The following is a 72,089-nucleotide window of genomic DNA, read 5'->3' on the forward strand; positions in this document are numbered from 1 at the left end:
TGTGAAAAAAAAGTACTTTTTCATTTTTACGGATCAATTTGTGAAGCACCTGGGGGTTCAAAGTGCTCACTATGCATGTAGATAAGTTCCTTGGGGCGTCTAGTTTCCAAAATGGGGTCACTTATGGGGGAGCTCCAATTTTTAGGCACACGGGGGCTCTCCAAACGTGACATGGTGTCCGCTAAAGAGTGGAGCCAATTTTTGATTCAAAAAGTCAAATGGCGCTGCTTCCCTTCCAAGCCCTGCCGTGCGCCCAAACAGTGGTTTACCCCCACATATGAGGTATCAGCGTACTCAGGACAAATTGGACAACAACTTTCGTGGTTCAGTTTCTCCTTTTACCATTGGGAAAATAAAAAAATTGTTGCTAAAAATAATTTTTGTGACTAAAAAGTTAAATGTTCATTTTTTCCTTCCATGTTGCTTCTGCTGCTGTGAAGCACCTGAAGGGTTAATAAACTTCTTGAATGTGGTTTTGAGTACCTTGAGGGGTGCAGTTTTTAGAATGGTGTCACTTTTGGGTATTTTCAGCCATATAGACCCCTCAAACTGACTTCAAATGTGAGGTGGTCCCTAAAAAAAATGGTTTTGTAAATTTCGTTGTAAAAATGACAAATCGCTGGTCAAATTTTAACCCTTATAACTTCCTAACAAAAAAAAATTTTGTTTCCAAAATTGTGCTGATGTAAAGTAAACATGTGGGAAATGTTATTTATTAACTATTTTGTGTCACATAACTCTCTGGTTTAACAGAATAAAATTCAAAATGTGAAAATTGCGAAATTTTCAAAATTTTCGCCAAATTTCCGTTTTTATCACAAATAAATGCAGAATTTATTGACCTAAATTTACCACTAACATGAAGCCCAATATGTCACGAAAAAACAATCTCAGAACCGCTAGGATCCGTTGAAGCGTTCCTGAGTTATTACCTCATAAAGGGACACTGGTCAGAATTGCAAAAAACGGCAAGGTCTTTAAGGTCAAAATAGGCTGGGTCATGAAGGGGTTAATTGGCCTCCCCGTTACTCGAATTTCCCCTCTTCAGTCAATCCTTAATGCAGCAGGTATTCAGATGCAGCTGCTCTTCACCAGTCGTTACACTGGCTGCCCATTCACTACAGGATCCAATTCAAAGTAGTTGTTCTCACCCACAAAGCTCTTCACAGTGCAACACCCCCTTTCATCTCCTCCCTTATTTCTGTCTATCGGCCTAGCTGACCGCAGCGCTCTGCAAATGACTTCTGACTAACTTCACTAATCCGTACCTCCCACTCCCATCTCCAAGACTTCTCCTGCACTGCAGCAATCCGCTGGAATGCTCTACCCTTAGAAATTAGGACCATTCACAATTTGCATAGTTTTAGGCGCTCCCTCAAAACATGTTTCTTCAGAGTGGCCTATGACATTCCCTAATAAAAGTGGTTTTATGTGTAAAGGCACATGTGTAGCCCAATTCACTATCTCCATTTATCCTCCACCCCCTGAAGATGGCTGGACCATCATTTTACAATCATTGTAAAATGATTGTATCATGGATACATTTTTGTAAATAAGCTCCTGTACTTTTTATCTCTCCCCTCATTGTAGATTGTAAACTCTCACAAGTAGAGTCATCTTATTGTGCTTTAATTATTGTATTGTTAACTTTGCTACTTATGACTTGCATTTGAAATTATTAAACTGTAAAGCGCTGTGGAATATGTTGGCACTGTATAAATAAAGATTATTATTATATTATAAATGTCTGTAAACTCTGTTGGTGTGAGAAGCCAGCTCTTAAGCTGTTTTTACACACATATGTAATTAGTGTAAGGGCTACTATGAAGTCTGATGGGTAGTAGTCCCTGCAGTAAATCTACCGAGCCTAGAAGAAGCAACCCTGCACTCCTGGGATTGATTGAGTGGTGCTGGAGATCAAGAAGGCCAGCCAGAGTCTTTTCTCTGGTCATTGTCAGGTCTCCAGCTAAATCTGTGCAGCCTCATGAGACATAGTGTCCTGTTCTGTACAAGAAGTGCCCAACTGCCAGACAACTGGCAGACAAGGCTGAGGGGAGGTATGTGGAGCTGAGGGCTTCTGGTTTTAGACTGGAGGGGCAATATTAATGGCCCCTTACCAGCCTGAGAATACCAGCCCCCAGATGTCCGGTTTAGCAAGGCTTGTTGTCAAAAATGGGGGGTCCCCACATGTGTTTTTAATTATCTTCTTAAATAATTTTAAAAAAACATCATGAGGACCCCTCTATTCTTAATAGCCAACCTTTCTAATGCTGACAGCTGAGGGTTGCAAGCCCTCAGTTGTCCGTTTTGCCTGGCTGGTTGCCAAAAATATAGGAGAACCCACGCCATTTTAAAAAAAAATTATTTATTTTGACCATCAGCCGCTCTTACTCTCACTGTTAGTAGCAGCAGCAGGTGTAGGCTGATGGGAGCAGTAGTACCATCAGCCCATGCCATTGACCGGAGGTAAACTTTATACTTCCAAGTACAGCTGCGGGCTCACGTTATCATTTGACAGTGTGGTAGTAGTGATTTTACCAATCATGCACATGACAGTGTGGAAAACACTGGATTTTCGGGCCCCCCTTTCAAGTGAATGGGGTCCGGGTTCAGGTACCGTATATTGTTCTGGTGCCTGAATCCAAACTTTTTTTTTAACTGCTTGGCTGAACCCTCTGGACTCCGACATCCAGGGGTCCGCCCATCTTTACTGATAAACATAAAGTGGTACACTATGCGCCTACACATGTGTAATTCACAGCTGCATGGATTTTGTGCATGGATATGGATCTTTTCTACAGTATACTTGTATGATGCTTAAAAGAAAGAAATGGCATTACCCTGCAAAAGATAAAAGTGTTGTCCACTACTTATATTTGCTGTTTCATGCTTAAGAATAGGTCATCAATATTAAATTGTGGACATCTGATACATGGGCCCTCATATTCTGCTGTTTTCAACTCCAGATAGAAGTACAGTACAGGAACCGACTAGCTTCATGCACTGTGTAGTTGCCAATTTTGGTTATTGAAGCACAACTCTTACTCACTCTGCTAGGAGCTGAGCTACAAAGAAAAGTCAAATGCTATAGTTCATATAGAAAGGACATATACAAAAAGGTAATTAAAAATAACATAATCTCCTCAAGATGCACTAAGGATTTGGCTGTACCATCTTTCAGGTGAACAGCTGTCTTTCTGCAAGATTAATTAATTGTGTAAGGAAACTGATAGAAGCAGCACAAAGCTGCTGCAGTTAAAAACCGCAGCATAACAGCTGAATGTGAACACAGCCTAAAGGATAGCAAAATTACTCATTTCAAACACATTAAGAAAATAATTGAGATGTATTTAATCATGACTAGTGATGAGCAAATAAATTTGGCACTATTCATTACTCAGCAAGTAATTAGCTATTCGCCTCAGTATATTCGGGTGACCAGTCCAGCATGTTTGGCAAGTGCAATGCAAGTGTCAAGTGTTTTTCAGGTGAGTACAATCCAATTTTTTTACACCTAGCATCCAATTTACATCCGATCACAATGCGATTTTAACATGAGCTTTTACATTGAGAAATTCTCTGTCATTTACACATCATTTTCAAAGGAATTATTCTTCAATACACACATTTAGATAGATAGATAGATATAGATGAAAAGCCGGCAATTCGTCTGCTGTGTACAGTAAAATCACAGCAGGTTACAGGTTAGAATAGATAGAATAGATATATTTCCCATTGCACTCACGCGGACGTGAGAAATTTGAAGTGAGTTCATTGGCTGTGAACTCCCAGGACCTGTCTGATGGCACCGCGAGCAGGAGAACTTTCTCAAGCTTGGGGTGCCATCAGACAGGTAATAGGAGTTCACAGGGAAACACTGAGCACACGCTGCTCAGTGTCTCTGCTGGATGACTAGCTGTATGGTCACATCATGCAACCATGCGGCCTGCCATCTAGATGTACCAGAGCTAGACCTGTTGTGGGACAAATGGATTATTATCTTCTCTGCGGAAAGGTGAGGTATATTGTTGCTTTTTATTTTAACTGTTTTGCAGAAGACAATGGCATGGGCAAGGTCGTAAAGTATGGTTTAATTAAGATTTATCAAAGGAGTCTGTGTCATTCTTTCAATTAAAGGACTTTTTTTCTGGGTGTCTGTGTTTTTATACAATATGACTATATGGTTAGTAATGGGGATGACTTGCCTCTCCATTACTAATCTCAGGGCTTGAGGTCACCTGACAATACAAAGGTGACATCAACCCCCCAACTATCATCCCACTTGCCACCTTTACAGGGCAACTGGGAAGAGAGAGGCTAAGTGCCAGAATTGGCACATCTTATAGATGTGCCTTTTCTTGGGCAGCTGAGAGCTGATGTTTTTAGCCTGGGGTGGCCAGTATCCATGGCCCATTCCTAGGCTATTAATATCAACTCACGGCTGTCTTCATAGCCTTTGCTGGTTAATAAATATAGGGGAACCCTACATCATTTTTTGGGAGGGTCCCCATTTCATTTTAATAGCCAGTAAATGCTAGTTATGCAACTGTGAGCTGATATTAATAGCCTGGGAAGATTTATGGGTTTTACACCCTTCCCAGGCTATAAACATATGCCCCCAGTCGTCGATTTTCCCTCTGCTGGTTAAGAATATTAGATGGGAGTCCACACCACTTTTTTCTGAAAATAATCTTTTAATAATTAAATACATGTGCAGTAAACTGCACACACACTGTACTAACTGTATTTTTCACTGAGATCTGCATATCTATCTATTCTATGTGTATATATTGTATGTAATCCATGCATTCTATCCTGTTGGCTCCTGCTGTGATTTTACAGTACATGGCTGCAGAATTGCTGGCTTTACTTCTACGCATCTATGTAATATGTATACATATACTGTATATACAGTGGGTACGGAAAGTATTCAGACCCCTTTACATTTTTCACAATTTGTTTCATTGCAGCCATTTGGTAAATTCAAAAAAGTTATTTTTTTCTCATTAATGTACACTCTGCACCCCATCTTGACTGAAAAAGGCAAAAATGTAGAATTTCTTGCAAATTTATTAAAAAAGAAAAAACGAAATATCACATAGTCATAAGTATTCAGACCCTTTGCTCAGAATTCTTCAGTGCTCAAGGTTCTTAAGAGCACAGTGTCCTCCATAATCCTTAAAAGGAAGAAGTTTGGGAACACCAGAAGTCTTCCTAGACCTGGCTGTCCAGCCAAACCGAGCAATTGTGGGAGAAGAGCCTTGGTGAGAGAGGTAAAGAAGAACCCCAAGATCACTGTGGCTGAGCTCCAGAGATGCAGTAGGGAGATGGGAGAAAGTTCCACAAAGTCAACTATCGCTGCAGCCTTCCACCAGTCAGGCCTTTAAGGCAAGTGGCCCAAAGGAAGCCTCTCCTTAGTGCAAAACATATGAAAGTCCACATAGAGTTTGCTAAAAAAACACATGAAGGATTCCCAGACTATGAGAAATAAGACTCTCTAGTCTGATGAGACAAAGATAGACCTTTTTGGTGATAATTCTAAGCGGTATGTGTGGAGAAAACCAGGCACTGCTCATCACCTGCCCAAAACAATCCAAACAGTAAAACATGGTGGTGGCAGCATCATGCTGTGGGGGTGTTTTTCAGCTGCAGGGACAGGATGACTGGTTGTTATTGAAGGAAACATGAATGCAGCCAAGTACAGAGATATCCTGGATGAAAACCTCTGCCAGAGTGCTCTGGACGTCAGACTTGGCCGAAGGTTCATCTTCCAACAAGGCACTGACCCTAAGCACACAGCTAAAATAACAAAGGAGTGGCTTCAAAGCAATGCTGTGACCATTCTTGACTGGCCCAGCGAGCCGTGACCTAAACCCAATTAAGCATCTCTGGAGAGACCTGAAAATGGTTGTCCACCAATGTTCAGTACTGAGCATAGGGTCTGAATATTTATGAGAATATTTATGAGAATGTGATATTTCAGTTTTTCTATTTTAATAAAGTTACAAAAATTTCTACATTTCTGTTTTCTTCAGTCAACATGAGGTGCAAAGTGTACATTAACCCCTTCATGACCCAGCCTATTTTGACCTTAAAGACCTTGCCGTTTCAACGGATCCTAGCGGTTCTGAGATTGTTTTTTCGTGACATATTGAGCTTCATGTTAGTGGTAAATTTAGGTCAATAAATTCTGCGTTTATTTGTGATAAAAACGGAAATTTGGCGAAAATTTTGAAAATTTCGCAATTTTCACATTTTGAATTTTTATTCTGTTAAACCAGAGAGTTATGTGACACAAAATAGTTAATAAATAACATTTCCCACATGTATACTTTACATCAGCACAGTTTTGGAAACAAATTTTTTTTTTGCTAGGAAGTTATAAGGGTTAAAATTTGACCAGCGATTTCTCATTTTTACAACGAAATTTACAAAACCATTTTTTTTAGGGACCACTTCACATTTGAAGTCAGTTTGAGGGGTCTATATGGCTGAAAATACCCAAAAGTGACACCATTCTAAAAACTGCACGCCTCAAGGTACTCAAAACCACATTCAAGAAGTTTATTAACCCTTCAGGTGCTTCACAGCAGCAGAAGCAACATGGAAGGAAAAAATGAACATTTAACTTTTTAGTCACAAAAATTATTTTTAGCAACAATTTTTTTATTTTCCCAATGGTAAAAGGAGAAACTGAACCACGAAAGTTGTTGTCCAATTTGCCCTGAGTACGCTGATACCTTATATGTGGGGGTAAACCACTGTTTGGGTGCACGGCAGGGCTTGGAAGGGAAGGAGCGCCATTTGACTTTTTGAATGAAAAATTGGCTCCACTCTTTAGCGGACACCATGTCACGTTTGGAGAGCCCCCGTGTGCCTAAAAATTGGAGCTCCCCCACAAGTGACCCCATTTTGGAAACTAGACGCCCCAAGGAACTTATCTAGATGCATAGTGAGCACTTTGAACCCCCAGGTGCTTTACAAATTGATCCGTAAAAATGAAAAAGTACTTTTTTTCACAAAAAAATTCTTTTAGCCTCAATTTTTTCATTTTCACATGGGCAACAGGATAAAATGGATCCTAAAATTTGTTGGGCAATTTCTCCTGAGTACACCAATACCTCACATGTGGGGGTAAACCACTGTTTGGGCACATGGTAAGGCTCGGAAGGGAAGGAGCGCCATTTGACTTTTTGAATGAAAAATTATCTCCATGGCTAGCGGACACCATGTCGCGTTTGGAGAGACCCTGTGTGCCTAAACATTGGCGCTCCCCCACAAGTGACCCCATTTTGGAAACTAGACCCCCCCAAGGATCTTATCTAGATGCCTAGTGAGCACTTTAAACACTCAGGTGCTTCACAAATTGATCTGTAAAAATGAAAAAGTACTTTTTTTTCACAAAAAAATTTTTTCGCCTCAATTTTTTCATTTTCACATGGGCAATAGGATAAAATGGATCATAAAATTTGTTGGGCAATTTCTCCCGAGTACGACGATACCTCATATGTGGGGATAAACCACTGTTTGGGCACTCGGCAGGGCTCGGAAGGGAAGGCGCGCCATTTGACTTTTTGAATGGAAAATTAGCTCCAATTGTTAGCGGACACCATGTCGCGTTTGGAGAGCCCCTGTGTGCCTAAACATTGGAGCTTCCCCACAAGTGACCCCATTTTGGAAACTAGACCCCCCAAGGAACTTATCTAGATGCATATTGAGCACTTTAAACCCCCAGGTGCTTCACAGAAGTTTATAACGCAGAGCCATGAAAATAAAAAATAATGTTTCTTTCCTCAAAAATGATTTTTTAGCCTGGAATTTCCTATTTTGCCAAGTGTAATAGGAGAAATTGGACCACAAATGTTGTTGTCCAGTTTGTCCTGAGTACGCTGATACCCCATATGTGGGGGTAAACCACTGTTTGGGCGCACGGCAGGGCTCGGAAGGGAAGGCACGCCATTTGGCTTTTTAAATGGAAAATTAGCTCCAATCATTAGCAGACACCATGTCACGTTTGGAGAGCCCCTGTGTGCCTAAACATTAGAGATCCCCAGAAATGACCCCATTTTGGAAACTAGACCCCCAAAGGAACTAATCTAGATGTGTGGTGAGGACTTTGAACCCCCAAGTGCTTCACAGAAGTTTATAATGCAGAGCCATGAAAAAAAAAAATATTTTCTCAAAAATGATCTTTTAGCCTGCAATTTTTTATTTTCCCAAGGGTAACAGGAGAAGTTTAACCCCAAAAGTTGTTGTCCAATTTCTCCTGAGTACGCTGATACCCCATATGTGGGGGTAAACTACTGTTTGGGCACATGCCGGGGCTCGGAATTGAAGTAGTGACGTTTTGAACTGCAGACTTTGATGGAATGCTCTGCGGGCGTCACGTTGCGTTTACAGAGCCGCTGATGTGGCTAAACAGTAGAAACCCCCCACAAGTGACCCCATTTTGGAAACTAGACCCCGAAAGGAACTTATCTACATGTGTGGTGAGTAGTGTTGAGCATTCCAATACCGCAAGTATCGGGTATCGGCCGATATTTGCGGTATCGGAATTCCGATACCGAGATCCGATATTTTTGTGATATCGGGTATCGGTATCGAATCAATAGGGATGTGGAAAATAAAGAATTAAAATAAAAAATATTGATATGCTCACCTCTCCGGCGGCCCCTGGACTTCACGCTGCTATCCGGGAGGCTTCTTTGTTTAAAAAGCGCGCCTTTCGGACCGGTGAATGACGTCCCGGCTTCTGATTGGTCGCGTGCCGCCCATGTGACCGGCACGCGACCAATCAGAGGCCGCGACGTCATTCGCAGGTCCTCAATTCCTAGAATTAGCAGTTTTGTGAATGAGAATGACGTCGCGGCTTCTGATTGGCCGCGTGCCGCCCATGTGACCGGCACGCGACCAATCAGAAGCCGAGACGTCATTCACAGGTCCGAAAGGCGCGCTTTTTAAACAAAGAAGCCTCCCGGTTAGCAGTGTGAAGTCCAGGGGCCGCCGGAGAGGTGAGCATATCAATATTTTTTATTTTAATTCTTTATTTTACACATCCCTATGGATCCCAGGGCCTGAAGGAGAGTTTCCTCTCCTTCAGACCCTGGGAACCATGAGAATACCTTCCGATACTTGATGTCCCATTGACTTGTATTGGTATCGGATATCGGTATCGGCGATATCCGATATTTTTTGGGTATCAGCCGATACTATCCGATACCGATACTTTCAAGTATCGGACGGTATCGCTCAACACTAGTGGTGAGCACTTTGAACCTCCAAGTGCTTCATAGAAGTTTATAATGCAGAACCGTGAAAATAATAAATACGTTTTCTTTCCTCAAAAATAATTATTTAGCACAGAATTTTTTATTTTCCCAAGGGTTACAGGAGAAATTGGACCCTAAAAGTTGTTGTCCAGTTTCTCCTGAGTACGCTGATACCCCATGTGTGGAGGTAAACCACTGTTTGGGCACAAGTCGGGGCTCAGAAGGGAAGTAGTGACTTTTGAAATGCAGACTTTGATGAAATGGTCTGCGGGCGTCACGTTGCGTTTGTAGAGCTCCTGGTGTGCCTAAACAGTAGAAACCCCCCACAAGTGACCCCATTTTAGAAACTAGACCCCCCACTGAACTTATCTAGATATGTGGTGAGCACTTTGAACCCCCAAGTGCTTCACAGACGTTTACAACGCAGAGCCGTGAAAATAAAAAATCATTTTTCTTTCATCAAAAATGATGTTTTAGCAAGCATTTTTTATTTTCACAAGGGTAACAGGAGAAATTGGACCGCAGTAATTGTTGCACAATTTATCCTGAGTATGCTGGTACCCCATATGTGGGGGTAAACCACTGTTTGGGCACACGTCGGGGCTCGGAATTGAGGGAGCACCATTTGACTTTTTGAATACGAGATTGGCTGGAATCAATGGTGGCGCCATGTTGCGTTTGGAGACCCCTGATGTGCCTAAACAGTGGTAACCCCTCAATTCTACCTCCAACACTAACCCCCCCACACCCCTAATCCTAATCCCAACTGTAGCCATATCCCTAATCACACCCCTAACCACAACCCTAATTCCAACCCTAACCCTAAGGCTATGTGCCCACGTTGCGGATTCGTGTGAGATTTTTCAGCATCATTTTTGAAAAATCCACGGGTAAAAGGCACTGCGTTTTACCTGCGGATTTTCCGCGGATTTCCAGTGTTTTTTGTGCGGATTTCACCTGCGGATTCCTATTGAGGAACAGGTGTAAAACGCTGCGGAATCCGCACAAAGAATTGACATGCTGCGGAAAATACAACGCAGCGTTTCTGCAGGGTATTTTCTGCACCATGGGCACAGCGGATTTGGTTTTCCATGGTACTGTAAACCTGATGGAACACTGCTGCGAATCCGCAGTGGCCAATCCGCTGCGGATCCGCAGCCAAATCCGCACCGTGTGCACATAGCCTAATTCTAAAGGTATGTGCACACGCTGCGGAAAACGGGGAGGATTCTCAGCAGTTTCCCATGAGTTTACAGTTCAATGTAAACCTATGGGAAACAAAAATCGCTGTACACATGCTGCTGAAAAACTGCACGGAAACGCAGCGGTTTACATTCTGCAGCATGTCACTTCTTTGTGCGGATTCCACAGCGGTTTTACAACTGCTCAAATAGAAAATCGCAGTTGTAATCCGCAGTGAAATGCGCAGAAAAAATGCGGTAAATCCGCCATAAATCCGCAGCGGTTTAGCACTGCGGATTTATCAAATCTGCAGCGGAAAAATCCGCAGAGGACCAGAATACGTGTGCACATCCCGAACCCTAACCCTATCCCTAACCCTATCCCTACCCCTAACCCTACCCCTAACCCTAACCCTATTCTAACATTAGTGGGGAAAAAAAAATTCTTTATTTTTTTATTGTCCCTACCTATGGGGGTGACAAAGGGGGGGGGTCATTTATTATTTTTTTTATTTTGATCACTGAGATATAATCTATCTCAGTGATCAAAATGCACTTTGGAACAAATCTGCCGGCCGGCAGATTCGGCGGGCGCACTGCGCATGCGCCCGCCATTTTGGAAGATGGCGGCGCCCAGGGAGAAGACGGACGGACCCCGGCAGGATCGGTAAGTATGATGGGGTGGGGGGAAGCACGGGGAGGGGGGGATCGGAGCACGGGGGGGTGGATCGGAGCGCGGGAGGGGTGGAACGGAGCACGGGGGGTGCATTGGAGCATCGGGGGGTGGATCGGACTGCAGGGGGGTGGATCGGACTGCAGGGGGGGTGGATCGGAGTGCAGGGGGGTGGTTGGAGCACGGGGGGGTGATTGGAGCACGGGGGGAGCGGACAAAAGCACGGGGGGGAGCGGAGCACAGGACGGAGGGGAGCCGGAGCAGTGTACCGGACAGATCGGAGGGCTGGGGGGGCGATCGGTGGGGTGGGGTGGGGGCACATTAGTGTTTCCAGCCATGGCCGATGATATTGCAGCATCGGCCATGGCTGGATTGTAATATTTCACCAGTTATAATAGGTGAAATATTACAAATCGCTCTGATTGGCTGTTGAAAGTGAAACTGCCAATCAGAGCGATCGTAGCCATGAGGGTGTGAAGCCACCCCCCCTGGTCTAAACTACCACTCCCCCTGTCCCTGCAGATCGGGTGAAATGGGAGTTAACCCTTTCACCCGATCTGCACGGACGCGATCTTTCCATGACGCCACATAGGCGTCATGGGTCGGATTGGCACCGACTTTCATGACGCCTACGTGGCGTCATGGGTCGGGAAGGGGTTAATGAGAAAAAAAATAACGTTTTTAAATTTACCAAATGGCTGCAATGAAATAAAGAGTGAAAAATTTAAAGGGGTCTGAATACTTTCCATACCCACTGTACATGTGGGTGTCACTGACATATGTATATCTATCTATTTCTTGTTTATGTCTATTCTATCTATTCTAAACTAACCTGTCATGCTGTGATTTTACAGTACACAACAGATGAATTGCCAGCTTTTCTACAATCTATCTATCTATCTATCTATCTACAACTCTGGCAAAAATTAAGAGCCAAAAAAGAAAAGAATGTCCAGCTTCACCGAGTCCGTAAAAAGAGTTTTCTTTATTCACAAACTTTAAACATGGAGGATACAAATTTCAGCACAAACCATATGGGTAAGAATCTCTTTGAAGTTTGTATCCTCCATGTTTAAAGTTTGTGAATAAAGAAAACTCATTTTTACGGACTCGGTGAAGCTGGACATTCTTTTCTTTTTTGGACTTTATACACCTGGACACAGCGGGTCCGTGCTCCCGAGGTTTGGTTTATGCATCACGGGTGAGCTGGTTTATATTCCTTCTTTCAAAAATTAAGAGACCACCACATCAAAGCCCTGTCATGGGCAGCCCAATCTCCAGACCTGAACCCCATTGAAAACCTCTGGAATGTAATCAAGATGATTGTGGTCACAAGCCATCAAACAACGAAGAATTGCTTATATTTTTGCGCCAGTGTGAAACACTGGTGGAAAGCATTGCAAGACGTATAAAAGCTGTTATTAAAATCATGGTTATTCCACAAAATATTGATGTCTGAACTCTTCCCGAGTTAAAACATTAGTATTGTTGTTTATAAATGATTATAAACTTGTTTTCTTTGCATTATTTGAGGTCTGAAAGCACTGTTTTTTAATTTTGACCATTTCTCCTTTTCAGAAAAAAACAAAAAGCAAAATGTATTGCTTGGAAGTTCGGGGACATATTGTCAGAAGTTTATAGAATAAAAGAACAGTTTACATTTTACTGAAAAATATACCTATAAAGAGAAAAATCAAACAAAATAAACATTTGGCATAGGTCTCTCAAATTTTGCCAGAATTCTATCTAAAGGGGAGGTACATTTTTTTATTATTATTATTTTTATTTTGCATTATATAGATGTAATTGTGAAGAAAATAATCTGACAACATTATTCCCAGATACCATATGTGAGTCAGAAAGGCATGCAGGCATCTTCTCTATGCTGTTCCCGTTTAGTTTTTTCTCTTTCCCATCCATTTCAGCCTTTTTCTCATGCCCCCAGACATGTTTGTTGGGTTCAGCAGAAAAATATTCGACTTTCCCATTGATTTTAATGATTACAACATAAGTATAACAAAAGCTTAAATAACGCTTCTTTTAGAGGAGATCCTGGATGGCAAACTAGAAAACACCGGGCAGTACAAACTAAAACACTCCCCAGTCACACTGCTCCAACTTGGGGTTGATAAACTGTCATGGTACTGCCCACATAACCTTTGCTCTGTGCCCCAGAAGCTGTTCTTGTAGGATCTAACCACCCTGAATGATTAAGGGTCACTATCAATCTGATGTGCCAAAACCCCAATTAACCAAGGCGATCCCTTACCTTTTCACCTCCAGCTGCCATGACAAGACAAACATAACATATAGAATCCCACACCAACCACCAAATTTGGTCACACCACTAAATAAAAGGGTGGGTGGGAGAGATGTTCACTGGTTTTGAATCCTTGGAAGAAGCAGTTGGACCGGGGTCAAAGGTACCCTACACTATTCCTACCCCTCTAACTTTTGCCCATTGAAAACCTAATGCCCATTGTGTGACCTATCCTTTAACCCAGGATCCCATTTACCCCCTTCTTTCCTGCCTACGTGCAATAACTGACATTAACCCTTTTCCTACCTTCTAATTTCAAACTCCTGTCATGTCCGGACTTCCACTATCTATGACCTTTCCAGCCCTATCTTTACATACAGTATCTAATTACTAAATGAATATGGAAGCAAATAGTGTTTAATCTATTTTGCCTCACAGAGACCAGAAACATAAGGACAGCTGTGGCATGCATACCCGCACAAACTGTAGACAAAAGGAAACAAGTTTAGAAGTCATTCAAAATGAAAAAGTAGGAAACTGACACTGTGGCCCACATAGTGTCCATTATTGTATTTGGTCCCTTTGAGGCATTTTTGAGGCAATAGTGTCTGATGTGCTGCAGGACACTTTTATTAGCCATTTGTGTCACAAGTTAAAGATATTTGTGCTATTCGTCAGTTTGGAATGAAAAGTGGAAATGGTTTGATGTTTGGATAATAATTTAAAGGAACCTATCAGAAAAATTAAAAAAAAATTGTAATTAGCCACAGTCATAGTGGTAATCTGCAGGTAAAAAGGGTTTTTCTCTGACGCAAAGCAAAAAAAAAAAGGGAAGAAGCCAGCACTGCTTATGGTCAGAACGCAATAACTGAAGTGCAATTGCACATAAATTCTAACTGTATTTCAAATATGAGACATTTAGCAAACAATTGATCAATTCTTTGAGCTACCCCGCCACTTCACGGCAATCTCATAATGGGGCAGTCCTAATCTTCGTATTTTATTTACGTTGTGCCATTATGGCTTCCTGAATGTATAAAAAAAAAAAAAAGGACCACATTAAATGCGAACTGTACCTGGAGCATTTTCAGAATCACTCCCTTGGTGCCAGGAAAGGCAAGCGCAGGTAAAGGCCGATCAGGTCCAGTGCGGACATTTCAGATCTGGCTTCCACACTGCCAAACCCGCACCAAAGATGAAGGGTGAGACAGGCTGAGACACAGGTGCACAATTAACTTGAGCCTGAGGCGGGGCAGGGCAGCTGTGTGTGTGCACAGCAGCCTATCAATCACAGTGAACACAGAAAGAATGGCGCACATAACCCAGCGTGCGCGGCAACAGTGGTGGTCAGCCACATACCAATGCAAAGCAAAAAAAAAAAGGGAAGAAGCCAGCACTGCTTATGGTCAGAACGCAATAACTGAAGTGCATCTTTGGTGCGGGTTTGGCAGTGTGGAAGCCAGATCTGAAATGTCCGCACTGGACCTGATCGGCCTTTACCTGCGCTTGCCTTTCCTGGCACCAAGGGAGTGATTCTGAAAATGCTCCAGGTACAGTTCGCATTTAATGTGGTCCTTTTTTTTTTTTTATACATTCAGGAAGCCATAATGGCACAACGTAAATAAAATACGAAGATTAGGACTGCCCCATTATGAGATTGCCGTGAAGTGGCGGTGTAGCTCAAAGAATTGATCAATTGTTTGCTAAATGTCTCATATTTGAAATACAGTTAGAATTTATGTGCAATTGCACTTCAGTTATTGCGTTCTGACCATAAGCAGTGCTGGCTTCTTCCCTTTTTTTTGTTTTTCTCTGACACATTTTCTCAACCACTTCTACGCATTCTCAAGAGTAGTCTAAAAGAGGGCATCATTGAGAAAAAAACACACTAAAAACACTCTTCTATACCCAACACAGACCCTGGAATAGGGAAAGTATGGCAATTTTAGCCAGCACAATATTGTATGACTGTTATATACTGTATGTTGTGCCAGATTTATCAAAAGAGCAAATTTAGTCATGTCATCAGTCATCAATTTCAACACATCTTGATAAATTAGTTGAGATTTAATTTACAAATCAGCTATAAAGAAGTCAGTTTAAAGAAAATCTTTCACCAGGTTATTGCTATGTAACATAGTAGTACCATGATGTAGTGGAAGAGAGCCTGATTACAACGATGTATCACTTACTGGACTGTATTTTGCTGTTTCAATACAAATATGGAGATTATCACTATAGGACAACTAGGCTGGTGCCTGCTAGTCCAACCACACCCACCAAAACACTGATTAGCAACATTCTGTCACTACAGAGTTTACACAGAAAAATAAGTGATGTGGTTGGGGTTACACACAGCTCAACATCTATGCTCTGGTAAATCTGCAACAGAGAAATCTGTGATTCTATCCCAACTGCTTCACTAAGTAAACTAAGTAATATATGGTTGGAATAAGGGTCTCTGTCCCTACCTCATGCTGCTGTCAGATTACAAAGCAAAAACCTGTTGACAGATTTCCTTTAATTAAAATTGATCTGTGTATTGAAACCTATAATGTGTACTTAATACCCTCAGAAACCCTTATCAAGCTGAATTTTTAGTTAGCTTTGATCTAGACGTCTAATTACCACAGGAACCCAAAGTGCATAAAGGGAGAATTCTTGCTAGTGGATTACTATCGAGTATTTTGATCCAAATTTGGGTTCAATGACCTTAACTAACAACATCAGAGGGATCTATATTCTGCAATTGTCCTATTCATGACCATAGAATTTCCATAAAACCCCACAGTCAGTTCCCTCTCAGCTATCAGCAAATTATATTCTATATTCAAGGATGAGGATACTTTTTGTTTTATTTTGGGGAGGCAAACTTTTATCTTTAATTTAGTGGAATGAAGATGTAAATAGGCATTGTTACAGGTGGTAAGAGTTATTTATCAAGTGCAAGATGGATGGAAAGTCTAAAATATAAGCAACGGAGAAAGTCTGGATTCTGCTGATGGACCATTTACAGGACAAGATGGCGTACCATGTATATTGAGCAAGATGAATATGAGCTATATGGAGGATATTTTTTTCCATATCAAGCTAATATTTTTATTGGTACCATGTTGATGTACATATGATTTTTAATCCCTTTTTTGGGGGTGGGAAACACAACAATTCCAGCATTTTGAGTTTATTTTGCTTGTTATTACTTTCTGTACTGCTTGTGCACATAGCAGAAATCATGGTCTCCTTTGAAATCTGCCACAGGAAGGGTTTCAAAGGAGTTCCATAATAACAAGCCCAGGGGTCATCAACTGACCCCCGGCTGTCATGACAACCCATTAGCGACCCGTATTCATGTCATGAGCCCTCCAATGGGCGGAAGTAAGGACATGAGAGCTTGTCAGTGTGAGTTAAATGCTACTTTCAGAATCAGAAAGTGAAAGCGGCATTTAACAGGTTAACAATTTGGGGCAGACCTCAACTCCACCTGCGATTGTTAGAGGCAGGTCCTGGCTGTAATATTCATAGTTCTCATGGTTACTTTGTTACATAAAAAGACACCTGCCCATAAACTTCAATCACAGAATGATAAAAAATGAAGGGGATTGGGTTACATCCTTAATGCTTGATTCATTCTGTTCTAAACAGCAAATGTTTGACTTCTGTTTCTGAGTGTTGATTGACTGGATCAACATTCTAAACAAGAATTTGAAATGTATAACTATTTAAGTTATTTTGCTTGTCTTGTTTTTTTTTCCACAGCATGGCAGAGACATGAGCGTTTGAAGTTCATATACAAATTTGTTCTTTAGCTATGGGGGTGTTAATAGAGATTCTATGCTCGGAGTGTTTTCTTTTTCTCCTTTGTGATATTGTCCAATCATAAAAAGGCAATGTCATACAGGGAAAGGAAATGAAAAAAACACCCACAGTGAAGGTCACAATAAGTTTTTTCCCCAAGCAGGCCAGTCCCCTGATGATACGGCCTGCGAAGAAACGCGTCGGGACACCAATAGGGAGAGTGCAGGGCATGATGTGGTTCAGGGGTAGTTGTGGACTGCCCTTGTAAGGGCGGGAGCTTGGGGTCATAGGTTTTTGGATAGCCTTTCAGGGTGTTGACAGGGTATTGTCACCTGACGTTGCTGATTCTTGGATCCCTCCACTTCAGCGCGCTAAGGGCTCCACCTATCCGGGTTTCGGCAGTTGGTGAGATTGTTCTTATTTTATTATTGTTGATTATTCACACGTCTCACTTGCCCTACCTCCTCCCGCCTCTTGTTGTATTGGATACCTGCCAATATTTATATATACAGGGTTACGTGTATTAGCAATTGTTTTGTATTCTCATATCATTGCTATTAGGTGGTACCTTGTTGTCATGGGACATTAGACGCCGTACGGCTACGGCCATTCCCACTGATTTTCTATTGTGGTATCGCCCATAAGTGATGTGTTTCTTTCTTACAGGTTACATCATTCAGTACCACTATAGGCACTAGTTTTGGGTGACATTTTCGTTTTTGTCTTCGTCTTTTTTACCTTGTAGATAATAAAGGTTACGTTTTATATTCCTACCCTAGCTATGTTCTTCTAAATTTGGTGGGATTTTGTTATAATTACTATTAGATCTATTTTTTTTTTATCGGCTTTTTTCACGTCTTCTAGTTTAAGGATATGGCAGGTTTTTTATCTGTTGGGCTTAATACTGATACTTGGCTATCAAAGGTAAAGGAAGTCTTCTCAGAACAGACTTTTACTCAAAAGAAATATCTCCCCTCTTTTAATACAGCCTTCAAAGAACTCCAACAAGTGTATAGGGATCAAATCACCTCCTGGTGGGAGGTACAAAGCCTAGAGAGTTACCTGAAGGCCAAAATCGTTCCACGGGGCCTTAGGATAAATCTGTCAGCTGGCAGTAGACACAAAAATCCTGCATTTGTTCATAAGTGGGAAAGAGAGGCTACTGAGAGCTCCCTACGGTTCATGCAGTTACTATTAGAGGAGGAGAAGGTCACATTAGCTACCCTTAACGAGAGGCTTAGGGAACATATAGAGGTTACTAAAAAATTCTCTACGGAAACGGACTTCACCGTAAAAGAAACTAAACTTCAGACACACATTGAGCGGTTCCAATATCATTTAAAGGAGAGGAAACATCGCCAATACCTGAGAGACATTCAGGATTTTAAGGATAACAAGGCATACTTGGTCTTAGCCCCGAGAGTTACCCCACCCGACAGGGAGACAGAACTATCATCCACTGACACCGATTTCTCTGAAGCTGAAAACAGATCGAGACCCTATAAAGGGAAAGGTCGGGGGAAGGGTAGAGGCCGTGGTGCTCGAGGTACCCCGGACAGAGTGGATAACATACAAAGTGGGGTTTTTTTAGATCAGGCCTACCCCCTACGAAATCCACAAACGCAGGGGAGGAAACAATGAATATGTCTCCATCGGTTTTTTCTTTGACCAGTGATTCCCTTTCCATCCGGTCTGATGCTAGTATACAGGTCATCAACTTATCTGACCATCATATTGATGACTGGGAAATGGTAGTCCTGCGCAAAGGGCTCTCTTTTGTCCCCAGTACTGATTTTGACCTTTTCAGGACAGTAAAAGATCTTATTCTTTTCCTACTTAAACTTAGATGGAAAATTTTTTTTCATAAACAGGATAGTCGCCTATGTCTTGATCTTGGCATTCCGGTGGATATGCTATCTGATGTCAGATTGTTGAATAGTATTGGTGAGACTGAACCCAATTCTCAGGGTCTAGGACCCTTTACGCAACTAAAAGGAAAAAGTACTAAGATGCCACCTAACACGGGTGACCTTTCAGCAATTGACATCTTCTCGAACCTTGTGACTGCAGAACTGAGGGAGCTCTCCATGAGCCATATATCAAGTAACTTTAATTGTTCAAAGCGAGAAATGGAGGCTATTAAACGATTGGAACAAAATACCAATATAGTCATTAAGCCCTCCGATAAGGGGGGCAATGTTGTTGTACTTGGGGTAACAGAGTATCAGGATTTGTGCCATTCTATCCTGGCGGATCAAACAACATATGAAATCCTCCCACATAATCCCACAAATGAATACAGTGTGGAGTTACGACATATTTTACAGGAGGGTTTAGATGACGGGATTATCAACAAAACCGAGTATGACTACATCTTTCCTAAATGTCCAGTGACTGCCACTTTTCATAGCTTACCAAAGATACATAAGGGCCTGCACCCTCTTAAGGGGAGGCCCATTGTATCGGGGGTGGGCAGTCTCTGCCAGAATGCAGGTATTTACTTGGATCGCATCTTATCACCTTTTGTCTCAGCACTGCAGTCATTTGTCAAGGACACTCCGGACCTTCTACGTCGTTTGGAGGGCCTCACCATTGGACTGGATTCTTCTCTTGCCAGTATTGATGTAGAAGCTCTTTATTCTTCTATCCCTCACGATAGAGGTCTGGAAGCAGTGCAGTACTTCCTCAACACCAGGGGTCAACAATATCACCAACACAACGGGTTTGTGTTAAAGCTCCTCCGATTCTGTCTCACACACAATTATTTCATTTTTGATGGCAGGACCTACCACCAGCTGAGGGGGACGGCAATGGGCAGTCCTTGTGCCCCTGCTTATGCCAATCTCTTCCTCGGCTGGTGGGAGGAGACCCTGGTCCTGGATGATTCTGAGGAAAGTGACTCGTCTCTATATCGTGTGTCCGAATTATGGACCAGATATATTGACGATATTCTGATTGTCTGGCGGGGTACGGAGGAGGAGTTCACTGCATTTGTATATGCCTTGAACCATAATGAGATTGGTCTCTCCTTTACATCGGCCTTTGACACTCGGTCTTTACCATTTCTGGACATCCTTATTACAAAAGGGGGAGGTGGCGAAGTGCTTACTTCTACATTACGTAAACCGACAGCCACGAATGCCCTCTTGCATTGGGAGAGCCATCATCCTGTCCATTTGAAAAGAGGCATCCCAAAAGGACAATATCTCCGGGTTCGGAGAAATTGTTCCGATAATCATGTCTTTGAGACACAGTCTCAGGAACTAAGAGAGCGGTTCCTGGCAAGAGGCTATCCCCAGCATGTCCTGAGTAAGGCATATCATGAGGCAAAGAGCAAGAATCGCGGTGAACTATTAAATCCTGTCCCTAAAAAACAGGACGATAACTCCGTTCGTTTTATTACCACCTATGACAATGGGGCCAACAAAGTTAGGGACATCCTTAAAAGGCACTGGTCTATCCTCCAGATGGATCCAGATATTTCTAATCATCTGGGGGATGTCCCTACTATCACCTACAAGAAATCTAGATCGCTGCAAGACAGGATTGTTCATAGCCATTTTTCCAATCCCTCTAGGGACACATGGCTTAAGAGTAGCGTCACGGGGTGCTATAAGTGTGGACACTGTACGGTATGTCAATACGTTGACAATAGTAAATCATTTGTCAGTAATGTCACCGGCAGGGAGTACCCCATTAAGCAGTTTATTAACTGTAGCACAAAAGGTGTCATTTATAGGGCCTCTTGTTCTTGTGGTATGGAGTATATAGGTAAGACGATCAGGGAGTTTAAGAAAAGGATTGGTGAACATGTGGGTGATGTTCTACACAACAGGGACACCCCTGTGTCCCGCCATATTAATCAGATGCATAATGGCCAAGTAAAGAACCTGCGATTTATAGCCATTGAGAAAATTACCAGGCCAGTTCGAGGCGGCAACTGGGATCAGTTGCTGCTGCAAAAGGAGGCGAGATGGATCTTCTATCTAGATACCGTCTCACCTCATGGGCTTAACGATCAGATTAATTATGGATGTTTCTTGTAAAAATCTGTTAGAATTTTCTTTTGTCCCTCTTTTTATTTAGCCAAATTGTCAGTTCAGTCATTCGATATGCCCCCCTAAAATCCTTCCTTCGTCGCCCTTTGTTTAATTGTATATATATTGGTTGTTACCATTACTACTCCCCTGTCTTAGAGGGGTTATCTATGCGATTTAGTTTGTTACCAACGGTGCGCTTTTTTTCATTTGTAACAAGGCATTTGTAATTTGTGCTTCAATATTTACCGGTGTATCCATTTTTACATTAGGTCTTTTTGTGTTTTGAGTCACCTCTTGACAGTGGTCGTTTACCATATGTTAGCATGCACTAGTGTTCCGACCTCCTTACAAATAATCACGCTAATTTATGGGACTAGTGTATCCCATGTGATTTATGTGTTTCTTTTTTTCTGATAGGACACTAGTGCAACGGTGACTTTATAATGTTTGAGTAACCACCACACATCTAGCGTATCCGGGAGATTTTAGTCCCGGTGCGTTCTCGTCAGAGTGACTTGGTATTTTGATAAACACTATTTTCTGTTTAATAGCCGCTGTATTTTGGCGGCGCGCTGCGGCGTCATAGGTTTCTTAGTAACCACATCATGGTAGGGGTACGCTACAGTGTAGTGTTTGCCTCGATACTTCCGGTATCTAGGAACCTTTGTACTTTGCGTATGTTGTGACCGAATGTCTGGGGAGCTCATGCTTCCGGTTCCCTGACACTTAGTGGCGCACAGCGGCGTTAACAGTCTCTTAGCAACCTGTACATCCGCGGATTCCGGAAGTGTATCTCTCGTGTTTCTTCACTGAGATTATGGCACCATCATTCCGGATCATTATCTCCAGGTAACTCTGGATATGGTACGCTGGAGTATTTATATTGATCATGTCGTTCTTGCGCTTTAGCTTGGTCAAGTATCGCATCATATTATTTTCATTTGCCGATCACATGACTGAGTATCTAGCATGTGATTGGCTAATTATGCCCGCTAGCACACTATTTAATTGGACTCAGCGATCCTGTCCACTCTACTTAATGCTATTGTGAGGGTGGCAGGTCTTTTTGTTTCCAGCATCCATGCACTTTAACTCCCCAAGCAGGCCAGTCCCCTGATGATACGGCCTGCGAAGAAACGCGTCGGGACACCAATAGGGAGAGTGCAGGGCATGATGTGGTTCAGGGGTAGTTGTGGACTGCCCTTGTAAGGGCGGGAGCTTGGGGTCATAGGTTTTTGGATAGCCTTTCAGGGTGTTGACAGGGTATTGTCACCTGACGTTGCTGATTCTTGGATCCCTCCACTTCAGCGCGCTAAGGGCTCCACCTATCCGGGTTTCGGCAGTTGGTGAGATTGTTCTTATTTTATTATTGTTGATTATTCACACGTCTCACTTGCCCTACCTCCTCCCGCCTCTTGTTGTATTGGATACCTGCCAATATTTATATATACAGGGTTACGTGTATTAGCAATTGTTTTGTATTCTCATATCATTGCTATAAGGTGGTACCTTGTTGTCGTGGGACATTAGACGCCGTACGGCTACGGCCATTACCACTGATTTTCTATTGTGGTATCGCCCATAAGTAGTGTTGAGCGATACCGTCCGATACTTGAAAGTATCGGTATCGGATAGTATCGGCCGATACCCGAAAAATATCGGATATCACCGATACCGATATCCGATACCAATACAAGTCAATGGGACATCAAGTATCGGAAGGTATTCTCATGGTTCCCAGGGTCTGAAGGAGAGGAAACTCTCCTTCAGGCCCTGGGATCCATAGGGATGTGTAAAATAAAGAATTAAAATAAAAAATATTGATATATTTACCTCTCCGGCGGCCCCTGAACTCAGCGCGGGTAACCGGCAGGCTTCTTTGTTCAAAATCAGCTCTTTTAGGACCTGAGAATCACGTCACGGCTTCTGAATGGTCGCGGGCCGCCCATGTGACCGCCACGCGACCAATCACAAGCCGCGACGTCACCGCAAGCTATTAGCGCGCTCATTTTTGAAAAATGAGCACGTTAATGACTTTCAAAGACGTAGCGGCTTGTGATTGGTCGCGGCCACGCGACCAATCACAAGCCGCGACGTCACCGCAAGCTATTAACGCGCTCATTTTTAAAAATGAGCGCGTTAATGGCTTTCAAAGACGTAGCGGCTTGTGATTGGTCGCGTGGCCGCGACCAATCACAAGCCGCGACGTCACCGCAAGCTATTAACGCGCTCATTTTAAAAAATGAGCGCGTTAATGACTTTCAAAGACGTAGCGGCTTGTGATTGGTCGCGGCCACGCGACCAATCACAAGCCGCTACGTCTTTGAAAGCCATTAACGCGCTCATTTTTAAAAATGAGCGCGTTAATAGCTTGCGGTGACGTCGCGGCTTGTGATTGGTCGCGGCCACGCGACCAATCACAAGCCGCTACGTCTTTGAAAGTCATTAACGTGCTCATTTTTCAAAAATGAGCGCGCTAATAGCTTGCGGTGACGTCGCGGCTTGTGATTGGTCGCGTGGCGGTCACATGGGCGGCCCGCGACCAATCAGAAACCGTGACGTGATTCTCAGGTCCTAAAAGCGCTGATTTTGAACAACGAATCCTGCCGGTTACCCGCGCTGAGTCCAGGGGCCGCCGGAGAGGTAAATATATCAATATTTTTTATTTTAATTTTTTATTTTACACATCTCTATGTATCCGATACCGATACCCGATACCACAAAAGTATCGGATCTCGGTATCGGAATTCCGATACCGCAAGTATCGGCCGATACCCGATACTTGCGGTATCGGAATGCTCAACACTACCCATAAGTGATGTGTTTCTTTCTTACAGGTTACATCATTCAGTACCACTATAGGCACTAGTTTTGGGTGACATTTTCGTTTTTGTCTTCGTCTTTTTTACCTTGTAGATAATAAAGGTTACGTTTTATATTCCTACCCTAGCTATGTTCTTCTAAATTTGGTGGGATTTTGTTATAATTACTATTAGATCTATTTTTTTTGATCGGCTTTTTCACGAGATTTAATTTACAAATCGGCTATAAAGAAGTCAGTTTAAAGAAAATCTTTCACCAGGTTATTGCTATGTAACATAGTAGTACCATGATGTAGTGGAAGAGAGCCTGATTACAACGATGTATCACTTACTGGACTGTATTTTGCTGTTTCAATACAAATATGGAGATTATCACTATAGGACAACTAGGCTGGTGCCTGCTAGTCCAACCACAACCACCAAAACACTGATTAGCAACATTCTGTCACTACAGAGTTTACACAGAAAAATAAGTGATGTGGTTGGGGTTACACACAGCTCAACATCTATGCTCTGGTAAATCTGCAACAGAGAAATCTGTGATTCTATCCCAACTGCTTCACTAAGTAAACTAAGTAATATATGGTTGGAATAAGGGTCTCTGTCCCTACCTCATGCTGCTGTCAGATTACAAAGCAAAAACCTGTTGACAGATTTCCTTTAATTAAAATTGATCTGTGTATTGAAACCTATCATGTGTACTTAATACCCTCAGAAACCCTTATCAAGCTGAATTTTTAGTTAGCTTTGATCTAGACGTCTAATTACCACAGGAACCCAAAGTGCATAAAGGGAGAATTCTTGCTAGTGGATTACTATCGAGTATTTTGATCCAAATTTGGGTTCAATGACCTTAACTAACAACATCAGAGGGATCTATATTCTGCAATTGTCCTATTCATGACCATAGAATTTCCATAAAACCCCACAGTCAGTTCCCTCTCAGCTATCAGCAAATTATATTCTATATTCAAGGATGAGGATACTTTTTGTTTTATTTTGGGGAGGCAAACTTTTATCTTTAATTTAGTGGAATGAAGATGTAAATAGGCATTGTTACAGGTGGTAAGAGTTATTTATCAAGTGCAAGATGGATGGAAAGTCTAAAATATAAGCAACGGAGAAAGTTTGGATTCTGCTGATGGACCATTTACAGGACAAGATGGCGTACCATGTATATTGAGCAAGATGAATATGAGCTATATGGAGGATATTTTTTTTCCATATCAAGCTAATATTTTTATTGGTACCATGTTGATGTACATATGATTTTTAATCCCTTTTTTGGGGGTGGGAAACACAACAATTCCAGCATTTTGAGTTTATTTTGCTTGTTATTACTTTCTGTACTGCTTGTGCACATAGCAGAAATCATGGTCTCCTTTGAAATCTGCCACAGGAAGGGTTTCAAAGGAGTTCCATAATAACAAGCCCAGGGGTCATCAACTGACCCCCGGCTGTCATGACAACCCATTAGCGACCCGTATTCATGTCATGAGCCCTCCAATGGGCGGAAGTAAGGACATGAGAGCTTGTCAGTGTGAGTTAAATGCTACTTTCAGAATCAGAAAGTGAAAGCGGCATTTAACAGGTTAACAATTTGGGGCAGACCTCAACTCCACCTGCGATTGTTAGAGGCAGGTCCTGGCTGTAATATTCATAGTTCTCATGGTTACTTTGTTACATAAAAGACACCTGCCCATAAACTTCAATCACAGAATGATAAAAAATGAAGGGGATTGGGTTACATCCTTAATGCTTGATTCATTCTGTTCTAAACAGCAAATTTTTGACTTCTGTTTCTGAGTGTTGATTGACTGGATCAACATTCTAAACAAGAATTTGAAACGTATAACTATTTAAGTTATTTTGCTCTTCTTGTTTTTTTTTCCAAAGCATGGCAGAGACATGAGCGTTTGAAGTTCATATACAAATTTGTTCCTTAGCTATGGGGGTGTTAATAGAGATTCTATGCTCGGAGTGTTTTCTTTTTCTCCTTTGTGATATTGTCCAATCATAAAAAGGCAATGTCATACAGGGAAAGGAAATGAAAAAAAAACCCACAGTGAAGGTCACAATAAGTTTTTTCATCTTGTTCTCACTTGATGGTGCTGACAACTATTCACTTCTGTTGCTTCTAGTGATGAGCGAGTATACTCGTTACTCGGGTTTCCCTGAGCATGCTCAGGTGGTCTCTGAGTATTTTGGGGTTCTCGGAGATTTAGTTTTCATCACCACAACTGCATGATTTGCAACTGCTAGACAGCCTGAACACGTGGGGGTTGCCTGTTTGTTAGGGAATTCCCACATGTATTCAGCCTGTCTAGCAGCCGCAAATCATGCAGCTGCGGTCAATGAAGACTAAAACTCCGAGCACCCCAAAATACTTGGAGACCACCCAATCATGCTCTGGGAAACCCGAGTAATGAGTATACTCACTGATCACTAGTTAATTCCTGTCATTACAGAACTGGGAGAGAAAGAGGGCTGCAGCATGTGAGCAGTGAATTTGATCATATAAACAGCATTTGTCACATTCAATGCTCTGGATCCAGCACACATGTGAGTGTTAGGTTACTAAGTAATTTGGGTTATGCTGAGTCTCACATTCCCTGGCTATGTTTCATCAGCATGGCAAAGACATGAGTGCTTGAAGTTCATATACAAATTTGTTCGTTAGCTATGGGGGTGTTAATAGAGATTCTATGCTCGGAGTGTTTTCTTTTTCTACTTTGTGATATTGTCCAATCATAAAAAGGCAATGTCATACAGGGAAAGGAAATGCAAACACCCACAGTGAAGGTCACAATAGGTTTTTTCATCTTGTTCTCACTTGATGGTGCTGACAACTATTCACTTCTGTTGCTTCTAGTGATGAGCGAGTATACTCTTTACTCGGGTTTCCCCGAGCATTGCTCTGGTGGTCTCTGAGTATTTTGGCGTGCTCGGAGATTTAGTTTTCGTCACCACAACTGCATGATTTGCAACTGTTAGACAGCCTGAACACGTGGGGGTTGCCTGTTTGTTGGGGAATTCCCACATGTATTCAGCCTGTCTAGCAGCCGCAAATCATGCAGCTGCAGTCGATGAAGACTAAATCTCCGAGCACGCCAAAATACTTGGAGACCACCCAATCATGCTCTGGGAAACCCGAGTAATGAGTATACTCACTGATCACTAGTTAATTCCTGTCATTACAGAACTGGGAGCGAAAGAGGGCTGCAGCATGTGAGCAGTGAATTTGATCATATAAACAGCATTTGTCACATTCAATGCTCCGGATCCAGCACAGATGGGAGTGTTAGGTTACTAAGTTATTTGGGTTATGCTGAGTCTCCCATTCCCTGGCTATGTTTCATCATAATTCATTTTGAAACATGTACTGGCTCATAGTTTAGGTTTATCTTAATTCATTTTTTATATTGAATATATGAATAAGTGAACTCACTGGACAAAATTACTTATTTATTCCTCTTGTTCAAGTCCATGTCTGAGCAAAAGGTAGGGAAAAATAGAATCTCACTTTCTGAGATCAGATTTTGCTAAACCTGCAGTTCAAAGTAGCTACTAACACAGCATGAAATAGGCAGAAAAATCAGCACTTCGAGCATGATATTGAAGAGAGAAGGGAGTAAAAATAAGATAATTGAGTATATTGCCAAGATTCATAACTTTGCAAAGGTTGAATAATAAATAAAAAAAATAGTTGTTCTATAAGTTTTATGCTATTGTGATTGGCACCCTCTTGTTTTTGTCTTTCCTTTGTCTGTCTTTTCATATTTTATTTCTTTATAGTTTTCATTTTGATTTTTTTTTTAAATCAACAAAGAATATGTTTACATTAGCAATAACCAGCACTATGCATTCAATCAATATAAGGAAGAGTTTAGTCACTTCTCATTAAACATAGAAAAATCTAGTATCTTTTCAAATAGTACATATCACAGTCTTCACTCTTTCTTCATTGAACACTGAAAAGAAATACTGTATATGGTTGCATTAGCATTGCATTGACAAAAATGAGTAAATGTGCTTCAAGTTAATATTCAATAATTTATGGCATGCACTTTAAATACGATGCTTTTCTGTTTTTTTATGTGGTTAAATAGTCCCATGGGAAATGTCAATACATTTTGTGTGATGTGCTATCTTTACATATTTCAAAATTATATTACCAAAAAAATGTGGACTTACGTGTGATACAGCCGAAAGAACAGAACATTATAGTATTAAAAAAATATTCTAAGCTTTATTAAAGAAATTTTAAAATACAAGAAAAGGCACTAGAAAATAAAAAAGGAAAATGTCCTTCAGGGGGGATCCTGGTCCCAGGAAGAAGCTCTGGGTGAAACACACGGCGGGGTGGAAGGGGGACATCTGGCCTATTCTGACTCCTCATTCTGTGGTCCTGAAGTTACCTTTTACATTATCTAATATATAATTGCCTAGAATACTACTTCCTGCAATTTGTGCCAACTTCCTGTCCGGAGCTAATGTCCGGAGCTAATGTCCGGAGATAATGTCCGGAGCTAATGTCCGGAGATAAGTGACGTCAACAGTGTCCAGTGTCTGATTGGTTGCCGCCTGCTGCGAGCGACCAATCAGAAACGTGCCATACTGTGACACACTCCGCCCGCCATTTTGGTGTGATTTTTGAATTTTTACCTCACAGCAAGTTTCTACTGCGTGGAGGCGGGCCCAGTGACGTTGCTCTTCAAGCTCCTGCCGAATTTCGTCAAAAAAATGATACCATTTACCAAAACTATATATATTTAGTTGTGAAGTGGTTCAGTGACATTTTCACACCAATTTTGAACTTTTGTTTGGTGTTTTCTCCATATACTGCCTATTATTCACTGACTGTTATACTGAGAGACTGCCGTTTATTAACCTCTTCTTTGCCACATTGGGTATATTGCTCTATTATTTGCCACATAAGGACATTGTCCATTATTGCCCAGCAATTTCTCTGCAATATAAACTGCCTATTTATTAATATCTGCATTCCTGCAAAGAACTATTGCCTATTATTAACTGGCTATTTTCCTACTACCTGACATTGTTCTTAAGCAAAGAACCGTTGTTGTGGCATTTGCCACAACACGCAAAGTTGTCGTCTGATGTCTTTCATCCCTCCCCTCATAAGCATGTTCATGGATCCTGTGTAACTGTATCTTAAATAACAAGAATTGTCAAGAGCTGGTGAGTGCAGCCATTTTTTGTTCTTTCTTACTATTATTTATTAATTGTATTATTTTTACATTTGAATAAATAAAGTATATATGGATTCTAGACTCCCGATTCTTTAGAATCGGGCTGCATTCTAGTCACATTATACTTTCCTATGTACTAACTGATTCTTGTACTCTTTTTAAGGCTATGATCATTATACATATGCGCAGTCTGTTGACGTTGTAAACCTATACACCTCTCGACTACTCTATTATTTTTTGATACCATGCAGCAATTGGTTAATGGGATTATTTAGCTCCTTTTAATTTAATTTATTATATTTTCCTTTTTTTTTCATTGCTGTTGTTATAGTTATTTACATAATCTACTGAGTTGATTAGCTCAATGTTAATAGGAGAATCGAATGTTAACTCACGTGCTATTAGACTAAGATCCTCCCTGTAGGACATTTTGCAATTTTTTGTCCTAGTGACTTTTCTTGTATTTTAAAATCTCTTTAATAAAGTTTGTAATATTATTTTAATACTATATGGTTCTCTTCATTCGGCTCTATCACACAAAAGTCCACATTTTTGGTAATATGTTATATGAAGTGCCATAAATATTTATTTATGTGACCATTTTCGGAAATAACCATATTTCAAAATGAATAGTGTGGTGGGGATACACTTTTTCTGTCATCACAAATATCCTCTACTATTTTACCTTTATGTTTGTACAGTTTTCTAAACATAAGCTACTTTTATAACATAGAACATAATGACATCAAACTTCAGCAAAAATGAAATGGTTAGTGTGAAGAATATTGGAGATATAATTTCATGACAATCATTTGCATCTTATTTTGCCTGGGATTGTAAAACCCCCTTCCTTTGTCCAGCACTGACAGGAAACCGGGCTCATTAGGAAGTCCACATTCTCAAAGCCTCAATGAGAAAGCTGGCACCTAGCTCAGTCTGGGACAAGCCTCAAAGGCTGTGAGTGACAGATCTCACACCTCAACCATCTCAGTGAAGGACAAAGGCTTGCTTGTAATTTCTTGTCCTGGTTTAGCTGGTGATACCTTCTAGAACAGTCCAGAAATATAATTCCATAAGGAGTTATAGAGATACTATACATCCTAGCCATACAGCATACATAGTTCTGAAATCCTCAAAACATGGTGAATGACAACTTAGGTCTCAACTCATTCTAGCACCCAGGGGTATGGAGATACATAGAACCGCTAACTGTTTAACTGTTTTACTTATTTAGTGTCTGTGACCTCAATCGTGTCTTACTATATTTTGCACTGAGCTCCCTCTATGGATCTAAGGACTAATTTGGAATGCATCCCTGGACCATAATCACATTGCATGGATAAGAGCATAATATCACTACAGCATCTATGGACTGCAAAATTATGTGCCCTTAATGATTTACTGGTTATTTGTTATGACTAGTGTTGAGCATTCCGATACCGCAAGTATCGGGTATCGGCCGATACTTGCGGTATCGGAATTCCGATACCGAGATTCGATACTTTTGTGATATCGGGTATCGGTATCGGATCAATAGGGATGTGTAAAATAAAGAATTAAAATAAAAAATATTGATATGCTCACCTCTACGGCGGCCCCTGGACATCATGCTGCTAACCGGGAGGCTTCTTTGTTTAAAATGCGTGCCTTTAGGACCTGGGAATGACGTCCCGGGTTCTGATTGGTCGCGTGCCGCCCATGTGACCGGCACGCGACCAATCAGAAGCCGCGACATCATTTTCATTCACAAAAACTCCTAATTCTAGGAATTGAGGACCTGCGAATGACGTCACGGCTTCTGATTGGTCGCGTGCCGGTCACATGGGCGGCACGCGACCAATCAGAACCCGGGACATCATTCCCAGGTCCTAAAGGCGCGCATTTTAAACAAAGAAGCCTCCCGGTTAGCAGCATGATGTCCAGGGGCCGCCGGAGAGGTGAGCATATTAATATTTTTTATTTTAATTCTTTATTTTACACATCCCTATGGATCCCAGGGCCTGAAGGAGAGTTTCCTCTCCTTCAGACCCTGGGAACCATGAGAATACCTTCCGATACTTGATGTCCCATTGACTTGTATTGGTATCGGATATCGGTATCGGCGATATCCGATATTTTTCGGGTATCGGCCGATACTATCCGATACCGATACTTTCAAGTATCGGACGGTATCGCTCAACACTAGTTATGACATTGCCAGGATTGAATACCCTGTATTTTTGTAGTGGTTCTTTGTGCTTGATATCCCTCGGCAATGTGTTTTGTGATATATGACCCATCACCACACTCTTTCTGTGTGGCTGTGCACGTCGTGCAGTGGCCGGTTGGGCTCTGCCTGCGGGTGAGCGTCGCTATGCTGTGTTCACTGTGTCCTGGGATTCATCTCCCCGGCACATGCACGCTGCATGATGCCTTATCTGCAGTTTGGGACCTGGCGGCCCCAGCGTGCATGAGCTGACTAACGCACCATGATTGGCCGCTTCTGGCTATGTGACTGGGTTCATTGGGTTGCTTAAAGGTCCTGGTTGGGGGCTCCCTACATATTCCCTTGAGAATGCGGCCCCACACCGCCGTGAAAAACGCATCGGGACTCTACATCTGACCCCTCTCGCCCCCACCTATTTATTGGTAAGCATGGTACACTTTTACTGTTCACTGCTGCACTTTAACCCCTTAGTGACAGAGCCAATTTGGTACTTAATGACCGAGCCAATTTTTGCAATTCTGACCACTGTCACTTTATGAGGTTATAACTCTGGAACTCTTCAACGGATCCCGCTGATTCTGAGATTGTTTTTTCGTGACATATTGTACTTCATGGTAGTGGTAACATTTCTTCGATATTACTTGCGATTATTTATGAAAAAAACGGAAATATGGCGAAAATTTTTAAAATTTTGCAATTTTCAAACTTTGTATTTTTATGCCCTTAAATCAGAGAGATATGTCACGAAAAATAGTTAATAAATAACATTTCCCACATGTCTACTTTACATCAGCACAATTTTGGAAACAAAATTTTTTTTTGTTAGGGAGTTATAAGGGTTAAAAGTTGACCAGCAATTTCTCATTTTTACAACACGATTTTTTTTTAGGGACCACATCACATTTGAAGTCATTTTGAGGGGTCTATATGATAGAAAATAATGAAGTGTGACACCATTCTAAAAACTACACCCCTCAAGGTTCTCAAAACCACATTCAAGAAGTTTATTAACCCTTTACGTGCTTCACAGGAACTGAAACAATGTGGAAGGAAAAAATGAACATTTAACTTTTTTTTGCAAACATCTTAATTCAGAACCATTTTTTTTATTTTCACAAGTGTAAAAACAGAAATGTAACCATAAATTTTGTTATGCAATTTCTCCTGAATACGCCAATACCCCATATGTGGGGGTAAACCACTGTTAGGGCGCACCGCAGAACTTAGAAGTGAAGGAGCGCCGTTTGACTTTTTCAATGCAGAATTGGCTGGAATTGAGATCGGACGCCATGTCACGTTTAGAGAGCCCCTGATGTGCCTAAACAGTGGAAACCCCCCACAAGTGACACCATTTTGGAAACTAGACCCCTTAAGGAACTTATCTAGATGTGTGGCGAGCACTTTGAACCGCCAAGTGCTTCACAGAAGTTTATAACGTAGAGCCGTGAAAATAAAAAAATCGCTTTTGTTTACACAAAAATGATCTTTTTGCCCACAAATTCTTATTTTCACAAGGGTAACAGGAGAAATTAGACCACAAAAGTTGTTGTGCGATTTCTCCTGCATACGTCGATACCCCATATGTGAGGGTAAACCACTGTTTGGGCGCACCGCAGAGCTTGGAAGTGAAGGAGCGCCGTTTTACTTTTTCAATGTAGAATTGGCTGGAATTGAGATTGGACGCCATGTCGCGTTTGGAGAGCCCCTGATGTGCCTAAACAGTGGAAACCCCCCACAAGTGACACCATTTTGGAAACTAGACCCCTTAAGGAACTTATCTAGATGTGTGGCGAGCACTTTGAACCCCCATGTGCTTCACAGAAGTTTATAACGTAGAGCCGTGAAAAAAAAAAAATCGCATTTTTTCTACAAAAATGATCTTTTTGCCCACAAATTTTTATTTTCACAAGGGTAACAGGAGAAATTAGACCACAAAAGTTGTTGTGCAATTTCTCCTGAGTACGCTGATACCCAATATGTGGGGGTAAACCACTGTTAGGGCGCACCGCAGAGCTTGGAAGAGAAGGAGTGCCGTTTTACTTTTTCAATGTAGAATTGGCTGGAATTGAGATCGGACGCCATGTCGCGTTTGGAGAGCCCCTGATGTGCCTAAACAGTAGAAATCCCCCACAAGTGACCCCATTTTGGAAACTAGACCCCCCATGGAACTTATCTAGATGTGTGGTGAGAACCTTGAATGCCCAAGTGCTTCACAGAAGTTTATAATGCAGAGCCGTGAAAATAAAAAATATTTTTTTTTTCCACAAAAAAGATATTGTAGCCCCCAAGTTTTTATTTTTACAAGGGTAACAAGAGAAATTGGACCCCAAAAGTTGTTGTCCAATTTGTCTTGAGTATGCTGGTACCCCATATGTGGGGGTAAACCACTGTTTGGGCGCACGGCAGAGCTCGGAAGGAAGGAGCGCCGTTTTGGAATGCAGACTTTGATAGAATGGTCTGCGGGTATTATGTTGCATTTGCAGAGCCCCTGATGTACCTAACCAGTAGAAACCCTCCACAAGTGACCCCAATTTTGGAAACTAGACCCCCCAAGGAACTTATCTAGATGTGTGGTGAGAACTTTGAATGCCCAAGTGCTTCACAGAAGTTTAGAATGCAGAGTCGTGAAAATAAAAAATATTTTTTTTTTCACAAAAAAGATTTTGTAGCCCCCAAGTTTTTATTTTCACAAGGGTAACAGGAGAAATTGGACTGCAATAGTTGTTGTCCAATTTATCCCGAGTACGCTGATGTGCCATATGTGGGGGTAAACCACTGTTTGGGCGCACGGCAGAGCTCGGAAGGGAAGGAGCGCCTTTTTGGAATGCAGACTTTGATAGAATGGTCTGTGGGCATTATGTTGCGATTGCAGAGCCCCTGATATACCTAAACTGTAGTAACCCCCCACAAGTGACCCCATTTTGGAAACTAGACCCCCCAAGGAACTTATCTAGATGTGTGGTGAGAACTTTGAATGCCCAAGTGCTTCACAGAAGTTTAGAATGCAGAGTCGTGAAAATAAAAAATATATTTTTTTTCACAAAAAAGATTTTGTAGCCCCCAAGTTTTTATTTTCACAAGGGTAACAAGAGAAATTGGACCCCAGAAGTTGTTGTCCAATTTATCCCGAGTACGCTGATGCCCCATATGTGGGGGTAACCCACTGTTTGGGCGCACGGCAGAGCTCAGAAGGGAGGGAGCACCATTTGACTTTTTGAGCGCAAAATTGGCTGTCGTGTTTGGAGACCCCCTGATGTACCTAAACAGTGGAAACCCCCCAATTCTAGCTCCAACCCCTAACCCTAATCCCAACCTGATCCATAATCCTAATCACTAACCCTAACCATAATCACAACCCTTACCCCAAAACAACCCTAATGTCAACCCTAACCATAACCCTAATCAAAACCCTAAATCCAACACACCCCTAATCCTAATCTCAACCCTAACCTCAAACCTAACCCTAATCCCAATACACCCCTAATCACAACCCTAACCTTAACCCTAATCCCAAACCTAACCCTAATCCCAAGCGTAACCCTAATGCCAACCCTAACCCTAATACCAACCCTAATCCAAACCCTAAACCTAATCCCAGCTCTAACCCTAACTTTAGCCCCAACCCTAGCCCTAACTTTAGCCCCAACCCTAACCCTAGCCCTAGAGCTACTTTCACACTTGCGTTGTTTGGCATTCCGTCGCAATCCGTCGTTTTGGACAAGAAACGGATCCTGCAAATGTGCCCGCAGGATGCGTTTTTTGCCCATAGTATTGCCGACGGATCGTGACGGATGGCCACACGTCGCGTCCGTCGTGCACTGGATCAGTTGTGTTTTGGCGGAGCGTCGGCACAAAAAAACGTTCAATGAAACGTTTTTTTGTACGTCGCATCCGCCATTTCTGACCGCGCATGCGTGGCCGTAACTCCGCCCCCTCCTCCCCAGGACATAGATTGGGCAGCGGATGCGTTGAAAAACTACAGCTGCTGCCCACGTTGTGCACAATTTTCACAACGTGCGTCGGTATGTCGGGCCGACGCATTGCGACGGCCCCGTACCGACGTAAGTGTGAAAGAAGCCTAACCCTAAATTTAGCCCCAACCCTAACCCTAAATTTAGCCCCAACCCTAACCCTAAATTTAGCCCCAACCCTACCCCTAACCTAACCCTACCCCTAACCCTAACCTAACCCTACCCCTAACCTAACCCTAGCCGTAACCCTACCCCTAACCTAACCCTACCCCTAACCTTACCCTAGCCGTAACCCTACCCCTAACCTAACCCTAGCCCTAACCCTACCCCTACCCTAACCCTACCCCTAACCCTACCCCTACCCCTAACCCTACCCCTAACCTAACCCTAACCCTAACCCTACCCTACCCCTACCCCTAACCCTACCCCTAACCCTAACCCTAACCCTAACCCTAACCCTAACCCTACCCTACCCCTAACCCTACCCCTAACCCTAACCCTACCCCTAACCCTAACCCTACCCCTAACCCTAACCCTAATTTTAGCCCTAACCGCTGTTCTCCTGCCGGCCGGCAGATGGAGACAGATGGCGGGCGCACTGGGCATGCATCCGCCATGTTCTTCTGCCGGCGGCAAGGAGGAGCAGCAAGAGGATCCAGGGACCTAGGTGAGTATGCTAGGGTCCCCGAATCCCCCTATTTCTCTGTCCTCTGATGTGCGATCACATCAGAGGACAGAGAATTACACTTTACTTTTTTTTTTTGCGGTCGCCGGTAAACAGTTAATTACCGGCGATCGCAAAACAGGGGTCGCTAAAACCGACCCCCGATCATGCTCTTTGGGGTCTCGGCTACCCCAGGCAGCCGAGACCCCAAAGATTCTCCCGGTGCCGGCCGGCGGGCGCACTGCGCATGCGCCCGCCATTTTGAAGATGGCGGCGCCCACCGGGAGACACGAGGAGCATCGGGGGAGCTAGGTGAGTATTGGGGGGCCACCTGGGACCCCTTTTCTCTGTCCTCCGATGTGCGATCACATCGGAGGACAGAGAAATTAAAAAGAGATCGCTTTTTTTTTTTTTTTTTTTTTTTTTTTGCGATCGCCGGTAAATGGTTAATTACCGGCGATCGCAAATGCGGGGAGGGTTAAAAACCCCCCGAATCATGTTCTCTGGGGTCTCGGCTACCCTCGGCAGCCGAGACCCCGGAGAAAATCGGCCTGTGGGGGGCGCTATACACTTTTTCCACAGTGCCGTTAATTAACGGCGCTGTGGTTTAAGTACCCTTAGCGGCCGCCGTTAAAAGGCGTATCGGCGGTCGCTAAGGGGTTAAAGATGGATACACTTAGAGCATATATCTACCTCTATTTGTTTACCTAGCCTACCTAGCTTCTGGCCTTTTCTTCTTGTTCTATGGCACAGGACCTTCATGCTTTTGACAGGCCAGCATATACTATGTCTGTGTGGGGATTTGTGAGGGTGGGGACTTAGCTATCTGCATTATAATGGTGTGTACTGTTGTGATGTTTATATGTACATTTTTTTACCTAATGAATTAACCCCTTAGTGACAGAGCCAATTTGGTACTTAATGACCGAGCCAATTTTTGCAATTCTGACCACTGTCATTTTATGAGGTTATAACTCTGAAACACTTCAACGGATCCTGCTGATTCTGAGATTGTTTTTTCGTGACATATTGTACTTCATGGTAGTGGTAACATTTTTTCGGTATTACTTGCGATTATTTATGAAAAAAATGGAAATATGGCGAAAATTTTTAAAATTTTGCAATTTTCAAACTTTGTATTTTTATGCCCTTAAATCAGAGAGATATGTCATGAAAAATAGTTAATAAATAACATTTCCCACATGTGTACTTTACATCAGCACAATTTTGGAAACAAAATTGTTTTTTGTTAGGGAGTTATAAGGGTTAAATTTGACCAGCAATTTCTCATTTTTACAACACCATTTTTTTTAGGGACCACATCACATTTGAAGTCATTTTGAGGGGTCTATATGATAGAAAATAATGAAGTGTGACACCATTCTAAAAACTACACCCCTCAAGGTTCTCAAAACCACATTCAAGAAGTTTGTTCACCCTTTACGTGCTTCACAGGAACTGAAACAATGTGGAAGGAAAAAATGAACATTTAACTTTTTTTGCAAACATCTTAATTCAGAACCAATTTTTTTATTTTCGCAAGTGTAAAAACAGAAATGTAACCATAGATTTTGTTATGCAATTTCTCCTGAATACGTCGATACCCCATATGTGATGGTAAACCACTGTTTGGGCGCACCGCAGAGCTTGGAAGTGAAGGAGCTCCGTTTTACTTTTTCAATGTAGAATTGGCTGGAATTGAGATTGGACGCCATGTCGCGTTTGGAGAGCCCCTGATGTGCCTAAACAGTGGAAACCCCCCACAAGTGACCCCATTTTGGAAACTAGATCCCTTAAGGAACTTATCTAGATGTGTGGTGAGCACCTTGAACCCCCATGTGCTTCACAGAAGTTTATAATGTAGAGCCGTGAAAAAAAAATAGCATTTTTTCTACAAAAATGATAATTTTGCCCACAAATTTTTATTTTCACAAGGGTAACAGGAGAAATTAGACCACAAATTTTGTTGTGCAATTTCTCCTGAGTACGCTGATACCCAATATGTGGGGGTAAACCACTGTTTGGGCGCACCGCAGAGCTTGGAAGGGAAGGAGTGCCGTTTTACTTTTTCAATGTAGAATTGGCTGGAATTGAAATTGGACGCCATGTCGCGTTTGGAGAGCCCCTGGTGTGCCTAAACAGTGGAAACCCCCCACAAGTGACACCATTTTGGAAACTAGACCCCTTAAGGAACTTATGTAGATGTGTGGTGAGCACTTTGAACCCCCATGTGCTTCACAGAAATTTATAACGTAGAGCCGTGAAAAAAAAAATCGCATTTTTTCTACAAAAATGATTTTTTTGCCCACAAATTCTTATTTTCACAAGGGTAACAGGAGTAATTAGACCACTAAAGTTGTTGTGCAATTTCTCCTGAGTACGTTGATACCCAATATGTGGGGGTAAACCACTGTTTGGGCGCACCGCAGAGCTTGGAAGAGAAAGAGTGCCATTTTACTTTTTCAATGTAGAATTGGCTGGAATTGAGATCCGACGCCATGTCGTGTTTGGAGAGCCCCTGATGTGCCTAAACAGTAGAAATCCCCCACAAGTGACCCCATTTTGGAAACTAGACCCCCCATGGAACTTATCTAAATGTGTGGTGAGAACTTTGAATGCCCAAGTGCTTCACAGAAGTTTATAATGCAGAGTCGTGAAAATAAAAAATATTTCTTTTTTCCACAAAAAAGATATTGTAGCCCCCAAGTTTTTATTTTCACAAGGGTAACAGGAGAAATTGGACTGCAATAGTTGTTGTCCAATTTATCCTGAGTATGCTGATGCCCCATATGTGGGGGTAAACCACTGTTTGGGCGCACGGCAGAGCTCGGAAGGGAAGGAGCACCGTTTTGGAATGCAGACTTAGATAGAATGGTCTGTGGGCGTTATGTTGCGTTTGCAGAGCCCCTGATGTACCTAAACAGTAGTAACCCCCCACAATTGACCCCGTTTTGGAAACTAGACCCCCCAAGGAACTTATATAGATGTGTGGTGAGAACTTTGAATGCCCAAGTGCTTCACAGAAGTTTATAATGCAGAGTCATAAAAAAAAATATATATATATTTTTCCACAAAAAATTTTTTTAGCCCCCAAGTTTTTATTTTCACAAGGGTAACAAGAGAAATTGGACCCCAGAAGATGTTGTCCAATTTATCCTGAGTACGCTGATGCCCCATATGTGGGGGTAACCCAGTGTTTGGGCGCACGACAGAGCTCAGAAGGGAGGGAGCACCATTTGACTTTTTGAGCGCAAAATTGTCTGTCGTGTTTGGAGACCCCCTGATGTACCTAAACAGTGGAAACCCCCCAATTCTAGCTCCAACCCTAACCTCAACACACCCCTAACCCTAATCCCAACCTGATCCATAATCCTAATCAATAACTCTAACCATAATCACAACCCTTACCCCAAAACAACCCTAATGTCAACCCTAACCATAACCCTAATCAAAACCCTAAATCCAACACACCCCTAATCCTAATCTCAACCCTAACCTCAAACATAACCCTAATCCCAATACACCCCTAATCACAACCCTGACCTTAACCCTAATCCCAAACCTAACCCTAATCCCAAGCGTAACCCTAATGCCAAACCTAACCCTAATACCAACCCTAATCCAAACCCTAACCCTAATCCCAACTCTAACCCTAACTTTAGCCGCAACCCTAGCCCTAACTTTAGCCCCAACCCTAACCCTAGCCCTAAGGCTACTTTCACACTTGCGTCGTTTGGCATTCCGTCGCAATCCATCGTTTTGGACAAGAAACGGATCCTGCAAATGTGCACGCAGGATGCGTTTTTTGCCCATAGACTTGTATTGCCGACGGATCGTGACGGATGGCCACACGTCACGTCCGTCGTGCACTGGATCAGTTGTGTTTTGGCGGACCGTCGGCACAAAAAAACGTTCAATGAAACGTTTTTCTGTAGGTCGCATCCGCCATTTCTGACCGCGCATGCGTGGCTGTAACTCCGCCACCTCCTTCCGAGGACATAGATCGGGCAGCGGATGCGTTGAAAAACTACAGCCGCTGCCCACGTTGTGCACAATTTTCACAACGTGCGTCGGTATGTCGGGCCGACGCATTGCGACGGCCCCGTACCAATGTAAGTGTGAAAGAAGCCTAACCCTAAATTTAGCCCCAACCCTAACCCTAAATTTAGACCCAACCCTAACCCTAAATTTAGCCCCAACCCTAGCCCTAACCCTAGCCCTAACCCTAACCCTAGTCCTAACCCTAACCCTAGCCCTAACCCTAACCCTAACCCTAGCCCTAACCCTAGCCCTAACCCTAGCCCTAACCCTAACCCTTGCCCTAACCCTAACCCTAACCCTAGCCCTAACCCTAGCCCTAACCCTAACCCTAGCCCTAACCATAACCCTAGCCCTAACCCTAACCCTAGCCCTAACTCTAACCCTAGCCCTAACCCTAATTTTAGCCCCAACTGCTGTTCTCCTGCCGGCCAGCAGATGGAGACAGATGGCGGGCGCACTGCCCATGCGCCCGCCATTTTCTTTTGCCAGGAGGAGCAGCAGGAGGATCCAGGGACACAGGTGAGTATGATAGGGTCCCCGCATCCCCCTATTTCTCTGTCTTCTGATGTGCGATCACATCAGAGGACAGAGAATTACACTTTACTTTTTTTTTCCGCCGGTAAACAGTTAATTACCGTCGATCGCAAAACAGGGGTCGGTAAAACCGACCCTGATCATGCTCTTTGGGGTCTCGGCTACGCCCGGCAGCCGAGACCCCAAAGATTCTCCCGGGGCCGGCCGGCGGGCGCACTGCGCATGCGCCCGCCATTTTGAAGATGGCGGCGCCCAACGGGAGCCACGAGGAGCACCGGGGGAGATAGGTGAGTACTGGGGGGCTACCTGGGACCCCTTTTCTCTGTCCTCCGATGTGCGATCACATCGGAGGACAGAGAAATTAAAAAGAGATCGCGGTTTTTTTTTTTGCGATCCCCGGTAAACGGTTAATTACCGGCGATCGCAAATGCGGGGTGGGTAAAAAAAAAACCTGAATCATGTTCTCTGGGGTCTCGGCTACCCCCGGCAGCCGAGACCCCGGAGAATATCCGACTCTGGGGGGCGCTATTTACTTTTTCCACAGCGCCGTTAATTAACGGCGCTGTGGTTTAAGTACCCTTAGCGGTCGCCGTTAAAAGGCGTATCGGCGGTCGCTAAGGGGTTAATAAAACTGACATATTGATTTTTATCAGATGTCATCTTTTTGCTCCTTTTTCTTCTATTGTCTCTACATAGAACAGCTAGTAGAAACTAGATAACAAAGCTGTGTTAGCTCTTAATGCATAGCAGGGCCTCGTTCAGATCCGATGGCGCCAAAACCGCCTCCCTAGGACTGTCCATTAAGGAGTTAAGACACATCTTAGGTTGTGTTGTATTTTAGATGCTAGAGGTAAATGGAGGGGATTTAGGTAAAGCTCAGAGGGCCGTAGAGAGTCAACCAAAGAGATTAAATGCTCCTGTCAAGCATGGCCTATTGTTTTTTCTCTGGGTAGATCTCTACGACATATTGTGTGGTGAGAAGTCAAGAAACAGAGAGGACCACAAGCCTCCCATATGGCAGCCTCTCCTGCTGTGAATTCTGTGGCTGAATTCACTCCTGTGGTCACAAGTGGTACTGCAGCTTCTGGGCTTCCTCCCTCAGGTGTTCTGGTGAGCTCGTTGGCTGCCTTGTTATTTAACTCCACCTGATTCTGTCTTCCTTGCTCCTTGTCAATGTTCCAGTGTTGGATCTGAGCTTCTGGATCTTTCCTGTGGCCTGCTGCTCTGCTTAGATAAGTGCTTCTTTGCTTTTGTTGCTGTTTTTTCTGTCCAGCTTGTCTATTCGTGTACCGCCGTGCCGTTAATTCGGCACAGTGGGTCTTTTTGCCCCCTTTGCGTGGTTTTTTGCTTTAGGGTTTTTTGTAGACTGCAAAGTTCTCTTTGCTATCCTCGCTCTATCTAGAATATCGGGCCTCACTTTGCTGAATCTATTTCGTCCCTACGTTTTGTCTTTTCATCTTGCTAGCAGTCGTTGTGTGTGGGGGGCTGCCTTTTCCTTTGGGGTGTTTCTCTGGGGCGGGTCGGGCTTGTATTTCTGTCTTCGGGCTGGTCGGTTCCTCGGGCTGTGCCGGGTTGCGTGGGTGGTGTCGGGCGCAGTCCACAGCTGCCTTTGGTTGTGCTTAGGATGGGTTCGGGTATTGCGGTCTACGGAGATTCCACGTCTCAGAGCTCGTTCTATTGTTTTTGGGTTATTGTCAGATCACTGTATGTGCTCTGATTACTGGCACACTGTGTTACTGGATTGCCTTCATAACAGTACAAGGAGCCAAAACTAATGATTCTCAATAGAGGGAAAAAAGAAGTTCTGACATCATTTTTTTTTCTCAGCTCTGTGTTCAGTCTTTTTTTTCCCCTAGACATTAGGGTGCTTCAGGACACAGCTGTGGACATGGATATTCAGGCTCTGTGCTCTTTAATGGATAATCTCGTTATAAATGTACAAAAGATTCAAGATACATATGATCAGAAATCTATGCTAGAACCAAGAATTCCTATTCCTGATTTGTTTTTTGATGATAGAACTAAAGGCCCCTTCACATTTAGCGACGCTGCAGCGATACCGACAACGATCCGGATCGCTGCAGCGTCGCTGTTTGGTCGCTGGAGAGCTGTCACACAGACCGCTCTCCAGCGACCAACGATGCCGGTAACCAGGGTAAACATCGGGTAACTAAGCGCAGGGCCGCGCTTAGTAACCCGATGTTTACCCTGGTTACCATGCTAAAAGTAAAAAAAAAACAAACACTAGATACTTACCTACAGCCGTCTGTCCTCCAGCGCTGCGCTCTGCTTCTCTGCTCTCCTCCTGTACTGTCTGGGAGCCGGAAAGCAGAGCGGTGACGTCACCGCTCTGCTTTCCGGCTCACAGCCAGTACAGGAGGAGTGCAGAGCGCAGCGCTGGAGGACAGACAGCGGTAGGTAAGTATCTAGTGTTTGTTTTTTTTACTTTTAGGATGGTAACCAGGGTAAACATCGGGTTACTAAGCGCGGCCCTGCGCTTAGTTACCCGATGTTTACCCTGGTTACCAGTGAAGACATCGCTGGATCGGTGTCACACACGCCGATCCAGCGATGTCACCAGGGAGTCCAGCGATGAAATAAAGTTCTGGACTTTATTCAGCGACCAACGATCTACCAGCATGGGCCTGATCGTTGGTCGCTGTCACACATAACGATTTCATTAACGATATCGTTGCTACGTCACAAATAGCAACGATATCGTTAACAATATCGTTATGTGTGAAGGTACCTTTAGTTTCTGAGCTTCAAAAATAATTGTAAGCTATTTCTGGCCTTGAAACCTCATTCTTCTGGTAATTCAGTTCAACAGGTTTTGATTATTATTTCTTTTTTGCGCGGCGACCCTCAGGACTGGGCATTTTCTCTTGCGCCAGGAGACCCTGCATTGAGTGGTGTCGATGCGTTTTTCCTGGCGCTCGGATTGCTGTACGATGAGCCTAATTCAGTGGATCAGGCTGAGAAAAATTTGCTGGCTTTGTGCCAGGGTCAGGATGATATAGAAGTATATTGTCAGAAATTTAGGAAGTGGTCAGTACTCACTCTGTGGAATGAATCTGCGCTGGCAGCTTTGTTCAGAAAGGGTCTCTCTGAGGCTCTTAAGGATGTCATGGTGGGTTTTCCTATGACTGCTGGTTTGAATGAGTCTATGTCTTTGGCCATTCAGATCGGTCGTCGCTTGCGCGAGCGTAAATCTGTGCACCATCTGGCGGTATTGTCTGAGATTAAACCTGAGCCTATGCAGTGCGATAGGACTATGACCAGAGTTGAACGGCAAGAACACAGACGTCTGAATGGGCTGTGTTTCTACTGTGGTGATTCCACTCATGCTATTTCTGATTGTCCTAAGCGCACTAAGCGGTTCGATAGGTCTGCCGTCATTGGTACTGTACAGTCCAAATTCCTTCTGTCCATTACCTTGATATGCTCTTTGTCCTCGTATTCTGTCATGGCGTTTGTGGATTCAGGCGCTGCCCTGAATCTGATGGATTTGGATTATGCTAAACGTTGTGGGTTTTTCTTGGAGCCTTTGCAGTGTCCTATTCCGTTGAGAGGAATTGATGCTACACCTTTGGCCAAGAATAAACCTCAGTACTGGGCCCAGCTGACCATGTGCATGCTCCTGCACATCAGGAAGTTATTCGCTTTCTGGTGCTACATAATCTGCTTGATGTGGTCGTGTTGGGGTTGCCATGGCTACAAACCCATAATCCTGTATTGGATTGGAACTCTATGTCGGTATCCAGCTGGGGTTGTCAGGGGGTACATGGTGATGTTCCATTTTTGTCTATTTCGTCATCCATTCCTTCTGAGGTCCCAGAGTTCTTGTCTGATTATCAGGATGTATTTGAAGAGCACAAGTCCGATGCCCTACCTCCGCATAGGGATTGTGATTGTGCTATCAATTTGATTCCTGGTAGTAAATTCCCTAAAGGTCGTTTATTTAATTTATCCGTGCCTGAACACACCGCTATGCGCAGTTATGTGAAGGAATCCCTGGAGAAGGGACATATTCACCCATCGTCATCACCACTGGGAGCAGGGTTCTTTTTTGTAGCCAAGAAGGATGGTTCGCTGAGACCGTGTATTGATTACCGCCTTCTTAATAAGATCACTGTTAAGTTTCAGTATCCCTTGCCATTGTTATACGACTTGTTTGCTCGGATTAAGGGGGCTAGTTGGTTCACTAAGATAGATCTTCGTGGTGCGTATAATCTGGTGAGAATCAGGCAAGGAGATGAATGGAAAACGGCATTTAATACGCCCGAGGGTCATTTTGAGTATCTAGTGATGCCGTTCGGACTTGCCAATGCTCCATCTGTTTTTCAGTCTTTTATGCATGACATCTTCCGTGAGTATCTGGATAAATTCCTGATTGTTTACTTGGATGACATTTTGATCTTCTCAGATGATTGGGAGTCTCATGTGAAGCAGGTCAGAATGGTTTTCCAGGTCCTGCGTGCTAATTCTTTGTTCGTGAAAACCAGGGATTCAAGCTTGAGGAGGCTAATTTGCATATTCCAGGTGCCTTCTGGGAAAGTGAAGAGTCTCCCTAGGCTAGAAGATCGTTGGGTACAGCCGGGACCAGCTGCTTGGAAAGAATCACCAAACCAGGGATTCAAGCTTGAGGAGGCTAATTTGCATATTCCAGGTGCCTTCTGGGAAAGCGAAGAGTCTCCCTAAGCTAGAAGATCGTTGGGTACAGCCGGGACCAGCTGCTTGGAAAGAATCACCAAACCAGGGATTCAAGCTTGAGGAGGCTAATTTGCATATTCCAGGTGCCTTCTGGGAAAGCGAAGAGTCTCCCTAAGCTAGAAGATCGTTGGGTACAGCCGGGACCAGCTGCTTGGAAAGAATCACCAAACCAGGGATTCAAGCTTGAGGAGGCTAATTTGCATATTCCAGGTGCCTTCTGGGAAAGCGAAGAGTCTCCCTAAGCTAGAAGATCGTTGGGTACAGCCGGGACCAGCTGCTTGGAAAGAATCACCAAACCAGGGATTCAAGCTTGAGGAGGCTAATTTGCATATTCCAGGTGCCTTACGGCGCGCAAATTTTTGCCTGTAGGACATTATTGCAAGAGAGCTTGGCTGAGTAGATTACACAAGAAGGAAAACACACAGCAAGTAAGCAGGATCTAGGAGCAACATTGCAGATGTGACAACCTACATGGTGAGCTGCAGCATGTGCTACATGTTCACAGATCGACCAGAAGAAGAATTAAATTTCACCTGTCAGAAGTGTAGACTAGTGGCCCTTTTAGAAGAAAAGGTGCGGGGTCTGGAAGAAAGAATAGCAACTTTGAAACTCATCAAAGAGAATGAAGACTTTCTAGACAGAACAGAAGCATCTCTACTGGTCACAGAAGGTGAAAAAAGTGTCAGAGAACCTCCAAAAGCAGATGAGTGGAAGCATGTGACCAAAAGAAGCAAGAAGACCATGGAGAAATCACCAACCACACAACTGAAGAACCGATATCAAATCTTTGTAGAGGATGAAGATGGCACACCTAAGGATGAAGCAATACCAGCAAGCAAAAAAGAAAAGGGCACACAGCAACAAGTGACAGCAAAAAGTACAGCCAAGAAGCAACGAAGAGTGGTGGTGGTGGGAGACTCACTACTGAGAGGCACAGAAGCAGCCATCTGCAGACCGGACATAACTGCAAGAGAAGTATGCTGCCTTCCAGGTGCGATGATCAAGGATGTGACCGATAGGATACCAAAGCTCTTCAACTCCAAGGACGTCCACCCATTTCTTCTGATACATGTTGGCACCAATGACACGGCAAGGAAGGACCTACCGACAATCTGCAAAGACTTTGAAGAGTTGGGGAAGAAAGTAAAGGAACTGGATGCACAGCTAGTTTTTTCTTCTATCCTTCCAGTAGACGGGCATGGCACCAGGAGATGGAACAGGATCCTTGATGCAAACAACTGGCTAAGACGATGGTGCAGACAACAAGGATTCGGATTCCTGGACCACGGTGTGAATTACTTGTACGATGGACTCCTCGCCAGAGACGGACTACACCTCAACAAACCTGGGAAACACACATTCGCCAGAAGACTCGCTACACTCATAAGGAGGGCGTTAAACTAGAAGAAGAGGGGACGGGAAGAAAAACATTAGACTTGAACAAAGAAGATCCAGGAAAACATACTCAGAAGGGAGGTAAGAACATTTCTAAAACAATCCACAGCGAGGAGATTGGAACAAAACAAAATCCTCTAAACTGCATGCTCGCAAACGCCAGAAGCCTGACAAACAAGATGGAAGAACTAGAAGCAGAAATATCTACAGGTAACTTTGACATAGTGGGAATAACAGAGACATGGTTAGATGAAAGCTATTTCTGGGCAGTTAACTTACAGGGTTACAGTCTGTTTAGAAAGGATCGTAAAAATCGGAGAGGAGGAGGGGTTTGTCTCTATGTAAAGTCTTGTCTAAAGTCCACTTTAAGGGAGGATATTAGCGAAGGAAATGAGGATGTCGAGTCCATATGGGTCGAAATTCATGGAGGGAAAAATGGTAACAAAATTCTCATTGGGGTCTGTTACAAACCCCCAAATATAACAGAAACCATGGAAAGTCTACTTCTAAAGCAGATAGATGAAGCTGCAACCCATAATGAGGTCCTGGTTATGGGGGACTTTAACTACCCGGATATTAACTGGGAAACAGAAACCTGTGAAACCCATAAAAGCAACAGGTTTCTGCTAATAACCAAGAAAAATTATCTTTCACAATTGGTGCAGAATCCAACCAGAGGCGCAGCACTTTTAGACCTAATACTATCTAATAGACCTGACAGAATAACAAATCTGCAGGTGGTCGGGCATCTAGGAAATAGCGACCACAATATTGTACAGTTTCACCTGTCTTTCACTAGGGGGACTTGTCAGGGAGTCACAAAAACACTGAACTTTAGGAAGGCAAAGTTTGACCAGCTTAGAGATGCCCTTAATCTGGTAGACTGGGACAATATCCTCAGAAATAAGAATACAGATAATAAATGGGAAATGTTTAAGAACATCCTAAATAGGCAGTGTAAGCGGTTTATACCTTGTGGGAATAAAAGGACTAGAAATAGGAAAAACCCAATGTGGCCAAACAAAGAAGTAAGACAGGCAATTAACAGTAAAAAGAAAGCATTTGCACTACTAAAGCAGGATGGCACCATTGAAGCTCTAAAAAACTATAGGGAGAAAAATACTTTATCCAAAAAACTAATTAAAGCTGCCAAAAAGGAAACAGAGAAGCACATTGCTAAGGAGAGTAAAACTAATCCCAAACTGTTCTTCAACTATATCAATAGTAAAAGAATAAAAACTGAAAATGTAGGCCCCTTAAAAAATAGTGAGGAAAGAATGGTTGTAGATGACGAGGAAAAAGCTAACATATTAAACACCTTCTTCTCCACGGTATTCACGGTGGAAAATGAAATGCTAGGTGAAATCCCAAGAAACAATGAAAACCCTATATTAAGGGTCACCAATCTAACCCAAGAAGAGGTGCGAAACCGGCTAAAAAAGATTAAAATAGATAAATCTCCGGGTCCGGATGGCATACACCCACGAGTACTAAGAGAACTAAGTAATGTAATAGATAAACCATTATTTCTGATATTTAGTGACTCTATAGCGACAGGGTCTGTTCCGCAGGATTGGCACATAGCAAATGTGGTGCCAATATTCAAAAAGGGCTCTAAAAGTGAACCTGGAAATTATAGGCCAGTAAGTCTAACCTCTATTGTTGGTAAAATATTTGAAGGGTTTCTGAGGGATGTTATTCTGGATTATCTCAATGAGAATAACTGTTTAACTCCATATCAGCATGGGTTTATGAGAAATCGCTCCTGTCAAACCAATCTAATCAGTTTTTATGAAGAGGTAAGCTATAGGCTGGACCACGGTGAGTCATTGGACGTGGTATATCTCGATTTTTCCAAAGCGTTTGATACCGTGCCGCACAAGAGGTTGGTACACAAAATGAGAATGCTTGGTCTGGGGGAAATTGTGTGTAAATGGGTTAGTAACTGGCTTAGTGATAGAAAGCAGAGGGTGATTATAAATGGTATAGTCTCTAACTGGGTCGCTGTGACCAGTGGGGTACCGCAGGGGTCAGTATTGGGACCTGTTCTCTTCAACATATTCATTAATGATCTGGTAGAAGGTTTACACAGTAAAATATCGATATTTGCAGATGATACAAAACTATGTAAAGCAGTTAATACAAGAGAAGATAGTATTCTGCTACAGATGGATCTGGATAAGTTGGAAACTTGGGCTGAAAGGTGGCAGATGAGGTTTAACAATGATAAATGTAAGGTTATACACATGGGAAGAAGGAATCAATGTCACCATTACACACTGAATGGGAAACCACTGGGTAAATCTGACAGGGAGAAGGACTTGGGGATCCTAGTTAATGATAAACTTACCTGGAGCAGCCAGTGCCAGGCAGCAGCTGCCAAGGCAAACAGGATCATGGGGTGCATTAAAAGAGGTCTGGATGCACATGATGAGAGCATTATACTGCCTCTGTACAAATCCCTAGTTAGACCGCACATGGAGTACTGTGTCCAGTTTTGGGCACCGGTGCTCAGGAAGGATATAATGGAACTAGAGAGAGTACAAAGGAGGGCAACAAAATTAATAAAGGGGATGGGAGAACTACAATACCCAGATAGATTAGCGAAATTAGGATTATTTAGTCTAGAAAAAAGACGACTGAGGGGCGATCTAATAACCATGTATAAGTATATAAGGGGACAATACAAATATCTCGCTGAGGATCTGTTTATACCAAGGAAGGTGACGGGCACAAGGGGGCATTCTTTGCGTCTGGAGGAGAGAAGGTTTTTCCACCAACATAGAAGAGGATTCTTTACTGTTAGGGCAGTGAGAATCTGGAATTGCTTGCCTGAGGAGGTGGTGATGGCGAACTCAGTCGAGGGGTTCAAGAGAGGCCTGGATGTCTTCCTGGAGCAGAACAATATTGTATCATACAATTAGGTTCTGTAGAAGGACGTAGATCTGGGGATTTATTATGATGGAATATAGGCTGAACTGGATGGACAAATGTCTTTTTTCGGCCTTACTAACTATGTTACTATGTTACTATATGTGAAGGGATCAAAGTGTCTCTTCGGTGTGCAGAAAGTTTCATTTTTGGGGTTCATCTTTTCCCCTTCTACTATCGAGATGGATCCAGTTAATGTCCAAGCCATCCAGGATTGGACTCAGCCGACATCTCTGAAAAGTCTGCAAAAGTTCCTGGGCTTTGCTAATTTTTATCGTCGCTTCATCTGTAATTTTTCTAGCATTGCCAAACCATTGACCGATTTGACCAAGAAGGGGGCTGATTTGGTTAATTGGTCTTCTGTTGCCGTGGAAGCTTTTCAGGAGTTGAAGCTTCGTTTTTGTTCTGCCCCTGTGTTGTGTCAACCAGATGTTTCTCTTCCGTTCCAGGTCGAGGTTGATGCTTCTGAGATTGGAGCAGGGGCGGTTTTGTCACAGAGAGGTTCTGGTTGCTCAGTGTTAAAACCATGTGCTTTCTTTTCCAGGAAGTTTTCTGCTGCTGAGCGTAATTATGATGTGGGCAACCGAGAGTTGCTGGCCATGAAGTGGGCATTCGAGGAGTGGCGTCAATGGCTTGAAGGAGCTAAGCTTCGCGTGGTGGTATTGACTGATCATAAGAACCTTACTTATCTCGAGTCTGCCAAGCGCTTGAATCCTAGACAGGCCCGTTGGTCGTTATTTTTTGCTCGCTTCGATTTTGTGATTTCGTACCTTCCGGGCTCTAAAAATGTGAAGGCGGATGCTCTGTCTAGGAGTTTTGTGCCCGACTCTCCGGGTTTATCTGAGCCGGCGAGTATCCTCAAGGAAGGAGTCATTGTGTCTGCCATCTCCCCTGATTTGTGGCGAGTGTTGCAAAATTTCAGGCTAATAAACCTGATCGTTGTCCGGCCGAGAAACTGTTCGTCCCTGATAGGTGGACTAGTAAAGTTATCTCTGAACTTCATTGTTCGGTGTTGGCTGGTCATCCAGGAATCTTTGGTACCAGAGAGTTAGTGGCTAGATCCTTCTGGTGGCCATCTCTGTCACGGGATGTACGTACTTTTGTGCAGTCCTGTGGGATTTGTGCTAGGGCTAAGCCCTGCTGTTCACGTGCCAGTGGGTTGCTTTTGCCCTTGCCGGTCCCGAAGAGGCCTTGGACACATATTTTGATGGATTTCATTTCTGACCTTCCCGTTTCTCAAAAGATGTCAGTCATTTGGGTGGTCTGTGATCGCTTTTCTAAAATGGTCCATCTGGTGCCCTTGGTTACATTGCCTTCCTCCTCTGATTTGGTGCCTTTGTTCTTCCAGCATGTGGTTCGTTTACATGGCATTCCTGAGAATATTGTTTCTGACAGAGGTTCCCAGTTTGTTTCAAGGTTCTGGAGAGACTTTTGTGGTAGGATGGGCATTGACCTATCTTTTTCCTCGGCTTTCCATCCTCAGACTAATGGCCAGACCGAACGAACCAATCAGACCTTGGAAACATATCTGAGATGTTTTGTTTCTGCAGACCAGGATGATTGGGTGTCCTTTTTGCCGTTGGCTGAGTTCGCCCTTAATAATCGGGCCAGCTCGGCTACCTCGGTCTCTCCATTTTTCTGCAATTCTGGGTTCCATCCTCGTTTCTCTTCAGGACAGGTTGAGTCTTCGGACTGTCCTGGTGTGGATTCTGTGGTGGACAGGTTGCAGCAGATCTGGACTCAGGTAGTGGACAATTTGACCTTGTCCCAGGAGAAGGCTCAACTTTTCGCTAATCGCAGACGCCGTGTGGGTCCCCGACTTCGTGTTGGGGATCTGGTTTGGTTATCTTCTCGTCATATTCCTATGAAGGTTTCCTCTCCTAAATTTAAAGCTCGTTTTATTGGTCCGTATAGGATTTCTGAGATTCTCAATCCTGTGTCCTTTCGTCTGACCCTCCCGGACTCCTTTTCCATACATAATGTATTCCATAGGTCGTTGTTGCGGAGATACGTGGCACCTATGGTTCCATCTGTTGAGCCTCCTGCCCCTGTTTTGGTGGAGGGGGAATTGGAGTATATTGTGGAGAAAATTTTGGATTCTCGTGTCTCTAGACGGAAACTCCAGTATCTGGTTAAATGGAAGGGTTATGCTCAGGAAGATAATTCCTGGGTTTTTGCCTCTGATGTCCATGCTCCAGATCTTGTTCGTGCCTTTCATGTGGCTCATCCTGGTCGGCCTGGGGGCTCTGGTGAGGGTTCGGTGACCCCTCCTCAAGGGGGGGGTACTGTTGTGAATTCTGTGGCTGAATTCACTCCTGTGGTCACAAGTGGTACTGCAGCTTCTGGGCTTCCTCCCTCAGGTGTTCTGGTGAGCTCGTTGGCTGCCTTGTTATTTAACTCCACCTGATTCTGTCTTCCTTGCTCCTTGTCAATGTTCCAGTGTTGGATCTGAGCTTCTGGATCTTTCCTGTGGCCTGCTGCTCTGCTTAGATAAGTGCTTCTTTGCTTTTGTTGCTGTTTTTTCTGTCCAGCTTGTCTATTCGTTTTTGGTAGAAGCTCTGAGACGCAAAGGGTGTACCGCCGTGCCGTTAGTTCGGCACGGTGGGTCTTTTTGCCCCCTTTGCGTGGTTTTTTGCTTTAGGGTTTTTTGTAGACTGCAAAGTTCTCTTTGCTATCCTCGCTCTATCTAGAATATCGGGCCTCACTTTGCTGAATCTATTTCGTCCCTATGTTTTGTCTTTTCATCTTGCTAGCAGTCGTTGTGTGTGGGGGGCTGCCTTTTCCTTTGGGGTGTTTCTCTGGGGCGGGTCGGGCTTGTATTTCTGTCTTCGGGCTGGTCGGTTCCTCGGGCTGTGCCGGGTTGCGTGGGTGGTGTCGGGCGCAGTCCACAGCTGCCTTTGGTTGTGTTTAGGATGGGTTCGGGTATTGCGGTCTATGGAGATTCCACGTCTCAGAGCTCGTTCTATTGTTTTTGGGTTATTGTCAGATCACTGTATGTGCTCTGATTACTGGCACACTGTGTTACTGGATTGCCTTCATAACACTCTCCCCCAAAAGCCAGGCTTTTCATCTACTGGTAACTGACCAATATATTCTGATATCTTTTGTCCTGCCACTATCTTTGTTTGCATATCTGACCATTGTAAATTTGTAACCATAGCTTATATAGTGTGTTAGTGAAAGTGGGGAGATCACATTATGTGATCAGTCTGACATAATAGTGACATAAGGTGAGGTGTTGAGTTGCAGGTTCATCACAGTTAGCAAGTGAGTCAAAATGATAATAGATGGGTTACAGTAAGTTACACGCAGTGATGTTTTATGCATAACCTTTGAACACCAGGGCCATTTGACATTTTGATTACTTTTAACTGTATTTTTTAATTGAAGCTTAGTACCTGAAAAAAGCATTATTTGCAATTCATTTTTTTTCTATTAGCAGTGTTTATTGTGTGGGTTAATTGATTTTATATTTTGATAGAAAAGAGTTATAAATGGGGTCAATACTAAACATGTTTTTTTTTAATCTTTAGCATTACTCTATTTTAATGGGGTAAAAGGTGAGAGATTAACCCCTTCATGACCATGGGATTTTTCATTTTTCCGTGTTCGTTTTTCACTCCCCTCCTTCCCAGAGCCATAACTTTTTTATTTTTCCGTCAATTTGGCCATGTGATGGCTTATTTTTTGCTGGACGAGTTGTACTTTTGAATGACTTCATTGGTTTTAGCATGTTTTGTACTAGAAAACGGGAAAAAAATTCCAAGTGCGGTGAAATTGCAAAAAAAGTGCAATCCCACACTTGTTTTTTGTTTGGCTTTTTTACTAGGTTCACTAAATGCTAAAACTGACCTGCCATTATGATTCTCCAGGTCAGTACGAGTTCATAGACACCTGACATGACTAGGTTATTTTTTATCTAAGTGGTGAAAAAAAATTCCAAACTTTGCAAAATAAAAAAAAAAATAATAATTTGCGCCATTTTCCGATACTCGTAGCGTCTCCAATTTTCGTGATCTGGGGTCGGTTGAGGGCTTATTTTTTGCGTGCCGAGATGACGTCTTTAATGATAGCATTTCGGTGCAGATACTTTTTTTGATCGCCCGTTATTGCATTTTAATGCAATGTCGCGGCGACCAAAAAAACGTAATTCAGGTGTTTCGAACTTTTTTCCCGCTACGCTGTTTAGCGATCAGGTTAATGCTTTTTTTTAATTGATAGATCGGGCGATTCTGAGCGCGGCGATACCAAATATGTGTAGATTTGATTTTTTTTATTGATTTATTTTGATTGGGGCGAAAGGGGGGTGATTTAAACTTTTATATTTTTTTTATTTTTTTACTTTTGCCATGCTTCAATAGCCTCCATGGGAGGCTAGAAGCAGGCACAACGCGATCGCCTCTGCTACATAGCAGCAATCTGCTGATCGCTGCTATGTAGCAGAAATGGAGGTGTGCTGTGAGCGCCGACCACAGGGTGGCGCTCACAGCCACCGGCGATCAGTAACCGTAGAGGTCTCAAGGACCTCTATGGTTACAATGGAGACGCATCGCCGACCCCCGATCATGTGACGGGGTCAGCGATGACGTCATTTCCTGCCGCCCGGCCGGAAGCGGTAGTTAAATGCCGCTGTCTGCGTTTGACAGCGGCATTTAACTAGTTAATAGGTGTGGGCAGATCGCGATTCTGCCCGCGCCTATTACGGGCACATGTCAGCTGTTCAAAACAGCTGACATGTCCCGGCTTTGGTGCGGGCTCACCGCGGAGCCCTGCATCAAAGCAGGGCATCTGACCTCAGACGTACTATCCCGTCCAAGGTCAGATAGGGGTTAAAAAAATGTTATATATTTTTTTATTTCTATTTTTTTTAACTCTTATTTTATGGGAGTCTTGAACTTGTGATCACCTGATCTCAAATACTTTATATTGCAATATTATGGTTTGGTAGAAAATTGTAAAAATATTGGCCTAGATACCACACTTGGGGATGTGACCAGCTCTCTTCTGACTCTGGAGGAACAGGTCACACCCCTCCTAGTGTTTTCCTGTCTGGCAAAGACGGGACACAACAGACACCACACCCAGAGTCTCTGCCAGACCCTCCTCCTGTCTCCTGCTTCAGCCTTCCTATGCTGGCACACTGTGTAATGCAGCAGATGAATGACTCAGCTGATTGGACTATCCATCTCCTCTCCTGGAATCCTAGGATTAAAAGGCTTCTTCATAGGTAAATATAATGTGATGTGCATCTAGCTATTGTCTAGTTATCTATCTATTTATGTGTTATCTTTTTGGGGGCCATATAGGGGGCATTAAAAGGGTTGCCCAGGCTTGACAAAAAATTCCGCAGTTACTCTATGTGACTGTGGACTGCTGAATTGTGACAGTGTGCGGTGTGCACGCTCTCAGGATTCCACAGAATTCCCAGAGCAAATAGGAATTTATGTGACTGCATGTATGCAATTTGTATACTTACAGTCTTGTGCCATCTAGTTTTGCTTATCTTATATACTGTATATAGTGTATAATATAGATATCATTCATATGTTTGTAATTCTGTAAGTTGACATGCTGAATCCTAAAGGTGTTAAATATGCACTCTGTAAGGATTTCTCGTTTTCTTGTTGTCGTATGATGACGTCTCATCCCGCTTCTCTCATTTGAAAATTAAAACAATGAGAGAAGCAGGAGGAGATGTCATTTGTCACATGACTGAGATCTGCAAATAACCTGTGATCACGTGATGACCGTTGTAAGCAGCATGCAAAGCAAAATCCTAACCGAGTGCATATTACACACCATTAGAATTCAGCATGTCATTTTCAACGTGCAGAATTACCAACACAAGGGACATCTATCTGTCTAGGGGAGCAACGCAGGGAGAAGCCACAGGGGACCAGACTCCTGAGCTAGTCATCATTGTCGCTGGACTGATATTAAATGTTTCTTTTATTAAAACCTGGCAGAACTTCAGAGTAAAACATGCATGGCTACAATAATAAAGCCAATACCTGATTACTACCGGGGGGGGGTGGGGGATCGTGCAGTAGGAATCAGCTGCCAGGTTCCATATCACGTGGCAAAATAAAATTGGAAGCCTCAGCATCATACCTTACATACTGTGATCTACATATCACTATGTAATGGTCCAATTGTGGAAATAGAGGCCTTGTTATCAGTTTAATTCAATGATACCAGATAGGATTTATTATGAGGTTCTGCAGTAGCTGAGATGTTAATAGAAAACAAGTACTGGACGCAGCAGTAGATATACAGTATATCCAACTAAATAGATCAGTATATATACGTGCTTATGGAGTAGGTGGTATACATCTGCTGAGTGGATGAATGGTAGACCATTCGGAAAATTAGTGGAAACCAAAAAAAGGAGAGAAACTGAGCATGTGATCAAAAAACAATGATGGGGTCAAGGCAGTACATAAAGATAAAATACTTTTATTGACTTTTTAATACTATTTTATTGTGCACCATATGTTCTCTTATCTTAATGGTGCGGGAACCTCTTGTATATGGTGCTACCCTTTACCACTTTGTCAATAAATGTATTTTATCTTTATACACTCCCTTGTCCCGTATCATTGTTTTTTTTATCACATATTCGTCTTCACTCCTTTTTTTGGTTTCCAATAGCTGAGGTGTGTATTGTGAAGTTTTGCAGCAGATGACATGTAATATGAGGTTCTGCAGCAGATGAAGTGTGTATTATAAGTTTTTGGAGCAGCTGAAGTGTCTATAATGAGGTTCTACAGCAGCTGAGGTATGTATTATGCTCTTCTGTAGTAACTGATGTGAGTACTATGAGGTTCTACAGCAGCAGAAGTGTGTTTTATAAGGTTCTACCATAGACAAAAAAGGTGAAGTTTGGACCATGGACAATATTTTCTTTTACTCTACGTGGAAAAAATACAATTCTATGTTGAATGGCAAGTCACATTGTTTTTATACATAGGATAGCCCACCCACATTGGGCAGATTTTAACATCCAGTTTTCCTTCGTAAATTAAAGAAATACATTTTTAGACTGATGGTAAAATTGATCGAAGTATTCATTTTCTATTTGTTTTGCATGTATGTATTAGGTCCAGAGTTCTTAAGTTTTCCTAATAAAATACATTAAGCAGGTAAACAGGAAAAACACATTTGAGTCAAATTTCTTTATTTTATTTATTTTAGACTTAGTTGTGATCTAATCTGCACCTAGAGGCTAAAATGAGACACTTTAAGATGAAAATTGTCAAAATATACCGTAGCTTTGAAGTGTGACATTGAACACCAAAGGCAGCTGAGAGGCCAAAACATCATGGATGTCTGGCAACTGTAATAGTTATTTTCAGTAATAAAAAATAAGCTTTAAATGACTTCATCTCTGTCATATAAATAATTTCCTAGGCTAATTGATATTTGATATCACATAAAAAAAACAATTAGCCAGAAAAAGTTTCAGACAATTTATATATCGAGTCCAGATGTTCATAACACATTGAATAGTCTGAAAAACCTTTTCCTATTTTTTTAGGCATACAACAAAAAAGCAACTCCCTTATTGTTATATTTTTGAGATATCTTTTCATGCCATTCACCGTGTGATATAACAAACAAGTTACCTTCATTCTGATCCTAGTTATGAAACCAAATTTATAAATGTTTTTGAATTTGTAGTTCTGAACTAGAAGACATTTTAATTTGTTTATACCTTGCCCCAACCCAAGGTTTTTGTATGTATGTTTCTGTAGATGGAGTCTCATAAAAATTATTTATGAGCTTGTACTCATGCATTCTACATGGAAAAGCCTTAGAAGCAATTGTTTAAAATCTAAAGGATTTCAAAATAGTGTGTATAAATTATCTATGGAGTCATAATTTCTTCTTTTTTGACGATTAGTATTAGGGCTTGCTCACTCTTGTTCCTGCTATTCACAGTCGCCGGTAGTGACAAAATGGCTCATGAGCGAGACCTAGTGGACTGGCAAGGACCATGCACTGGGCAATATTCTCTGTACTCTTAATAAAAAGGTATGTGGTAAGCAATGCTTTTTTCAGCTTCTTATTTATGTTTAGGAAAGCTGACATTTTCCTCCGATATCTATAATGAAAAAACTCTTCTCTTCTAAAAAAAACTCCATGTGATTGTACACTGCTGAATCAAGACAGTCATGGTACTCACACCCTTTGCGTCACTCCAATATTATCTGTCGTAGTTGGCAATCACATCACTGTATGTATACAAGTTTCCTACTATTTATCATATACAGACTAGACTTTTTTGCTTATCTAAAAAGAAGTGTAAAGAGAGGAGCCGATTGAGACGAATTGACAGATAACCACAAGTATGCTAAACCAGGGAATTTTGACAGCATGCGCACCTGACATTGTCATGATTCGGTGGTGTATATGCACATAAAGTGATTGTAGGCTTTCGTCCCACACCCCGATAACTCATTTAAGGTAGTGAAAAATTTACTCTAAGACAATGTTCACATTTGCATTAGGAATTCAAATTTCTATTTTGTATTAAGCACATGAAAATAGAATTAAAGCCAGATTTGGGCACATTGCACGAAGGACGCAGATGGACCTTAATAATTATAATGAAGTCCATCAGGTTTCCATCCTGTAGTTAGTTGTGGTGTTGCACTAATTCTTCTGGAAAAATGATGGAATACCACCTACAAATGCTACCTACTACATTCAAATTTCTTCTCTATCTACTGTATGTCTTATCTTATGTCTTATCTGCCACTGAACATAAGCTTTCTCCCAATATTAATTAAAGAAATATTTTAGTTTTTTTTAAACATTTCCAATGTTGTTCCCAAAGAACAGCGCTTCAAGGTTTGCCCATCCATGTCTGCAACACCTAAAAGGCTCATACAGATGTCTGTGGATCTCGGTCCAATGATGCACTGCAACATATGGACTGGCGCAGATGTCCGGGCCAGAGAATGAGAGCTTCTACCAGGCTATCATGCTTAGGACCCTTGGCCAATCTACGCATTGCGGTACGAGATCCATGGACATTTGCATGAAACCTAAAACTCAACAGACTGATTGATCATAACCTTGTGTGTGACCAGTTCTTTTATTTTGTTCTTATTTCTTTTGATTGTTTTGCTTTTAGGAAGTCATGTTTTAACTGCTTGTAATTAAAAAGATTCACTTTATGTTATGTGAATTATGCTATATATTATCAACCATCTGCTGTAGCATGTTGTTATGGAATGAATTGGGTAGACTTTTTCATTGAACCACTTGTAAAAATCACACTGGGAAATTCTGACTTAATAAGTCGACATCTTACAAGTTATGATACTATGTGATAATTAAAAGTACATGGGAAAATGTGAGGAAAGAATTTTCAATTGATGATGTCCTAAATAGACTATCACAGCAGTTTACAATGAAACCCTTTTGACGGCAGGACCACCTCTGCCCTTCTGTGAGCAATTAAAACCTGAAAATACAAAACAGAAATAAAATAATCACAGATGTATAGGTATTTAAGCAGTAGACTGTATCCATTATCTGACTGCATATCTAAGAGAAGTTGTCTCCTTTCAGTAATAATGAAACAGGAGCTTTACTTTCTAGGGTATTAACACTTTTTTTAATCAAATTCTTTCTTCTATGTTTAAAGGAAAGATTACATAATGTTTTTTTCTGCATGGAAAATATAGTCTAACTTTCTAGAAATTTAAGTAAATGGACATCTGTTTAAAGTCTGGATCCAATGCAGTGCTGTAGGGTGGGTTGCCAGCACTTGGGGCAAGCCAAGTATTTTGCAACATCTAAACCCCAAAGCCTTAGCACTACCTGAGCCAATTCTACCAATTCAATATTGAACTCATTATCCCCTATGCACACGCACTATAATTTGAAGAACGTACAGACATAATTTTGTTTAGTTGGTATATTTTCCGCTTTGATCTCCAAGTTTTTTTCTGTGCTTTGTTGAAATTTAAAAAATGGAAAAGTTGTATGTTGTCATACTTTTTTTGCTTTTATTTTTTTATCACAGTTTTTGTTATCCATAGGGCTCGTGCACATTACCGTATTTTTGATGGATGACAAAGTCATCTCAACTGCTGCGCTCGGCATAGCCAGCGCTCACTGTGGTGCTCCAAGAAGAAGCACTGTTTGTAGGAGCTAATATCTTCACAGTAGGGGGTGCAATTAAATCTAAAGGAATGGTTCTCTGTTACGAAACATGGACGGCATTTCACAGTTTATGGAACTTACAGATTTAAGAATATTATGTTATGTAGGTGAATTAGTACGAATGACTAACATACAAACTTCATTCTTCTGAGCTATTAAAGCCTACAGTTCGTTTTGATACAATTTAAAATGACTTCACAAAGCAATCCCAGCAAAAGTTAGTGTTGGCAGCAGGATAAATGAATACATTCAAACCAGTATGGATGTAGTTAAGCAAACAAAAATATTTGTTATTGATTTTCTAAAACCCCAAGACCCAATAGTGCACACAGGTGCGTATCTTCTAAAATATAAAGATTTTAAATGCATCAGAAGAGATTATTATACAACTTTTAGAGGGAACCAGTCACCTGCACATATGGGGATAATATCCAGGTTAAAAGCATTTTGAACCTGCCGAGCGTCGGCACTTAAGCCCATGCTGCCAGGAGGAAATTAACTTTATTTCACCTGGTGTCAGCACGTTTTCAGTCACCACTCTTTGTATAGAGAGTGGCGGCCCCTGACACTGAGTGACAGCAGCTCAGTATTAGGGCTGGTTATCAGTCAGTGCCTGTGGCAAGGTCATAGCAGTTGCTCTCTATACAGAGAATGGTGACTGAACTAGCAGAGGCACCACCCGTGACTGAAAACCAAAAGCTTTCAGGGGTAGTAAAGTCCTCCTAGCAGTGTGGGTCTAAGTGCCCACGCCGGGCAGATTCACATCACTGTGAACCTGCAGATTAACTTTATATCTGGAGGTTAAAAGCATTTTTTCAGGTGCCATTTTCTCTTTAATAATATTTATTGTCAAGACACAAAATCTATATGGATGACTAAAAGAAGAATAGGTTATTAAGGGGTGAGTAAAGAGATGTCTGGTTGCCCCAGCTGCAGCAGCACTGACAGACCTGGAAGCAGTAGTACAGTATAGCTATAAACAAAAATAGGCAGGAAATAGATGTCTGGCTGTCTATCAGCATTGTAATGCAGTGGCAGAAACATAGTATCTATAATATAACGCTGGGAGCGTCACTCTGTCCGAAGCCTTTATAGACTGCGCAGGCGCAAGCGCCGGCGCAGTCTGGCCCCCACAGAGTGACGCTCCCAGGAGATCACGGTATGCGTAAGCACTGAACGCATACCGCGATCTCCACCGGAGAGTCAGGGACCGTGGACGCGCCAGGAGGGAGGGTAAGTATATTCACCTGTCCTCCGTTCCAGCGCTGCGTGCGGCTCCGTCTCCCGGCTCCTCTTCTGTGACAGAGACCAGTCACAGGCAGAGGAGCCGGAGTGTGTGTTCAAGAAAATGGCGCCGGAAAGCGCGGACTGCGCAGGCGCCGATTCCTGCTGCCGGAATCGGCGCCTGCGCAGTCCGCGCTTTCCGGTGCCATTTTCTTGAAGACACACTCCGGCTCCACTGCAGGTGTGTCTTCAAGAAAATGGCGCCGGAGAGCGCGGACTGCGCAGGCGCCGATTCCTGCTGCTGGAATCGGCGCCTGCGCAGTCCGCGCTTTCCGGCGCCATTTTCTTGAAGACACACCTGCAGTGGAGCCGGACGATAGGTGAGTATGGTATTTTTTTTTTTTAATATGGCAGCAGCATACGGGGGCATACACACTGGAGCGTCTTATGGGGGGCATATAATAGAATAGTGGTGCAGGATGGGAGCAGCACATGACAGAACGGGCGCAGGATGGCAGCAGCACATGACAGAACGGGCGCAGGATGGCAGCAGCGCATGACAGAACGGGCGCAGGATGGCAGCAGCGCATGACAGAACGGGCGCAGGATGGAAGCAGCACATGACAGAACGGGCGCAGGATGGCAGCAGCACATGACAGAACGGGCGCAGGATGGCAGCAGCACATGACAGAACGGGCGCAGGATGGCAGCAGCGCATGACATAACAGGCGCAGGATGGCAGCAGGATGGAAGCAGCACATGACAGAACGGGCGCAGGATGGCAGCAGCGCATGACAGAACGGGGGCGCAGGTTGGGAGCAGCACATGACAGAACGGGCGCAGGATGGGAGCAGCACATGACAGAACGGGCGCAGGATGGCAGCAGCGCATGACAGAACGGGCGCAGGATGGCAGCAGCGCATGACAGAACGGGCGCAGGATGGAAGCAGCACATGACAGAACGGGCGCAGGATGGCAGCAGCGCATGACATAACGGGCGCAGGATGGCAGCAGGATGGAAGCAGCACATGACAGAACGGGCGCAGGATGGCAGCAGCGCATGACAGAATGGGGCCGCAGGTTGGGAGCAGCACATGACAGAACAGGCGCAGGATGGGAGCAGCACATGACAGAACGGGCGCAGGATGGCAGCAGCGCATGACAGAACGGGCGCAGGATGGCAGCAGCGCATGACAGAACGGGCGCAGGATGGCAGCAGCACATGACAGAACGGGCGCAGGATGGCAGCAGCACATGACAGAACGGGCGCAGGATGGCAGCAGCACATGACAGAACGGGCACAGGATGGCAGCAGCACATGACAGAACAGGCGCAGGATGGCAGCAGCACATGATGGAGACCATATACCAATATAAATGCTCGCCACCCGGGCGTAAAACGGGTTCAATAGCTAGTAGAATATAACTGGAAAAAAAAGATATTTGGCTATGGAGGCCTAGCATTGGCAGATGGGGCATCAACAGAAGCAAAGTAGCATTAGAGCATGATTGACAGCAAAGAACAGATTAAAGCACATTGGCAGATGCTCTGGCTGATCTAATCACTGACATCAGACATAGGTGACCCAAAATAAGCCCTATTCCGTGAGTGATTTATTTCACTAATTTTATCCAAAAATAGCAGGTCATCAATGTTGCAGGTATTGTCACTTACAACAATTTTCAGTTTCAGTTAATGGGGGACAAATGAGATTTATTATTTGATGCAGGGGAACAATTCACAATCTATATGGCATGAGTGGGGAGTTATGCCCTATTATTTTTGGGAGTGAAGTCAAATTCATTGAAGGCGATGCGGAAAAGTGTAACAGGACATGGATAAGCACCTCTTATTGTTGAAATGAGACTTAGTGTTTAACAATGGAGGCTTCACTAACTGTCCTGGTGATGCATTGCTAACTCTCAAATATTGACCCAGTTGACAGGGATAGACATGTATTGTTCATACCATAAATGCTGCATCACATATCGATGGTGCAGTGCACTTTGAGCTCATTGTCACATCTAGAGGGAAGCCCACATTCTTGTGCATTTGAGAGAGCACACAGCAATCACTCCTATCTGCAAATAATTATGGCTATCTTCCATCAAGGCTGAGCATACAGCATCATTTCTTGACAAGCATGGGAATCAATTAAGTGGCAAGGCAGTTACTACAGCATCAGTAACATCACCAGGTGGAAACTGAGCTGTCACACAAGTATATAACTGGGATCGTTAGGTTGTTTCTTAACCTAACAATCAGGTGTCTAGTGGTGTGACAGTGAAGGAGAAGCAGTCAATAGTTCAGAAGTAGATGATTATGATGACATCAACCAGATACTACTTGAAAATATGGCATGGAAACTAGAAAGAACAATGCCAAAAGAAGAATTAGGCATTTTCTATAAGCACCTTCTTCCTCATACCATGTAGGGATTACGGATAGCATGTGGAATAAGGAGCTCTGGTCAGATGAGACTAAAGTATAATTCTGGGAGCTAAATGCAAAATGCTATATGTGGTGTATGTGTGGTGGAAAACTAACACTGCACATCACTAGGGTTGAGCGAAACGGGTCGGCCATTTTCAGAAGTCGCCGACTTTTGGCAAAGTTGGGTTTCATGAAACCCGACCCGACCCCTGTGTGGGGTCGGCCATGAAGTCGGCGATCTTCTGAATCTGGAATCGGAATTCCGATACCGATTCCCGATAAGATATCGGGAATTGGTATCGGAATTCAGATTTAAGTGTAAAATAAAGAATAAAAATAAAAAATTATGCTATACTCACCCTCGGACGCGCCATGGTTGTAAGCGGGAGCCTTCCTTCCTAAGAATCAGCGCTTGAAGGACCTTTTGATGACGTCACGGCTTCTGATTTTTCGCATGACGCCCATGTGACCGCTCACGCGACCAATCAGAAGCCGTGACGTAATCGAAAGGTCCTTCAAGTGCTGATTCTTAGGAAGGAAGGCTGCAGATTACAACCAGGGTGCGTCCGAGGGTGAGTATATTCCTAATAGGTATATACTCACCCTCGGACGCCCCCTGGTTGTAACCCGCAGCCTTCCTTCCTAAGAATCAGCGCTTGAAGGACCTTTCGATGACGTCACGGCTTCTGATTGGTCGCGTGATGCCCATGTGACCGCTCACGCAACCAATCACAAGCCGCGACGTCATCGAAAGGTCCTACAAGCGCTGATTCTTAGGAAGGAAGGCTCCCGGTTACAACCAGGGCGCATCCGAGGGTGAGTATAGCAATATTTTTTATTTTTATTCTTTATTTTACACATTAATATGGATCGCAGGGCCTGAAGGAGAGTTTCCGCTCCTTCAGACCCTGGGAACCATTAGAAACCCAATGCACTGCATTGGGTTTCGTGTTTTGGCCGACCCCGACCCCGACTTTTCTATAGGATCGGCCGATTTCACTCGACCCGACTTTTGAAAAAGTCGGGTTTCGTGAAATCCGACCCGATCCTATAAAAACAAAAGTCGCTCAACCCTACACATCACCCTAAAAAAAACATCTGCACCATGAAAAATGGTGGTGGTAGCATCATGCTGTTGGGATTTGTCACTCTGTCTTCAGTAAGGAAAGGGGGCCTTAAACTATCCCTGGAACTAGGACCCTATTTATCCCTTACCCGGGGTACACTTAAGAGTAGAAAGGCCTGAGTCACAGACCTTACTATGTTAACCCCTTCCTGACCTATGACTCATACACTGCATCATGAAAGTCGGTGCCAATCCGACCTGTGACGCAGCGTATGCGTCACTGAGGGATCGCGTCCCTGCAGATCGGGTGAAAGGATTAATTCCAATTTCACCTGATCTGCAGGGACAGGGGGAGTGGTACTTCAGCCCTGGGGGGTGCCATCACCCCCCGTGGCTACGATCGCTCTGATTGGCTGTTGAAAGTGAAACAGACAATCAGAGCAATTTGTAATATTTCACCTATGAAAACTGATGAAATATAACAATCCAGCCATGGCCGATGCTGCAATATCATCGGCCATGGCTGGAAACCCTGATCTGCCCCCCCCACCGCCACTGATCTCCTCCCCAGTCCTTCGTCCTGTGCTCCGCTCCCCTCCATCGTCCTGTCTGCTCCCCTCCGTCGTCTTTTCCGCTCCCCCTGTGCTCCGATCCCACCCCCCATGCTCCGATCCCCCTATGCTCCAATCTCCCCCCTCATACTTACCGAGCCTCCCGGTGTCTGTCCGTCTTCTCCATGGGCACCTCCATCTTCCAAAATGGCGGGCGCATGCACACTACGCCCACCGAATCTGCCGGCCTGCAGATTCATTCCAGGTACATTTTGATCACTGTGATAAAACCTATCACAGTGATCAAAATAAAAAAATATTAAATGAACCCCCCCTTGTCACCCTAATAGGTAACGACAATAATAAAATAAAATATATATTTTTTTCCACTAGGGTTAGGGTTAGAACTAGGGTTAGGGTTAAAACCAGGGTTAGGGTTAGGGTTAGAACTAAGGTTAGGGTTAGAACTAGGGTTAGGGTTAGAATTAGGCTATGTGCACATGGTGCAGATTTGGCTGCAGATCCGCAGCTGATTGGCCGCTGCAGATTCGTAGCAGTGTTCCATCAGGTTTACAGTACCATGTAGACCTATGGAAAACCAAATCCGCTGTGCCCATGGTGCAGAAAATACCACGCAGAAACGATGCGTTGTATTTTCCGCAGCATGTCAATTCTTTGTGCGAATTCCGCAGCATTTTACACCTGTCCCTCAATAGGAATCCACAGGTGAAATCTGAACAAAAAACACTAGAAATCCGCGGTAAATCCACAGGTAAAACACAGTGCCTTTTACCTGTGGATTTTTCAAAAATGGTGGGGAAAAATCTCACACGAATCCACAACGTGGACACATAGCCTTAGAGTTAGGGTTGGAATTAGAGTTAGGGTTGGAATTAGGGCTAGGGTTGGGATTGGGTTAAGATTAGGCTTGTGGTTAGGGTTATGGTTAGGTTTAGGGGTGTGTTGGGGTTAAAGTTTTGGTTAGGGTTGGGATTATGGTTAGGGTTGTTATTAGGGTTAGGATTAGGGTTGGGATTAGGGTTACGGGTGTGTTGGGGTTAGGGCTATGGTTATGGCTAGAGTTGGGATTAGGGATAGGGCTGTGTTGGGGTTAGTGTTAGAGTTAGAGTTGAGGGGTTTCCACTGTTTAGGCACATCAGGGGTCTCCAAACGCAACATGGCGCCACCATTGATTCCAGCCAATCTTGCGTTCAAAAAGTCAAATGGTGCTCCCTCGCTTCCGAGCCCTGACATGCACCCAAACAGTGGTTTACCCCCACATATGGGGTATCAGCGTACTCAGGACAAACTGGGCAACAAATATTGAGGTCCACTTCTCCTGTTACCCTTGTTAAAATACAAAAATTGCTTGCTAAAACATCATTTTTGAGGAAAGACAAGTGATTTTTTAATTTTACGGCTCTGCGTTGTAAACTTCTGTAAAACACTTGGGGGTTAAAAGTGCTCACCACATATCTAGATAAGTTCGATGGGGGGTCTAGTTTCCAAAATAGGGTCACTTGTGGGGGGTTTCTACTGTTTAGGCACATCAGGGGCTGTGCAAACGCAACATGACATCCGCAGAACATTCCATCAAAGTCTGCATTTCAAAATGTCACTACTTCCCTTCTGAGCCCCGACGTGTGCCGAAACAGTGGTTTACCCCCACATATGAGGTACCAGCATACTGAGGAAAAACTGGGCAGCAACTATTTGGGTCCAATTTCTCCTGTTACCCTTGTTAAAATAAAAAAATGCTAAAACATAATTTTTGAGGAACGAAAAATGATTTTTTATTTTCACGGCTCTGCGTTATAAACTTCTGTCAAGCACTTGGACGTTCAAAGTGATCACCACACATCTAGATAAGTTCCTTGGGGGGGTCTAGTTTCCAAAATTGGGTCACTTGTGGGGGGTTTCTACTGTTTAGGCACATCAGGGGCTCTGCAAACGCAATGTGACGCCGCAGACCATACCATCAAAGTCTGCATTTCAAAACGTCACTACTTCTCTTCTGAGCCCTGACGTATGCCCAAACAGTGATTTGCCCCCATATATGGGGTACCAGCATACTCAGGACAAACTGGGCAGCAACTATTGAGGTCCAATTTCTCCTGTTACTCCTGAGAAAGTAACAAATTGCAGGCTAAAAACTAATTTTTGAGGAAAGAAAAATATTTTTTTTATTTTCACATCTCTGCGTTATAAACTTCTGTGAAGCACTTGGGGGTTTAAAGTGATCACCGCACATCTAGATTAGTTCCATGGGAGGTCTAGTTTCCAAAATGGTGTCACATGTGGGGAAGCTCCAATGTTTAGGCACACAGGAGCTCTCCAAATGCGACATGGTGTCCGCTAAAGATTGGAGCTAATTTTTCATTCAAAAAGTCAAATGGCGCTCCTTTCCTTCCGAGCCCTGCCGTGTGCCCAAACAGTGGTTTACCCCACATGTGAGGTATTATTGTACTCAGGAGAAATTTTCCAATACATTTTAGGATCCATTTTATCCTGTTGCCCATGTGAAAATGAAAAAATTGAGGCTAAAATAATTTTTTGGCGAAAAAAAGTACTTTTTCATTTTTACGGATCAATTTATGAAGCACCTGGGGGTCAAAGTGCTCACTATGCATCTAGATAAGCTCCTTGGGGGGTCTATTTTCCAAAATGGGGTCACTTGTGGGGGAGCTCCAATGTTTAGGCACACAGGGGCTCTCCAAATGCGACATGGTGTCCGCTAAAGATTGGAGCCAATTTTTAATTGAAAAAGTCAAATGGCACTCCTTCCCTTCCGAGCCCTGTCGTGCGCCCAAACAGTGGTTTCCCCCACATATGGGGTATCGGCCTACTCAGGACAAATTATACAATAACTTTTGGGGTCCAGTTTCTGTTTTTACCCTTGGGAAAATAAAAAAATTGTTGCTAAAAATCATTTTTGTGACTAAAAAGTTAAATGTTCATTTTTTTCATCCATTTTGCTTCTGCTGCTGTGAAGCACCTGAAGGGTTAATAAACTTTTTGAATGTGGTTTTAAGTACCTTGAGGGGTGCAGTTTTTAGAATGGTGTCACTTTTGGGTATTTTAAGCCATATGGAACCTTCAAACTGACTTCAAACGTGAGGTGGTGCCTAAAAAAATGGTTTTGTAAATTTCATTGTAAAAATGAGAAATCGCTGGTCAAATTTTAACCCTTATAACTTCCAAGCAAAAAAACATTTGATTCCAAAATAGTGCTGGTGTAAAGTAGACATGTGGGTAATGTTATTTTTTAAGTATTTTGTGTCACAAAACTCTCTCGTTTAACAGAATAAAAATTAAAAATTTGAAAATTGCAAAATTCCATTTTTTTCACAAATAAACGCAAAAATTATCGACCTAGATTTACCACTAACATGAAGCCCAATATGTCACGAAAAAAACCATTTCAGAACTGCTAGGATCCGTTAAAGCATTCCTGAGTTATTTCCTCATAAAGGGACACTGGTCAGAATTACAAAAAACGGCCAGGTCATTAAGGTCAAAATAGGCTGTGTCATGAAGGGGTTAAAGTCCTAAGCTGTCCCCTCCCCTACCCCTGGCGGCCTGGTACAGACATGTTACTGAATAGACATGTAAGACAAATAGGGATAAGAAAAAGCAACTTACATACAAAAACACTCACCTCTCAAAGGTAGAGAGGATTAAAGGGAATGATAAAATTGTGCATACCAAAAGGGAATAGGATACCAGAGAAAGCATACACCCAAAAACAGCAAACAACAATCTCCAGCAGCAACTACGAATTCCAACTTCAGCACACCAACTACAGCAAGTCAAGAAGCAAACTTTCACAGACAGGAATGAAATGGTCTGGCCAGGTTTTATAGAGTGAAAAAAATAAGCAGTTCAGAAGGAGCTCTGAGATGAAGCTGCATGTCTCTAACTAGCATACAAAGAGTCATTAACCTTTTCAGTGCCAAAGGAAATTAAGTTTATTTAATATGAGGAACAAAACACACAAGCTAAATGGAAGACCTACCATTCACAATATGCAATGATCGCCTCACCGCAGACCTCGAAGGAAGACGTGACACACTAGTGACAGAATGCTTTTCTTCAGCAGGGATTGGGAATCTGCTTAGAGTTGATGGTTGATGGGAAGATGTTTGGAGCTTAAATACAGGGCAATCCTTGAAGAAAACCTGTTAGGGTATGTTTCCACGTTCAGGAAACGCTACATGATTGATGCTGCAAAGAGACGCAGTGTCAAACACGCAGCATCCAGATGTTACTGCATAGTGGAGGGGATTTAATGAAATCCCTTCTCCACTATGCGTGGTAACACATCCGGTGGCCCTGCGATTCCGGACAGGCGGCGCGTCGTTTTAGATCGCAGCATGTCCGTTTACCTTGCGGCGACGCTGCGCCGCCGCAAGGTATAACACAGGGCCCTATGTGTGGGGTGCGATGAACTCATCCGGCATCATCGCGTCCCCAGAAGTGGGTGGAGCTTTGGGCGGAGCGATTTTGCTGCTCCGTACAAACCGCCGGCCATCCTGAACGTGGACACATACCCTTAGACACTACAAAAAAACTTGGGTCTGTGGCATAGGGTCACCTTCAAGTAGGACAATGATCTGGTACTGCCAAATAAGCATATTCATGTGTGTTATTGACCCAGTCAAAATCCAAACAAAGAAGAACTGCTTAAATTTTTTCACCAGAAGCGGTGTGAAAGACTGGTGGAAGCATGCCAAGATGCATGAAAGCTGTGATTAAAAATCATGGTTATTTCACAAAATATTGATTTCTGACTCCTTCTTGAGTTAAAATATTAGTATTGTTGTTTCTAAATAATTATGAACTTATTTTCTTTGCATTATTTGAGGTCTGAAAGCACAGTGTTTTTTCTTTGGACCATTTCTCCTTTTCAGAAAAAACAAAACAAAATGTATTGCTTGGAAATTTGGAGACATGTTGTCAGAATTTTATAGAATAAATGGAAAATTTACATTTTACTCAAAAATATACCTATGAAAAGAAAAATCATACAAACTGAACATTTTTCAGTGGTCCCTTGATCTTTGCCAGAGCTGTGTATATATATATATATATACTAGCTGAAGAGCCCGGCGTTGCCTGGGCATAGTAAATATCTGTGGTTAGTTATAGCACGTCACTTCTCTTATTTTCCCATCACGCCTCTCATTTTCCCAATCACATCTTTAATTTTCCCCCTCACATCTCTCATTTTCTCCCTCACACCTCTCATTTTCTCCCTCACTCCTCTCATTCCCGCCTAACACTTGTCATTTCGACCTCACATCTGTCATTTTCCGATCACTACACTATTTTCCCTCACTCCTCTCATTTTGCACTCACACCTTTTCATTTTCACCTCACACCTCTCATTTTCACCTCAGTATATACCTGTATGTCATCTCCCCTGTATATAGTATATACCTGCTGTGTCATCTCCCCTGTATATAGTATACTAGATTGTGGCCCGATTCTAACGCATCGGGTATTCTAGAATATGCATATCCCCGTAGTATATGGACAATGATGATTCCAGAATTCGCGGCAGACTGTGCCCGTCGCTGATTGGTCGAGGCAACCTTTATGACATCGTCGCCATGGCAACCATTATGACATCATCGTCGCTGTGCCCGTTGCTGATTGGTCGAGGCCTGGCGGCCTCGACCAATCAGACGCGGGATTTCTACGTCCTTTATGACATCATCGTCGCTGTGCCCGTTGCTGATTGGTCGAGGCCTCGCGGCCTCGACCAATCAGAGACGCGGGATTTCTACGTCGATGCTGTGCCGCTCTCTGATTGGTCGAGGCCTGGCGGCCTCGACCAATCAGAGAGCCGGGATTTCCAGGACAGACAGACAGACAGACAGACAGACAGACGGAAAAACCCTTAGGCAATTATATATATAGATACCTGTATGTCATCTCCTCCTATATATAGTATATACCTGTATGTCATCTCCTCCTATATATAGTATATACCTGTATGTCATCTCCTCCTGTATATAGTATATACCTGTATGTCATCTCCTTCTATATATAGTATATACCTGTATGTCATCTCCTCCTGTATATAGTATATATCTGTGTGTCATCTCCCCTGTATATAGTATATATCTGTGTGTCATCTCCTCCTGTATATAGTATATACCTGTATGTCATCTTCTATATATAGCATATACCTGTATGTCATCTCCTCCTGTATATAGTATATACCTGTAGGTAATCTGCTCCTGTATATAGTATATACCTGTGTGTCATCTCCTCCTGTATATAGTATATACCTGTATGTCATCTCCTCCTGTATATAGTATGTACCTGTATGTCATCTCCTCCTTTATATAGTATATACCTGTGTGTCATCTCTCCTGTATATAGTATATATCTGTGTGTCATCTCCCCTGTATATAGTATATACCTGTGTGATCTCCTGTATTAGACCTCGTTAACACGTTATTTGCTCAGTATTTTTACCTCAGTATTTGTAAGATAAATTGGCAGCCTGATAATGAAAATTTCACCTCACAACATAGCCTATGACGCTCTCAGGGTCCAGACGTGTGACTGTGCAAAATTTTGTTTCTGTAGCTGCGACGCCTCCAACACTTTTCCTTTCACTTTTTTCCCCATTATGTAGATAGGGGCAAAATTGTTTGGTGAATTGGAAAGCACGGGGTTAAAATTTCACCTCACAACGTAGCCTATGACGCTCTCAGGGTCCAGACGTGTGACTGTGCAAAATTTTGTTGCTGTAGCTGCGACGCCTCCAACACTTTTCCTTTCACTTTTTTCCCCATAATCTAGAGAGGGGCAAAAATTGTTTGGTGAATTGGAAAGCGCGGGGTTAAAATTTCACCTCACAATGTAGCCTATGACGCTCTCAGGGTCCAGACGTGTGACTGTGCAAAATTTTGTGGCT

Source organism: Ranitomeya imitator, chromosome 1 (genome assembly GCF_032444005.1).
Source record: "Ranitomeya imitator isolate aRanImi1 chromosome 1, aRanImi1.pri, whole genome shotgun sequence".
Taxonomy (NCBI): domain Eukaryota; kingdom Metazoa; phylum Chordata; class Amphibia; order Anura; family Dendrobatidae; genus Ranitomeya; species Ranitomeya imitator.